Source organism: Vicia villosa, linkage group LG4 (assembly GCF_029867415.1).
Source record: "Vicia villosa cultivar HV-30 ecotype Madison, WI linkage group LG4, Vvil1.0, whole genome shotgun sequence".
Taxonomy (NCBI): Eukaryota; Viridiplantae; Streptophyta; class Magnoliopsida; order Fabales; family Fabaceae; genus Vicia; species Vicia villosa.
In genome coordinates, this window is record NC_081183.1 from 34683734 (window position 1) to 34755822 (window position 72089).

The following is a 72089-nucleotide window of genomic DNA, read 5'->3' on the forward strand; positions in this document are numbered from 1 at the left end:
TGTCACTGCAAGTGTCCGACACGAACATGTCTTTTTTCGAAGGTGTCGGTGTTACTGTTGGATAAAAAACCTAACCCAGTGACATTCATGTAAGCCTGGACTTGAGAGTCTAAAAATGTTAAACCATGAGAATAGAAGATTCACATTACAAGGGTTACTAGATAAACCATAAAACATGAGACTAATATGCTTTGAGGTTGAACTAGGAGCTGAAGAAGTAGAATTAGAAGTAGTAATTGGACATAGAGTAACAAAATATAATCAAAATAGAACACTTAGCACTTATCAAAATAAAGTAACAAAATTTAATCAAAATAGAACTGAACTAAAAGTAGGTAAAATTTCAAAACAATTACTTATGAGCAACAATAAAACAAAATGAAGAACTCAATAACACTCTTAAAAGGGCCTAACTCTGAGTTGAAGTTTATCCCAAAAGTGTCATGCTATATTTACAATAGACTTATCGCTCTACCCCCATTACGCTATAGCGCATTATTGACATTGTAGCACTTTACTATCAACAGAAACAGAATCTGTTTTGCAGCCTCATTGAATTCGCATTCCATTTTGATTATTAATAACTAAAACTCGTCCTATGGTACCATTTTGGAAACAACTATAAAGTAATATAAGCAAAACCGAGAAGAACCTGTGTTTACAATGGCAGTGATATAAGAGTCTCAAGGTAAAGATGTGGACTCCTTCTAATCGAGGTGGAAATCAAAGGAATGTCTATCTTACCATTATTTAAGTTATACAGCAAAAATTTGTAGTTTGTTCTCAGTAGAACAATATTATTTCCAAAAATGAACAAGGGTTCAATGACAAATATTATTGGCCATTCTACATGTTTCCTTAAATGCTCTGCAGGGATCATCATCAGTTTAGTCCATGACTCAACAACTCCATATTCTTTCATCAACCATAAAACCAAATGAGTATTAATGTCAAAACACAGACAAAGACAGTTATCCAAAACACCAAGCTTAGGTTCGGAATCCCTCCGACCATCGTGTTTTTGATTTTGAGGCAGTAATATTTCGCTGTAAGTCTCCTTCACAATATCAAAAGAAAGTATTGTAGTTTGTTCATAATCACCAACCCGGCTAACTACCCAATTTAGAGTGCCACTCACAAATTTACCTATGATTGTGAATCCAGTGGGAGGACAAGGAAAATTCTGGATAGTTGTCCAAGAATTTTCTCCAAAAGTATAAAGTCTCACATTGTGATTATTACGATTACCGTGAGGACGTACATCTAGTAGCACCTTGTACTTGTCATTAACATGGTCATACCCAAAACCATAATTTGCGACCCTCCATTTACCAATGGATGGAGATTTTTTGGATTTGAATCTGGTTGAAGGGTTCCACAATGTAACATAACCTTGAGTGATATCCAGCAGACACACTAACCCATTGCATTCTCCAAGAATACTGAACCTGTACTGTTCCATGCCGATTTCAACTGCTTTAATAGGTTCTGATGGCTTTTCCAACAATGGCTTCAAAGGGAGAGATACAATTCTTCCGAATCCGAATTCACTGGCAAAGATAATTTGAAGGTTGGTTATGCTTGGATCCATGGTTAACCTATGAAGGTGTCGCTTTGCAAATTGGGAATCGGAGATTAGGGTTTTCCATGATTTGCATACGTGCTTAAATTGCAGGAGAGATCTCACCGGATGCCTTAAGAGAATCTCAATGATGAGATCGTCCGGCAATGATTGGCGGTGAAGTAAGCCGTCGCCGTTTAATTTACGGCTAGTGTGAGTGTTTTCTTCTTCCATCTAAACCGTTGATATTGATAACTTGTGGTTATTGACCTAGGGCTTAGTGTGAGTGGTTTTGTTCTTCCATCTCTCGTTATATATTGTGTTCCTTGGGGTGTTTAAATACGGAGAATATTCTACTTATAAAAAAATCCTTGTATTTTTAAAGAAAATATTTGAACGATATTTAATTTTCATTAAATGGTTTAATATAAATATAGTAAGTGTTTTATAAAAATATTAAAGAGGAGGTGAATTCTTATTTACCCACCTCAAAAAGGTGGGTAAGGTTACCTTTAGTGTAAAATGCATTGAAAACATCCAATAATTGTTCTATATGATAAATAATTAAATGTATAAAAATTAAATGATGTCATCTAATTGGTGGAATGTACACTATCCATCTTTTTGTGATGGGTAGAGAAGTTATCCCCTAAAGAGGATTAGGACTAAATTTATTTGAGAAATGCTAATCAGTGTCCTCGGGGTAATGGTTAAAAACTTTAAAATAATTAGAGTGAAGACCCATTTTGGTCCCTCATAAATATTAGACGAGTCAAATTAGTCCCTCACAAAAAAATTGACCCAATTTAATCCCTTTCAAAATTTAACCGGATCATATTAGTCCTTCTGCTAATATTTTTCTCAAATCGTTTTTTCCTACTTCTAAACCGGTTCTTTTCATACTTTTAAACCGTGACTGGACTGACACATTGGATTTTTTTTAAATACTAAATTAATTTTTATTTTTAATTTCATTTTTTAAACAGTTCTCAATGAATAATATCAAAAAAAGACAAAATTATTTCTTATAAAATAATTTTTAAATAAGTAATTTTCATGATTTCTACTAATATTAACAAATTTTATACATAAATTTTTATCTACGAGGTCTCAAATCCAAGTCCCTTCAAGTTAAATGATTTTCACTTTACAACTAGACAAATCAATTTCTATCGTTAATAAAGTGGCTATCATTTACAACTAGAAAAATCAATTTCTATTGTTAGTAAAGTGACTATTATTTACAACGAGACAAATCAATTTCTATTGTTACTAAGTGACTATCATTTACAACTAGATAAATCAATTTCTATTGTTAATAAAGTGATTATCATTTACAACTAGACAAATCAATTTCTACGGTTAGTAAAGTGACTGTCAATAACAACTAGACAAATCAATTTCTATTGTTAGTAAAGTGACTATCATTTACAAATAGACAAATCAATTTCTATTTTATTAAATTGACTGTCATTTAATCGGAAGAGACTTAGGTTCGAGACCATATTAATACAAATTTTGTATTTTTTATTTTAAGTTTAGAATTGTTTAAGATTAACCACATGGGCCTGAGTTCAACTCCTTATAAGAAACAATTTTGGCTTTGTTATATTATTAATTTATAATTGTTTAAAAATGAAATTAAAAATAAAATTTTAAAAAATAAAAATAAAACAAAATCCAACATGGCAATCCAGTCACGATTTAAAACTAGAAAAAAACCGGTTTGAAAAAAATATTAACAGAAGGACTTATATGATCCGGTTAAATTTTATAAGGGATTAAATTGGGTCTATTTTATTGTGAAGGACTAATTTGACTCGTGTAATATTTGTGAGGGACCAAAATGGATCTTCACTCAAATAATTACTTTATGTCGGTAATCTGTGTATTCAATATTTGAAAATTGAAATATTAAAATTTTATAAATTTTTCTTTTCTAAGAATGTTTAACCATTGTTCCGATGGCACTAGTTAGCATTAGCAAGACCTGATATATTTTCGATCCAAAAAAGAAATGATAAGTGTGAGGCACAAATAAATTGTACGTGTGAGATAGATGGTGATGAAAAACTTAATATCTAAATAGTGCAAAGTGTATAAATAATATGTAGGTATTTTTGCCATATAATTTGATAATTCTTAAGGAGAGAAATGCTATAATGATACTCAAAATGACATATACACCGTATAAATATATCATCAAGTTTAGATTTTCCGATTTTTTATTATCTTTTACATGTCTTAAAATATGTGCTAGAGTTAAAATGAACTTTAAAATTACGGTGTAAGACATACGGTGTATAAAAGCGTCTTAGGAATATGGAAAGGAATATCATAATACAAAAATGCTATTCTTACACCAATTCGTACACCTACACCGTATGTACGGACGATACTGTTCATGTACGAACGACACTGTTCATGTACGGACGAATACTATTCATGTACGGACATTTATTTTTAATACCTGGACGTGCATTAACCAACTTCTTTATTGCATTAATCAAGTTTGATGACTGCTAAAAATTATTTTTAATACCTGAATATTGCATTAACCAACTTTATTACCGCATTAACCAAAATTTTCAACTGCATTAACTAAGTTTGGTGACTGTTAAAAATTATTTTTAATACCTGGATATTGCATTAACCAACTTCAGTACTGCATTAACCAAATGTTTACACTAGATTAATCAAATACGGTGAACAGTGTTTAGTGTAAATATTTGGTGTAATAAATGGTGTAAGAATAACATGCTCATCATAATATAAAGAGGTCAAGAAAGAAAGAAATTGGTGTTGGCCAGTCTACTTGCAATATAAAAATAAAATAATAATAATAATAGTGTGACAAAAATCAATAGTGTGACGTAGATAGTAATGCAAAACTTAAAATCAAGAAGGTTCTTTAAAAAATATAAGAATATCCAGAATGTGCAAATTAGTGTATAAAAGTAGTTATTTTTGCCATATAATTTGAACATTCGTGTGAATAGTGAGAGAAATGCCCAATAATATAATGAGGTAAGCAATAAAAGGAATATGAAGCTTATAGATAAAATGATGATGATGTGTGTGATAGATATTAATCGTAACTAGGATTGTTATGTATCGTTCGCGACAAAAATTGAACTAAATTATAATAAAAATTCACTAAATTAAATTAAATTTAGTTTTAATTTACTAAGAATCAAATTGAACTAAATTATATTGGTTTGATATATTGTTTCAAAATTTTGAATCGTACCGTACCATTAGAAGACAATTTTTCCCAAACCAAATCGTTAAATTATTTTTCTGTTTTGGTTCGGTTCGGGTTCAGTTTCAGTTCGGTTCAGTTTTTGTTACAGTTCGATTTTAGAATTATTTGTGCATAATGATTTGGTTCACTAACCAAACATAACGATTCAATTATTTTAACTTCAGCAGTTTGACAGTTCAGTTCAGTTCTTGAAATTTTTTGAATAGAGCTAATTATAAGCAACAAATAGTGGAGCAATGCAACCCCAAATATCTACTGGGTGCAAAGTGTAGTAGGTTCAGATTAAACAAGTTTTTGAGCTCCAAAGTTTAAAAACTATCGTGGTTGGATTAAGGTTTTTATGACTTGGATCCTTACAAATGTTGTGATATTGATTGCGGTTGTCACGCTGTGAATTATTCACAATTTATTCTTTAATATAAAAATAGTGAATAACAACATCAATATTGATATTACTTTGTTGCGACTATTTTTACAATTGTAGACAATTTTTTAAAATCGTGAGTAAAGTTTCGTTAAGTTCTCTAATTAAACGGTAGAGGGAACAATAACCATTTTTATTAGTCATGTCTACAACAATTTTAAGGGTGTTCATAGGAGTAAAACAAATTAAATGGCTTCCTAGGATACTTGAAGACATTGAAAAAAAACAAGATGAGCAAATGTGACAACAAATTAACAAATGCAAAGGTGAAGAAGCCAGTGCATCACAACATAACAAAACACATAGCAATTAAGTATCACTTTATTAGAGAAGTTGAAGCAACTAAAGAGATCAAACTCGACTACTGTAGGACATAAGAGATAAAGAGTTAATCCCTATTCAACCCCTTTTTGCCTAGAAGTTGCAGTACTACAAATAACATGTTTCACCTCGGACGCGGAATGCATTTAACCTCGGCTATAGTAGTGAGGTAATGAAGGGCGTTATGAAAATTTTACACTTTACCCATCGGTTAATATAAATCCGAGGGCTTAAGTTATATGTACATGGGTTTGAACCACAACATATGCGTTTCAATTATTTTCAAAACTAGCACATAAAACCTCTCGGGTTTTCAATAAAATCGAGTGATAACATATTATTTTTTTTAAATCGATACATTGTTTACACAGAATATTAATAAATTAATTTGCTTACAAACTACTTTGTTTACCTAAAATATTAATTGTTTACACATAAAAAATTAATTTTCCTGAAGATTTATAATTTCGATCTTCAAATCATAAAATTTTTTTGAAGAGAAAATATTGGGTGCCAATACTTTTAATTGCTTTTGTTTACATTTGTTTCTGAAATAAAACAAGAAAAACATTTAGATAAATAAATGATTTTCTACTAAATAAATATATAAAAACACAAACTTTAAACCCAAATCGTTTTCAGCTTTTGCAATCTATCGTAGATCTTTTTATGGCAAACCTTAAAGTGGCAGAATATTTTTTAAAATCATGAGTAAAGTGTCGTTAAGTTCTCTGACGAAACGGTAGAGGGAACAATAACCATTTTTATTAGTCATGTCTACAAAAAATTTTAAGGGTGTCCAAAGGAGAAAAATAACTTAAATGGCTTCCCAGGATACTTGAAGACATTGGAAAAAAACAAGATGAGCAAATGTGATAACAAATTAACAAATGCGGTGAAGAAGCCATTGGATCATAATAGAACAAAACACATAGCAATCAAGTATCATATTATCAGAGAAGCTAAAGCAAATGAAGAGATCAAACTCGACTACTGTAGGACATAAGAGATAAGGAGTTAATCCCTAGTCAACCCCTTTGTTCCTAGAAGTTGCTCTACTATAAATAACATGGTTCACCTTGGACGCGGAATGCATTTAACCTCGGCTACAATAGAGAGGTAATGAAGGGCGTTATGATAAGCTTACAGTTTACCCATCGGTTAATATAAAACCGAGGGCGTAAGTTATATGTACATGGGTTTGAACCACAACATATGCGTTTCAATTATTTTTAAAACTAGCGCATAATACCTCTCAATTTTTCAATAAAACCGAGGGGTGACAGAGAATTTTTTTAAATCGTTACATTGTTTACGCAAAATATTAATAAATTAATTTGTTTACAAGCTACTCTGTTTACCTAGAATATTACATTATCTACACAGAAAATGTTTCTGTTGCAGCAGGCATGGCAAACATGCATGACACAAAAAATGCAACAAATTAGTGACGTGAATGCCATGTCACAAAGTTGTGACGTTACACCCATGTCATTAAATAACAGATTTTCTTTTTTAATTTCGGTTTCATATTAGGAAGTTGCGACGTGGGCTACATGTCACTAATTTGTGATATGTATTTCACGTCACTAACGTTAATTTTAAAAAAACTGATATAATATTAATAAAAAAGGTTTTTATTAATATTTCTGATTCAAAATTAATAATATTAATAAAAAATATTTATTTAAAAATAAAATAAAAATTATAATATAATAATTAATAAAATATAATTAATAAAAAACTATGAATTAAAATTTAATTTAATATCTTACATTAATTAAAATTTTATGTCTTAGACAATTTTAAATTACAAATAAAAATAAAAATAAAACTAATCTTTATGGGTTTTCTGGGTCAGGAAATTCATCATAGTTAATGTCATTATCATTCTCTTCATCCGTCGGTGCACCACCAACTCATACGTTTCCGCCAAACGTTTGATTACCGCTTCCGTGGAATTGCATAAATAATTGCATTTTGTAACGCCCCGTATTTTCTAATTTTAATTTAATCGGAAATTAAATTATTATTTAGAATTATTTAGTATTTTCGTTGAACTAATTGGAGGAATTATGGAATATTGGTCTTTGGACCAAGTGTGATATTTAGTAATGAGGGGGTGTTAAGTTGTTGAGCCCATTAGTAAATTATGTTATGTTTTCATAAAACAAGGAAATAAGAGGAAATTGAGAAATAGAGGAGGAAACCATAAGAGGGAGAGAAGAAGAACTCATGGACAAAATCCATTTTCGTATTCATGGTGCAGTCCTCACAAAATGAGTCATAACTTTCTGCTTGTAGCTCCAAATCAGGTAATTCTTGAAGATTCGGATTCTGCACGAAATTTCCTTCGATTTTATATATTAGTTCGTGTCATGGAAGTTCTTGATGAGGGAGATAAGCGAGTTTAAAGATTGGAGATTCTTGCCAAATTTGATGAAAGAGGGCTTACGGGTTTGATGGAGAAGAAGGGGAAAAGTCCATATTCTTGGCTAAGGCAGGGCCGATCCTTTAAATTTGGGTGCCTTGGGCGAATCAAAAGAGTGGTGCCCCTATAAACTTTTTTTTAACAATAAATACATAAGGATAAAAGAAATAATTTCATAAAAAACACATTTTCATTTGACATTGTGCAAAAAGAATACAAGTATGGATCTTTAAATAAATGTTTATATTACATCAAAACATAAACCACTATAAAGACACTTCTTTTTCTTCTTCTTCTTCTCAGCATATGCAACACGGATAGGAATAGTTAATATTATTCTATAAGCTATGCATGCATTAGGAAAACAATTAAAAGTCTTTAAAGAACTCAATATCATATAGCTTGATTTGATTCAATTGTTAAAACTTTTCTAATAACTTTCAATTCTTCAAACAAAATTTCACCATCAAGATCAAGAGAATCGTCATGTTTTAAACAAGTTTCAAGATATTTACAACATGCTTTCAAGTCCCTATCAGATAATGATCTAAGTCTTTCAATACTAAACAAGAATCCAAAAATATTTTCATATATGCTATATTGCTCAAATCTTCTATCAAGTGAGTCAATTGTTTGATCTACAATACATAAGAAATAATGATTTTGAAAAGACTCTTCAGCAGACTTAAGATTCAATTGTGGGGGTTGAGATGGATTTTCATCATAGTGTTGTTTTCTATGAATTTAACGTTTTTGAATAAACACGCATTCAATCTTCATTTCATTCCCAATCTTTTCAGCACTAGCCTTAGCATTTACAAATCCAAATTCTCTATATTCTTTTATTAATTATTACTTTGTAGTGCCCTGTATATTTGTTAGCCAGTTTTTTTCAAAAAAATAAATTTTAGCAAATATTTTTATAATAGAGAAAAAAATTTGGTGCCCCTAAAATTATGGGGCCCTGGGCTCCCGCCCCGCGAGCCCGTGCTCAGGGCCACCCCTGGGCTAAGGTAAGGGGGATTCTTCCAGTTAGCATCTCTTATCGTATTGTAGATGATGATGTTGATTAGAGGTATTATTTAGGTCAATTTGATTATATGTTAGGTTGAGGTTTATGATGATTTTGAATAGGATCATATAATTGATTTGCCTATGTTGAATTATGTGCATAATTGTGTGTGAATTGATGTTATGGTATGAATATGGTGCTTTGTTAATGTTCTACTGTGTTCTTCCATGAAACTGGATCTATGAATATGAATCCCTAACTAAATGAGTGGAAGTTAGGTTCTTAATTTGTAAAATTGATATAGGATGATATGTTGTCGAAGTTAGATGAATCCTATATGTTAAAGTGTGCAAAAATTATGTTTTAGATCCAAAATCTCAGGCTGTAATGGTGAAAAACGAGTGGAAGACCAACTGGTATGATTGCAGGTTTTGGAAGGTCTCTGGCATTTTGCGCATGATACGCATATGAGGGACATTCCCAAGGGCCATACGCGTATGGTACGCGCCCTGTCCCGTCCAAAATTTCACTCTTCTTCCTGTACGCGTATGATACGCGTATGAAGAGGTGGGATTCTCGTATGATGAGGTGATACGCGTATGGTGTGTTTTTCAGTGGAAATCAGCCTCTGCTGATACGCGTACGGCTAGGAGTTGTGCAGAATTTTCGCGTTTTGTGATTTTTTGAAAGTTTGATGATGCGTAACTTTTGAACCGTTGGCCTGTTTTAAGTGCCATTTCGAGCAGGATGAAGCTTATGAAATATTATTTTTGTTATAATGAGGAAATAAGCAGTAGCTTGAATTTATTTTTAAACCATGATTTGCTTATTTTGATGAATGATGTGTCGTTTCGTAATGATAACTTATCTTTCATCAATGAGGTTAATGTCATTTTGTAATTCCTTCTAGTTGATGTTGATTTCCTAAAGGAATTCGCGCTTGCTTTACCAGTTCAAAAACTAGATTCACCCTTGTCGATGTTGATGGGCATGTCTCCTTCTTCAGGGAAATTGACAGCGTTGCCTCAATGCTTCCGTTAAACCAGTTTGAAACTCAGCCTACAACTTTAGTCAGAAGCCCCATAACGAGCCACCGATTTGCTGACATTAACCTGGATATGTTGTTGTATTGTATCTCCTAATCATCGTCCTCCATCTTCTTATCCGCGAATTTTTTCCATCTCGACACAGCCAACAGAAACTTCAAAGTTCATTCATGACCGCTGGGATCTCCATATGGCTTATCTGATTGCATGACTTTTAGGATCTGATGAGGCGTAACACATATTTGTATTGTCACGATGTTGGGGGAAGGTGAGAGCGAGTATGTTGTGAACAATAGTTAACGGAGAGAGTTCCAAAATAAAACTGGATCTTACATGATAAAGTGGTTATCTAGATACGACTTGTATGGCCCGAGAAAGTTTTACAGGAGCCTCACGGTAGACGCCAAATGTTCTGGCAGAACACATTTGGATAACCTTCCGAAGTTAAACCGATAAGGCTGCAACTCTATGGTGTTTGTTAGGAGGAAGATGAAGGATGACTGGTGTCATAGGTTTCCACTCCTTTTTAAGTTATTCATCGGTTCAGGTCACTATACATAGATATTGGACAGATTGAAATATTCGAGTGGCACGATCGTGACATGCGTGTACTCAAGAAGAAGGTCTTGCCTATCTCTCGGGTGGGAGCTCATATTTATAGTGAAATGCTTGATCTAATGATCATTAAGTAGCTTCTTAATGCTTGTAACCGTCCATAATTATTATAACGTCTTCATTAATATTTCACTAATCATTTGTAAAATATTAAGTAGCTTCTTAACGCTTGTAACCGTCCATAGTTATTATAACATCTTCATTAATATTTCATTAATCATTTGTAACCGTCCATATTTTTAATTTACAAGTGCAAAATATAAAATATAAAGAAAAAAAATAACTATATTTATGGTTAATAAAACATTAACAAGTTGAATATATGACTATCAAAATATTCAACTTTATTTAACTTTTCAAAGTAAAAAAATAGGGTTAAATACGTTTTAAGTCCCTATAAATATGTGACCCTGTATTTTTAGTCCTTATAAAATTTTCTTTCAATGAATAGTCCTTCTAAAAATTTTATGCATGTAATTTCACTCCCTTCTCTAAAACCAATGTGTATTTTAGAATGATTATTTTGCAGACATGTTCATAATGTTTTACAAAGTTTCGATGTGAAGAGACTGTCACTTTACAAATACTGATGGTATATGGCTTAAATAGTAACTAAGCTTGGATAAAAAACGAAAATGAAATGAAGTTCTTATTTATAGAAGTTCCTAAAGTTGCATAAAGACGAGTATGCCCCTCAACTCCTTTTGAGTGGAAAACATTTTGTGAAGGCCGCGCCCGCGGAGGGAAAGGGGGGGTCTGCGGCCGCATAGTAGCCCAACTTGGAGATCATGGGAACGTGGCAGTTACTCCTCTGGTGGAAAATGGTCATGTCACCGCGCTTCCTTCAGCGGGCGCTTAGCTGGACCCTGTGTACAAAATGACTGAAAATCTCAATTTTTTTTTTGTTTTTTCGCTTGTTTCTTCAAACAGAGCTCCAAATGCACACAAAACCTAAAAATAAAGAAAACACAAGCATAATACAAGAAAACAACAACAAAAACTACAGAAAACATGTGATATTCGAGTAAAAAACATAGTGCGATTCAGTGTTATCAATACCCTAGTCAAAGACCTAAATGCTCAGACAAACAGTTGCGTTAAGTATAAACAAATGGCTTATGACCCAATGACTTAGATAAAAGTGACTTAAAGTATTGCAATGTATCAGATAAGATTAACTTGCTTTAAAGAAATGCAAAGACTAAAATAAGATAAATGGCTCAATGACGTAGGATGATTAGATAGAAATGGTGGATAAAATTTAGGATATGACACACATTAAAGTGATTAAGCTCTAGTTTTTTTTTCGACCTCATGGGAAAGTCATGCTTGAATGCTCTCCTGGCTTTCTTTGCTCTACAACATTCCTCACACGCCTGACTTGGTTCCTTCACCTAAGAAAAGCCATACACCATCTTAGGTGTCCATGCCAGTGATCAACCGTGTTGATATCTATATTAAATGTCTTGTTGTCTCCCAATGGTGCTTTCAAAGTCATTGTGTTGGTGTAAGCCCTAGAGACCAATACTTTTGGTTATTTTATCAAACTATTTATTATTAATAAAAATAATTTCTTTATTGGGTTTATTTTTACAAAATAATAAAGTCTCTAGAATAGTTAGTCTATTTAATGAAATGTTAAGTGTGATTTAACCAAGTGAACATAAGGATATTATTCTTAAAATATTCGTAGTCGAGCTTTATACGAAGTGGAGTAAGATTAAAGCATTAAGACTATTATATAGATAGGTTGAGATTGCATTTCATGAATCAAGGATAAGGAGTTATCAAGTCTTAACATAGGTATGAATATTAGGAGTAACATTTATACTGGATTGACCAACTATGCGAGTACTACATAAAATGCTATGAAAAGTGTCATAAGTTATTATAATGGTGATAAGTGTGTATACCATCCTTCGACCTAAAACCACTATTATCCGTAACTAGATGACCATATAGACAGTTGAGGGAAGGTAGACATACAAACTAACAATTAAAAGGATAACATACTTACCTTTCAACGTCAGTGTCGACACTTTGATTTGTGTGATATCAGGTCGGAGGCTTTGTTGACAATTCCAAATTGAATGCTCTTTCCCTCCAATCATGCTTTTGGGGTCCTAGAGAGGCTGCTTTTCGTTGGCTATTGTTCGGATTCTATACTTGGCTAATTCAGCTGGTGCTTGCCCGAGGTACCTTAATGGGTGTAGCCTCTGTCATCATCAACGTACAATGATAACAATCTTGCGCACTTGTTCTAACGTACGCTGCAATTACTGAATTCTTGTTGTAATAATTATTTGATTCGCTGTAAATAGAGGTATCATGAATCGATTGGCCTGTTCAGTTTTATCCCATGACACCGTCACATAGTCTTTTGATAATTAGAGTCGTTTTTGCCTCAGTACCTCCATAACATTAAGAGAGAACGTCGTATTAAACAGTTGTAAAGTTACTAGTAATTCCCTTCCAAAGAAAATAAGAGTGGTACAACACTCTATTGTGTTAGATAACATATGAATATTTAGCATCTATTATACGTTTAAATCACTCTCGAACTCCAGGTATTCGATAATTACTCATCAATTATATATATATATATATATATATATATATATATATATTAATCTTAAGATGTAAAGCGTAATGATAACTTATCTTTCATCAACGAGGTTAGTGTCGTTTTGTAATTCCTTCTAGCTGATGTTGATTTCCTAGAGGAATTCGCGCTTGCCTTACCGGTTCAAAAACTAGATTCACCCTTGTCGATGTTGATGGGCATGTCTCCTTCTTCAGGGAAATTGACAGCGCTTCCTCAATGCTTCCGTTAAACCAGTTTAAAACTCAGCCTACAACTTCAGTCAGAAGCCCCCTAACGAGCAACCAATTTGCTGACATTAACCTGGATATGTTGTTGTATTGTATCTCCTAATCTTCGTCCTCCATCTTCTTATCCTCAAATTTTTCCATCTCGGCACAGCCAACAACAACTTCAAAGTTCATTCATGGCCGCTGGGATCTGCATCTGGCTTATTTGATGGCATGATTTTTAGGATCTGATGAGGCGTAACACATAGTTGTGTTGTCACGATGTCGGGGGAAGGAGCGAGTATGTTGTGAACAATAGTTAACGGAGAAGGTTCCAAAATCAAACTGGATCTTACATGATAAAGTGATTGTCTAGTTACAACTTGTGTGGCCCGAGAAAGTTTTACAGGAGCCTCATGGTAGACGCCAAATGTTCTTGCAGAACACATTTGGATAACCATCCGAAGTTAATCCGACGAGGCTGGAACTGTATGGTGTTTGTTAGGAGGAAGATGGAGGGTGACTGGTGTCCTAGGTTTCCACTCCTTTTTAAGTTATTCATCGGTTCAAGTCACTATACATCGATATTGGACAGATTGAAAGATTCGAGTGGCACGATCGTGATATGCGTGCACTCAAGAAGAAGGTGTTGCTTATCTCTCGGATGGGAGCCCATATTTAAAGTGAAATGCTTGATCTAATGACCATTAAGCAGCTTGTTAACGCTTGTAACCGTCCATAATTATTTTAACGTATTCATTAATCATTCATTTATCATGTGTATGTAACCGACTCTATCAATGGCTTGTAACAGTTTATGACCATTGACCTTTCTGTAACTGAGCTGATCATGATAGCTCTAAGTTATTATCCCAACTTCCGATCCTTAGCTGCTGTAGCAGCAGCTCGGCTGCTAGTATTTCTCGGCACAGAGAATTATGGCATGTATACTAACAAATAAGAGAAAAAAACCCATATTTTTAAGGGTTAATGAACTTTTTCGTCCCTTTAAATATTTCAAATTTCGTTTTTAGTCCCTCCAAAATTTTCCTTCAAGAAATCGTCCCTTCAAAATTTTTCTTCTAAACTATTGGTCACTAACGTCAAATTTCATAGCTAATTCGTGGCTAAAGTCGTAGCTAATCTCTAGCAAAAATGATTTTAGGGACCAATAATTTTGATGAAAAATTTTGAAGGGAAGATTTCTTAAAGAAAATTTTTGGAGGGACTAAAAACGAAATCTGCAATATTTAGAGGGACCAAAAAATTCATTAACCCTATTTTTAATTAACAAGTGCAAAATATAAAATATGAAGAAAAAAATAACTATATTTATAGTTAATAAAACATTAACAAGTTGAATATATGACTATCAAAATATTCAACTTTTTTTAACTTTTATAAGAAAAAAAAAGGTTAAATACGTTTTTAGTCCTTATAAAATGCGACTTTGTATTTTTAGTCCTTATAAAATTTTCTTTCAATGAACAGTCCTTCTAAAATTTTTATGCATGTAATTTCCCTCCCTTCTATCAAACCAATGTGTATTTTAGAATGATTATCTTGTAGACATGTCCATAATATTTTAATAAATTTCTGGAAAAAAAACTCAAAATTTAATATCTAAGTTTAGATTTTCATTACTTTTATCATTATTTTTTGAAATTTGAAAAAATTCATATTTAACTCTTCTCGTTTTAAAAAATTCTAAAACTTAGTAAATAAATATTTTACAGTATTCTAAACATATATAAAAAAAATTAGAGAAAATGGGTGATGCATTGACAGTGTAAAATGTTTTTACACTTTCAACCAATCACCACCATGTATTCAATTAAACCACTCTTTTATTTAAAAAATAATTTATTGACATGACTAATTGATAGCTTTCTATTGGATGTGAACTACCTTTTAACTCCAAAAATTATTCAAAAATTTAAAAATTAAAATTTATCAATTTTCAAAATTTTAAAAAATACCATAGACTGAAATTGCATACATAAACATCCATTTAAAGAAAATTTTATAGGACTAAAAATATACGGTGACATATTTATTGGAACTAAAACGTATTTAACCAACAAAATATTAATATAATCTTTATGGTTACGATCCTTCTAATTTATCGTATAGTATTGCCACATTTTGTGCACTTACTTTACTTTATCTCTATGGCCGATTGTTCAATATAAGTTGTGAGAATCAGGAACCCCACGAAAAGATTGAAGAAGAAAATATGATCGGCAAGGGCTTACTTCAGTGCCAATCATTTTCGGATGATCTCATCATAGAGATCTTTTTAAGGCTTCCGGTAAGATCTCTCCTGCAATTGAAGTGCGTGTGCAAATCATGGAAAACCCTAATCTCCGATTCCCGATTCGCAAAGCGACACCTTCATATGTTAACCATGGATCCAAGCATAACCAACCCACAGTTTTTCTTTGGTCGAGGAGACGGCAAAATTGTATCTCTCCCTGTAAAGTCATTGTTGGAAAGCCCATCAGAACCTACTGAAGCGGTTGAGTTCACCATGGAACATAATTTTCGTGTTCTTGGTTCATGCAATGGGTTGGTGTGTCTGTTGGACGTCGATGAAGGTTATTTTATACTGTGGAACCCTTCAACCAGATTCAAATCCAATAAATCTCCATCCCTGAATTTATTATTTGAAAAATGGGGTATAGCATATTATGGTTTTGGCTATGACCATGTTAATGACAAGTACAAGGTGCTACTAGATGTACGTCCTCACGGTAATAGTAATAATCACAATGTGAGACTTTATACTTTTGGAGAAAATTCTTGGACAACTATCCCGAATTTTCCTTGTCCTCCCACTAGATTCACAGAAAAATTTGTGAGTGGCACTCTAAATTGGGTAATACTTAGATGGGTGGGTGATTATATACAAACTAGGATTCTTTCCTTTGATCTTGCGGAGGAGACTTATACCGAAATATTACTGCCTCAAAATCATAAACATGATGGTTGCAGGGACGCCAAACCTAAGCTCGGCGTTTTGGATAACTGTCTTTGTCTGTCTTTTGACACTGGAACTCATTTGGTTCTGTGGTTAATGAAGGAATATGGAGTTGCTGAATCATGGACTAGACGGACGATGATCCCTGCAGAGCATTTACAGAAACCTGGAGAACAAGGGCTATATTATGTCATTGAACCGTTGTTCATTTTTGAAAATAGCATTGTTCTGCTGAGAACAATCAGTGCATTTCTCTTGTATGACTTAATTAATGGTACCATGAATATTCCTTTTATTTCCACCTCGATTAATAGGAATCAATTTCTTTACCTGGAGAGTCTCGTCTCGCCGCAATTGTAAACACTCATTTTGTTGCAGCTCTCTTTACACATAATGGTTTTGTCACAACTGGTTTAGTACTTTCGTTTTATAGATCAATGAGCCTACCGACTACATATTGGTTTAGTACTTTAGTTTTATAGATCAATGAGCCTACTGACTACATATTACTACAAATCATTTACGTTGTTTAAATTTTGTATTTAAGATTATTTAATTACTAAATATGATATTTTCTTTAGTTTTTTGAATCTTTTTATTTTTGAGTATTTGTATTTGCTTTCTACACTAATTGATAGTCTTTACAGTAGTTACTATCTTGCTGCTATCCACTACCACTATATCATTTTAGTATTTTAGAGGATTCTTGCTACACGATGGTGCCCCGCTTCTGGACTGTCTTTACAAGAATAGTGTGCTTGTAGCCAAAAACTATATCACCGTTCATAAATGATATAACCAAAACAACAATATTACACTGCTTTTATTCATGTTAAGAAGCACTGTTCTACCAACCAATTACTACACATTAAGAATAATTTGATGTCTCCAACCTTAAATGAAACATTAAACTTGATTTCGGCCTAATCTTATTATTTATATTGAGAAATACTTATTATTTGTATTGAGAAATGTTCATTCTATACTCTCATGCCACCGTTAAAAGTTCATTTTGTCTTTGGTGTTTGGAGATGCATCTCCGAACGTATCTATTTTCATCATTTCACAGTTCAAATTGAAGAGGCGACCTTATTATGTAAGAAATTACTCGGGAGATGCATCTCCGTATGTGAAAAAAGTGAGTCCGAAGATGCATCTTCGTACACATCATTTATTTCAAAAATGTGTTGGTGATCCAAAGATGCGTCTCCGGACGCTTTCTTTCATTAACCCGCGTCAGGTTTTCGAGCACCTCAAAGTGCAATGCAATGATGCCCGGTTTTTAATGTTGTCATTCCAATGCTTGTTTGGATTGTTTTTCTTTGCATTTTATTCTTGATTTAATTTGTGAAGCGGATACTTGATTCCGTTTATGCTTTCTTGTTATTACTAATGTGTTTGTTGTCTTGTGCAAGGCATTTCAAGAGAGTTTTCGATCGTTTATTTCGATTGAAAAGCATTTGCATTTCTCTTCATGTGTGGATTTGATTTTGCTTCCAAAGCGATTGATTTTGTCTCATTCCATGAGATGTATATATTGCTTGTGTTTTTGTCTGGACTTGTGTTTTTATGCAAGTTTATTGTTTACATTCGGATGTATCCGATATGTTTCGATTGTGATTTATTTTCACATCGACGATACTTTAATGCTTATGTCAGATTATTGGATTTCTAATTTCTTGTGTTATTTATGTCATCTTACGCGGAGATTTTCGTGTTTCTCTGCTTTGCTTACTTATTATGGATTGTTATCTGTTTGGTACTTTCTTGTCCCTTTTTATGATTCCGCATTTTTTCTGCTTTCCTTGCCATGAGAAGTATGAATAAACATGCATGACTTGGAGTTTAAACTTTAGGTGGGCAATGTTGTTTTAAAAGACCTTTAGAAGGCAATTCCTACTTGTGCTTGCGTGTTTAAAGTCCTCAAGAAAGGCAATTATGTGTGTTTATATTTGTTCCCAAAGACCTCAAAGAAGGCACCCCCTCCCCAATTCCCTTTTGATAAGTCCTCAAAGAAGGCAAGTGAAAAGGGCCCACAATGGGCCCCCACCTTTCAAGTAGATCGTTCTTAGCTTGCACCACGCGTCGATGCTTCGAACAGTGCGCTCTTATTATCGTGTCGGTCAAGTGGAAAGGGCCAGCAATCGGTACTGTAACACCCCAATTCTACCCAATAAGTTATTCATAAATCCGAGTATAAAAATTCCAAACATACACAAGGGATATCGCATTTAGTCATTTAAATCATTTACGGCATACACGCCTTCAACATCGATACATAGCACATTTATTCAAACGGAAAAATCTATAACAATTAATTTAGTCTTTAAAAGTCACTTCATCAAATAAAATTTTACCACGCAGCGGATTCAAAAAACTTCCCAAAAATTAAGTTAACATCATAGCATCTTCGCAAAATAACTTTAAGTTACACACCAATAGCAAAACATCACTAAAAATTCAGCAAAGCAAACATAAACTAAAACATGTGTTTGCCCCCCGAGTGCTACGTATCAGAGCGACAAACGACTCGACTCACGGCGGCTAATCTTCACTCACTGCTATCACCTGCACGTTACCAGTATAAAGGCAACGGTGAAACAAATAAAAGGTGAGATATCAAACAATATATGCAGAGCTATGATAAACAATATATTTAGGTTCAAGTTATAATATTCATCACTTTGAGGTATAATCGTTACCGACTAATTCACCTCACTATTTCAACCGAAATGACACACGTCACAATATTACAAACGAATTCAGATTCAAGTCACGACAATTCACACAATATCATACGTCAAACCACACAAATTAATAATCATACAAAATGAAATGCGACTCTAACTAATGCAAATGCATGTGGTACCCAGGGCTTCAACCCCCAACGCCAATTGCCAATTATTAGAGGCATTCAACAGGCATGAGCCTTCGTCAGTGTTTGTCAATCCAGGCCGTCAAAAAAATGCAATTCATGCGAATCGATGAATGCAACATCACAAATATATTCCCCATAAAAATTGTCACGAGGCATACGCCTATATCACAACTATTACCAATAATTAGAGGTAACTCATCGTCACTTTATTTCCCACGCTTCACAATAATTTACGAAATAGTAATTTCACATTGTTACTGGACATAGGCCTACAACCTTGTATCAATGCATCACAACAACAAATTAACAGCAACAACTCAACATCAACAACTCAACAGCAACAAGTCAACAACAAAATATCACGACAACATGTCAACACCGGTAATTCACAGCAATTCACAAAGTAGTAGCATCACAATATCACGATACATCACAACAACAAACTAATACAGTTAATCCAACAACAATAATCAATATGCGTTCCTTAATTATTCGAACAACTCTCGCTCTATACCGGCTATTTCGTTTATCGGTTAAATTCATTAAGTAAACTACTCCTTCTATCATTAAGTCACACTACTGCTATTTGATGTTATTTCCTTTTCCTACTGTTATATCACATATACTGAGATTTATATTTTTGATGTTTGCATTATTTAGATTTAATTCTCTGTTACTTAAAATCCTACGATTATCTATCTGTTATGAATCAGCCTGTTAAATTGTTCCAGATACTAAAATTATCTTTCTGCTATTATGTATCAATTGTCAGTATATTGTTACTACTAAATTTATCAGAATGAAAATTAAAGGAAATTATACTAAGTATCTTCAAGTCTCCTCATTAAAACAATGCTATGAAGGATAAAATGTGGCCCCCGCCTTTTACATAGGGGACGTCCGTCCCTGCCCCTTACTTCCACAATTGGGGCGCCCACCCCATACTTAAGGGGCCCCAGTCCCAACGTTGGGACTATGAATAATTTTTTTTCCAACTAACTTGGGACGCCACCCCTAATTGGTGGCCCCCTTCCCAAATTTTTCCTTCTTTTATTAATCTATCGTAGTCCCTTCATTTTCAACACAATATATATTCCCAGAACTGGTTTATATCCCTAGATTAGTACATGTTTTCCAAAAAATTAACAACACATAAATTCCATCATTACAGGTTTGTCGGTCAAATTTATTAGAATAATTACATTCACCAAATCATAAACCAATACAATTAATCAATATTCAGCACACAACAACAATTTCATATGTAAAACACAGCAAACACCACAATCATACCAAACACAAAGATAAAAATTATAACTCCGAAACCCCACATACGGTTTATCATATCCCCATTTATAGAGCAAGAACCCCACCCTTTCCGGTCGAATGTTCAAACTTAGCCTTGCCTCCTCTATGCCTCTTCTCTCAGCAACCTTCACGTCATCTCTTCTCCCAAAATCCGTGTGTTATGTTATTGACACCAAAAACCTAATCCTCTTATTTTATTTAACTTCACCCAATTATAATGTTATAATTCCACTTAATTAAATAATATTATTTATCTTACTGGTCCTACTATTTTCACCTCCACCAATACTAACACCATCACATAAATTGAGCTCATATAATTTCTCTTATAACTCAAATATTATTTCTATTAATATTCTACAACTCAACTCATCAATTGAATAATTCCAACATAGTAATTATACCGATAATTTCCAACATTAATGAAAAAATTCCGAACTAATTTAATTAAATAATTAATTAAATTATTGGGGCGTTACAGGTACCCCACAATTTGTCTTTAGCTCGCGTTGGTCAACGCTGATGCTACGATACAATCTCATCTTCTACTCTTCTTGCCGTGATGACATGATATCATGGTTAAAATCTTTATCTCCCACTTTGCTTACCTCGGTGACTCGATATCTTGGTTAAGCTCCCCTTTTGTCCTACCCTGATGGCGGATATCATGGATATGTGTGTGCTACTTGAGCGAGTGGATACTCCTCAAGCTTTTTGGTTTGGTTTTCTTGACTTGGTCAAGTTCTTGATTGATTGACATTTTTACCTTGCTTGTTGGCAGTTTCATGCATGTATTCCTGTTACGTGCATGTTTACCTAATTCATGTTTAGGTTTATTTTGGTATCACATGTTTGTCCTAATAACATGTTAGCATTGCTTGTTTGCTTGATACCTTTCACATGTATTCATGTTACATGCTTACCTTGATTGTTGGCACTTTCATGCTTGTATTCCTGTTACGTGTATGTTTACCTAATTCCTTTTTAGTTTATTTTTTATTCTAGTTCACATGCATTTATGATTCATGTTCATATGTTTTATTTGTCATTCCTGTTCACATGACATATTTGTGATGCATGTTCACGTGCTTATCTCTGACTTCATATTACTCTCATATTAATTTCCCAATTTTTATCTCATGTCTTCATCCCATTTGAACATATTACATGTTTCATCACTCCACCAAAATGGATATCTCCAAAAAGGGCTTCTTTTATTATGTCCTTTGTTGCATTGGTACGAAACCATACGGCTATCACAACCACATAAATTTCCAAATCTAGATGTTATAATGGAAGAAGACATAGTAAAACCTTTGGATGAGTTTGTCTTCAAATGTGACATTTGAAACGAAACTGAACAACAACAATGAGTATGGGTGTTCTTGTCTTCTTCCCGACGATGTCGACAGCGTTGGTGTTAGGGCTTGCTTGTTTTTTCAACGGAAAAATGGATACTTAGTGTTTAACATATATAAAGAAACACCAGTGTGTAACAATGAAAGCTGGGTTATATGTATAGCGGTGAAAAATTGAGACCAAAGCCATTTGATTGACTTAGCTCAGACATTTTAGTAGAATCGCCACCGCGCTTTATTGTTTCCAAATGAAATGGGAAAACGAGCGAAATAAAACCCATAGAATTTTTTAAAATAAAAATTGATAAAATAAACAGAGATCTTAGGTTCGGGGGTTTGGTTATGCAAGGGGAAGGTATTAGCACCCCTCACATCTACGATACTCCATAGGAACCACTTTGAAGTATATGTTATTATTTGTTGTTATTATAAAATGTTTATGTGTTTTGTTTAAATAGAGTGGGATGGTGAGAAAAGAAGATTTTAAAAGTGTGCTCGACACAACATTGCATCGTGTGCCTACATACCCTTTAAGTGCATTAGGGAAGTCAGAGCATTTGTAGTTCCCTTTAAAAGGAAAATAAAGAGCCAAGTGAAAAAATATTTTTGGGTGTTGAGCTTTAGCAATACTCAATGGGTTTTTAAAATGTTAAGCTTGAACAATACTTAACAAGTTTTTAAAAGGTGCCAAGCTTTAACAATACAAGGCAAAGGTGATTAAAAGAGTGGTGGTTGAACTTTAACAATACAAAACCAAGGTTGATTTAAAAGAGGTTAAACTCTAACAATACAAAACCATTTTTAAAACAAGGAGAAAGTGCTAAGCTTTAACAATACAATACACAAAGTAAAAGAGTTGGAAAAGAGAGTGAGTACCTTGGCGATTTTAGTAAATATCATTCTCATTCCATTGGATTTTTAGCATCGATGAGGAATCATACATCTCAAGCAAGCATTAAGGGTGAATATCTCAAGTGGTGTACGAGACATGTTGTGTATATCATGGATACAATCAAGGCGAGTATAAACAAAGATATCAATGTATAAACTCAAGTATAAAAGTTTATGAATAAAAGGGATGACATACCTTAAGATCATATCATGTATGTATGAGTATGATGTGTGATGGATTGATAAATATCTCATGAATGTGGGGTTAGTTCAACAATGTATATATACAAAGATAATAACATAACCAAAACATAAATGTACAAAGATGTAAATTAAAAGCATATATACATATATACACGTGGATAAACAAAGAAAGATCATGGCAACAGAGTTAATATAAACATGGTATTGCATTAAACTTTAAAAGATCAAAGGATCACAAGATTAGGGTTTTAGCATATGTTCACTATCCTAATCATTTTCTAAAGTTGAATAAACCCTAAATGAACAACTAAGGGATCATGGTATAAACTTCAAAGAAAGCTAGGGTTAGTCCTAAAATAATCACAAAAGTTCACTCAAAACAATTGGTGAAGAAATCATTTAAAAAAGGTTTGATTAAAAGGCATTTAAAAGGCATAAAAACATCATTTTTGATTTAATTTAAAAAGGTTTAAATAAATAATATTTTTGGGGTTTTAAAATATACTTACAAAATATACAAGGTAAATAAGAAGTGTGCAAATAATCAAATGAAAATGATTTAATTTGCTTCTTTAAATGATTAATCAAAGTTGTGAAGAAATCAAATAAAACAAGTGTCAAAAAATAGGAAAGGGCTTATCAAGGGTTGATCCGACGCCCTTTACCTTAAAAGCACAAAATTCTTACTATTGGGACATGCGGCCATGGTGTTAAAAGAACAAGCTCAACTAATAAAATATCAAAACAAGTCATAAATGTTTAAAATCAAAAGAAAATCATAAAATGGCAAAAGGTGGGGTTCGAACCCGCAACCTTGGCAAGGAGAGAGTCTTAAGAGCATGCGCATTACCACTGGGGTGGCGATACATCTACTAACTAAAACACAAACAACTTAATATATTTTAAAACAAGTTTCAGAAACCAATTTTCCACTTCATCTTCAACCTCAAGATATCCATGGACTCTCAATTCATGATTCACCAATTCTCAACCATTTCAAAAGATATGAACATGAAAGTTACTCAATTTTAACCCAAATTCAACCATGTAACAGTTATTCATTAATTCAAACCGGTGCCCTAGTTTTCCAAAAAATTACATGATCCCTAAATTTTTAAAATCAAATTAAATGACATTTGTTAACAATAAATAACAACTAATATAGGGTTAATGATCCTTACATGATTCTGAACACAATGGTATCGAGCTTTGATCAAAATGGTACAAGAATAAAGGAGTTCAAGTTTGAGGAAGCTTACCTCTGAAGTAGAAATCGAAAATTGGATTCAAGCACTCCCAGAAATGGTTTGATGATCAAAAAAAGATTTCTGGGACCTTCTTGAGTGTCTCCAAATGCCTATCACCCTTTGAAAGTCATTACATTGTTTCAACCAACTCAGTATGTAGAGTTATGAACTTAAGCTGGGCTATGGAATTTGGGTGATTACAGTTGAGCAATGAGGGTTTGGACAAGTTCCATTTGATGTATAAAAAGTGTCTAAAGTGAAAATTTGGAAAATGTACGAGTGGATTTGAAGTTGGGTATTTGAGGCTTCAAAAGTGCATCAATGGTGGTTTTGAGAGTGATCATGAGTTAGGGATGTTTTTGTGATGGATATGGTTGATGAACAAATTCTAAATTATGTTTAGAAACTGTTTGGATGATTGGCTTACAAAGAAATTGCAAGGGTTTCGAAATTCGAAGAAATGGACTTTGAACTTCAAAATGGAAAGTGAAAATGAAATTCTGAGTTACAGAGTGTTTCAGATGTTTTTTTAGGGAGCTTAAGGTGTGTTTTGCAATGTGAAATTGATCTCTATTTATAGGAGAGGATTAGCGTTTAGAACTGATGATGTTTGAAGCTTGTGGCTTGGTTGCTTAGTTGTGAAGCAATGTGAAAATCATAGTTCCAATGCATAGTACAAAAGTGTTTAAAGTAGTTGAACACTTTAAACATGTTGCTTCTGAGCTTATATGTTGAGTGTGTGCAGAGGGAACAAGCTAAAGGCTCAAGGAGTGGAGTTTGTGCAAAAAGCTTGCTTTTCCAAAACGACAATGGTGTCTTTCTCCCCTAAATGGCAAGTTAACTTGGATACTGTTTCAATCACTTGGATAATAGCCTAAAAGTTTGTGTAATCTCTTGATTATGGAGAGAAATGCAAGCTGATAGGTCTGCAAAATTACATTCTTGACAAGATTTTGAGATTTTGCCATAAGGTTTTCAAAGAACATGACCTATAATTCAAGAATGAGACACCATCTTCATCTCTTTGAAACTCTTAGCTCATAAATGCTATAGAGGAGTTTTAGTATTTTTTGGAAATCTCTAAACATTATGTACAACTTTCATGTTTGGTGTTTTCTCAATTTCTCAAAGGAACTTGATGGAAATTGGCCTCAAAGATGCATACTTTTTAAAAACAAATCTGCCTATTCATGAAATATTATAAGTGTTGAAAAAGTTAACAACTTTGAAGCTTCATAACTTAAAAACCATTGATTTGTTGAAAATTTAGGGTACAACAATATCACCATGGTTAGATAATTAACCATAATTATAACCTTAAAATTTTTTATATAAAAAACAATTGTTAGCGCATTAGTTTAGAAGTGTCACCACGGTTTTAGGGAAAACCGTGGTGACTTTGGTGTTGTTGTTTTCGCATTTTATAGTAGTGGCATAAACGTAAAAGCGAGAGAGATAGATAGATAGATAGATAGATAGATAGATAGAGAGAGAGAGAGAGAGAAGTATTTGTTTATGAAGTTCCTTAATTAACCTCGCTATGTGTATGTCTACCCTTAATTCTAAAGAAAATAATATAGTGAAAATTAACCTTTGCAAATGTAGATTTACAAGAGAAAAGAAATTCAACCCTCCAAACCCCATGGTTGATGTTGATCCTAACTTATTCTCTTTCCTTGATCTTAAGCTCGATCAAGTAACCCGATACTTCCAATATAATCCCCTGGTTAGTGTTACTCCTTTTACAGAACCCTCTCTTCGAAGCTTTCACTCGGCGGAATCAAAATTGCAAATGTATCGTGACCCAAGATTACCAAATATATCCTCCGGTTACCATTACTCCTTTGATAGGAACCTCGTTCTTCAAATATTTCACTAGGTTGAATCGAAATTGCACAATCTTATGAAAAACTCCCAAGTCAATCCTTGACCTTGGAATAAAACCCCAATGGATTTATCTTGAAACCCCTACAGATTTTCAAACCCATTTGATTACCCCAAATCCTAATTGGACCTTATCAAAATATCTCAAGATCACACAAAAAAATGATTATGTGTAGTTGTATATGCGCATTAAGGGAATGAAGATGATAAACAATTATGTGTATATTTGTGGTTTCAATGATGAGAAATGATGCATGGATGAGTATACATATGTGTGAGTGTGGTGTCGTTTTCTTTACCTCCCTGTTTCACTTGGGAGGACGGCACGCTAGACCCTTCACGCGAAATTTGGAAGGAGGAAGCGCCCGTGGCGGGATGAATTTTGTTTCAGTTCTTCCTACGATATCACACGAACTTTTTAATTATCCTAACGAGTAGGAGAGGGGAAAAAGATCTCAAATAAACCCTAGGAGTTTGCTAAGTGTGGGGATTCACCTAGACTAGAAATTCTGGAGTCCGGGGGGTCGGTTATACATAGGGAAGAGTTTAAGCACCCTACATATCCGTAGTACTCTACGGGAACCTTCTCTGTGTCATTGTGATTGTGTTTGTTGCTAATTGATTGGGAAAGTTTCTCCTTTGTGTTAGGAGAGAGAATTGAATTGATTAAGAAAGACAGACAGACAGACTATTTTTGGTATTTTATTAGCTCGCTGAGATTCCTTGTGAACCTCATGCCTACATATCCCTAATGGAAGTCAAAGCTTAATGTAGTTCGGGGAACTAATTAGGGAATTTAAAATATTTTTGGGTGCCTTTCTTGAAGCTCAAGGTTGAAGCTTAAATTAAATCTCTGTTTACAGTAAAGAGACATGAAGTCATCTTTATAGAGAGGTATTTCTACTATTCCACCACTAACATTTTAAAGTCACAGAAAAGCTGAATTCATTTCATTAAGATAGGGACCTTACTTGTATGTTTGCAAGTATGCCAGTCGCGTTCTCTTAAATGAAAGAAGGATTCTCATCCAAATTAGGGAAAGTGTACAAGTCTGGGTTTGTTTGCCTAAGTGCAAGCCTTTCAGAGTCCTAAATGGGAGAATGTTTGAAATTGAAATTGAAATGTTTGTTTGAATGTGGTGAGATAGGAGAAAGATCTCTTTATAGAGATAAGCTATGTCTATCTATTGTTTGAAAGATTTGATTTTTAGTTGGCTTATATGAGGCCCAAGCTCGAGGCTTTTGATTGATTTATTGACTCTGGGAGATAACTCCACTGGGGATTAACTACAGGGAATTTGTGTTCTGTACAAAGCCCAGAATTGAGGCTGACTCTAGTTGGAGAGTGTTTATTTGATGGATTTTATTTGGTGTTCTGTACAAAGCCCAGAATTGTGGCTAACTCTACTTAGGGAGACTCTATTTTGTGCCTTGTATGAAGCCCAAGGTTGTGGCTACTTTGGCTAGGGAAAACATTATTTTCTGCCTTGTACAAAGCCCAACATTGTGGCGGACTCTTAAAGAAACTGAGTATGGATGACTCTATGGGGAAAAGATCCTAGAGGTTAGGAATATTTGACACAAGAAATGTGGTTTATCGGCCTTGTACAAAGCCCAAGGTTGTGGCTACTTGATGATGAAGGACTCACTGGGGAGACTCTATTATCTGCCTTGTACAAAGCCCAAGGTTGTGGCTGACTCTTAACTGGGGAAATTATTATTTGATGCCTTGTATGAGGCCCAAGGTTGAGGCTGACTTTTTGGGGAGTTTTACTCTACTGGAGGATTTATCTATTAAAAGATTGTTTTTTTTGTTTTTTGGAGGCTAACCCTTTCCAGGGAAATTGACTTTAAAGGAGTGTTTTTGGAGGCTAACCCTTTCCAGGGATTTTGGATTTAAAGGAGTGATTTTGGAGGCTAACCCTTTCCAGGGGTTTTGGATTTAAAGGAGTGATTTTGGAGGCTAACCCTTTCCAGGGATTTTTGTTAAAATGAAGGAATGATTGGAGGCTGACCCTTTCCAGGGGTTTTGTTGAAATGAAGGAATGATTGGAAGCTAACCCTTTCCAGGGATTTTACTCAGCTGGGGAAATTATCTTTTGAAAGAATGAATTTTTGGAGGCTGACCCTTTCCAGGGGTTTTGGATGATGGCAGAAAGATTATCTAATTGAGACTTCTTGTTTAAAGCCCAAGATTAAGGCTGACACTGACTGAGGATAGATAACTACGGATCCTAGACTCTGCTAAGGAAATTAATGAAGATAAGGGTGACAAAGACTGTCCATGTCTCAAATTCAAAAAGGTGTACTCAATATGAGATTGAGACAATCTTAGCTTGTTTAAAGTCTGGTTTAAAGAATGGAAGAAACTCACCAGGATAGGCTAAAAGGTAACTAAAGACCTGTTCCTATGTTTATAAGAAACCTGATGGGTCCTTGTATACAAGCTCAAGAGGAAGCTGGAAATGCTTTTAAGAAGCCTGTGGGTCCTTGTACAAAGCCCAAGAGGAGGCTAATCGAGGGTCATCGAGGGTCCTTGTTATAGCACAAGCGAAAGCTATGTGGTTTTGAACTTATTTTGGCTTTAAGCAAATGGGTAAGAGGTTTCACCGGGAATAATTCCTCTTTGGGTGGATGTGTCCTAGTTTGGGTTCTAAGGATTTTTCAAGATGTTTCACCGGGAATAATTCATCTTGAGGGTTCGAACTAAAGATCTCTAATTAGGAAAGAGCCTTCACCGGGAAGACATTCTCAATCCTAGGCCATATTCCTATAATATATATATAGTTTAACTGTCCTAAAGTTTACACTCAGACGTAGTTCTAAACAATATATAAACAGTTCTATATTTGACAGTAATTTAAATAAAGACTGTAAATTTGAAAGCTATAAAGCCTAACCTGGATGGAGTGGAGGCCTTTGAAGAAGTATGTACAAAGCCTTACCAGCAATTTTTGTTATTTTATTGATAACAGTTGAATATTTATGATAAACAGTTAAAAGGTTTTTGAAAACAGAAGAAGTGAAGATGGACAAAGGTCACATAGGTATCTGAAGAGTTTCACCGGGAATAATGCCCTTCAAATACCAGAAGAATATTTTGAAAACAGAAAGAAGATTTTGTGAATACAGTTTTTGAAAATTGACAAAAGTCAACTTAATTATGATAAAGGCAAAGCCTTCACTTAATTAAGACCTAAGTGTTTAGGATTTTATCATAAAAATAGGTGCAAGAGATTAAGTTTTAAAAATAAAAATAAAAACTATATATTTTTTAAAGTATTGAAACATACTTAAAACATATGATTTTAAACCTAATTAAAATATATTGAAATAATATATTTTTTGTGATTTTTTTGGATATCCTTAAAATAGATGTATTAAATAAGAAATGTGTGAAAAAATCAAGTGAAAATGATCTAATTTGATAGGAAAATTAATTAGTTGAAGTTGTGAAGAAATTGAATGAGAAAAGGGCTAAAAAAATAGGTTTTGTCTCCTAAAGGGCTTCAACCCACGCCCTCTAGGTTGCTAGCTAAAACACTTACCATCTGGACCAGGCGCGCAACTTGTTATGTGAATACCTCCAAGTCATTATATTTCAAAACAAGTTCATAAATGAGTAAAAAAAATAAATGAAACAAAAGGTCTGGGGGGGGGGGGATCGAACCCCAGACCTAAGGCATGGCAAGAGTTTGGACGCGCGCTGTAACCATTGGGACACTACGATGAATTCGTAAGCGACACACCTATCATTCAAAATAAAATAAACTCGTTTCTGGGAAATTCAAAAAATGGTGCCACCATCTTCATCTTCAACCTCAAGCTTCAAATTTTTGAATTTGCTATCTCCTTCGTTTCTCAACCAAAATTAAAGATGTAAACATGGATTTTGCTCGTTTTTGAACGAAGATCATGATGGTATCCTTTGATTTTATTTATTTTTAGTGTAATTCAAAATTCACACGCATGAACACGAAGAACCCTAAAACTGAAATTAAACATGAAATACTCTATATGCATGATTTGATGCAATTGATTGAGGGTTAATGATCCTTAAAGGTGCAGACACCAATTGGTAACTTCATTTTTAATTTATCATGCGTGAATTATATAGTTTGAAGCTCTTAAAACTTACCTCAAAAATGGAGATCTGGCTCTGATCAAAGTGTGTTACAGAGTTGTTGCAATGATCCAGATAGCTTCAGTGATCCTCCTGGAAGGTGTTGAGATGCTTAGCTTGGATTGAAACTGCCCATAACCCCTTGCTCGACCCCAACTGCAACAGCTCCAAATGAGGGGTAAAGATGATGATTCTCCACGTACAGAAGTGTTCCAGAGGTTTGGATCACCTCTAAATGCCTCCCCTGATGTGTTTGAATACTTACTTTCAAAGGAAGAGCTTTGGTTTGAAGAATCTGAGCCTTCTTGCCAAAGAACCTTTGAAAAACTTAAGTATGAAGAAAGAAGAGAGAAAGCAAGAATTCAGTTGCTTTGGTGTGTTTAATCCTAAGGAATGCACTTGTATTTATAGGCAAATGATGCAGAGCAATCGGAGATAGTAAGCTTGCTTAGTGAAGTGAGTTTGGTTTTCTTGGCTATGAAGGAATTCAAGGAATCTTCAAGATGCAATGATGGCAATTTTGATTCCACTTGATCAATCCCCTAGCCATCGATTTTGTGTGATCTTAGGGGACAATTCTGTTGCAGAAGTGAACTCTAATTGGCTTAGGAGAAGATTCTTTGGTGATTCATCAAGATTCCAAATTTGTAATGATTACTTAATCACATGGCATTGAATTCTTGCAACTTGGCCAAAAATGATGCAATAATGTATTTGATTACTCTAAATCCCTTCTGATATATCACGTACAAGAATGCATCAATTGGTATAGGCATTGGTACAAAGTTTGCAAAGTTCAAATTTGGTCATGACCCATAATTTCACTTCAACCATATCTCTTAGATCATAATGAATTTGAATATGGTTGAATACAATTTGAAAAGCCCTTGATATGTACTTTAATTCATTAGTTTGGTGTTTGCCCAAAATCCTTAGGGAAATTAGTGAAAAAGTCCCATAAAGTTTTAAGAAAACTAGGGTTTTCTTGCTAGTTTTGTGAAGGCAGTCACTTGGAAGCTCCATATCCCTTTAATGGTTGATTTTTAGCCAAAAAATTATATGTGACAAAGTTGTTCATTGGATCAAAATCTACAACTTTCATGTTGGAAGTTGTTTTCAATTTGTACGTGAAATTTTGAGATATTCCCTTCCAAAGTTTGGTAAAAACCACTTGAAAACACTTAAATTTTCTAAGTATGAAAAGTCAAACTTTGACTTTTTGATTCTTGATTGATTTTCTTAATTTTCCTTGATCAAATGACTTCAAATATCATATATTGATGATTTAATACTTCAAAAGTCATGGTTGACCAAAACTTCCAAAAAGTCAATGGTGATCTTGTACAGTTGACTTTTTCAGGTGAATCGCGTTACTGGAGATTTCAAGTGAATTAAGCTATCCTTATCAAATGAATGATATGAATGGATCATATTGAGTTATTGGAGGATATTGAGCCATGCTTTGAGTTTTAGATCCATCCCCTAATTAAAAGTCAACTGTCAAGGTGAATTGTGGTAAAAACCCTAATTGTCGACCAGGTGAAATTGGTGACTGTAGACCTTGAATTGAAGTGTAATGCCTTATGGATATTTTCATATGAGCTATTTGAAGATGATTGATTCCTTTGAGTGTTGCCCTGGAGTTTTCTAGGGTTTCCCAAATGTGATCCCTGATTTTAGTCCTTGATGGGGCTCAAAACCCTAGACTGGTGAAGTCAGCAAACTTGGGTTCAAGTGATGGGTGTCTAATCAATCATGGGTGAATAGAATGAAGTTTTTTTTGAATCCTATGTTTGTGTTAGAGACCACCCCTTTTATTGACTAATTCTTTGCTTGAGCTCTTTTGTTTCTGAACACCCTCGATTAAGCATCAAATGAACAAGTGACTGTTCTGAGCATCTGTTTTGATTCTAATGGAAATCCTGAGAGTATGACATCTCAAGGGGGGGTCAAAATTAGGGTATGACCGTGAGTCTGGGAAAGAACAAAACAGAAAAAATAGGGTTGCAAAATTTTCAAAAGTGGACATTTTAAATAGTAGGAGTCGACTCATTCGAAGTGGAAGTCAACTCCAACAGGAAAAGGAGTCGACCCATATAGCCTGGGAGTCTACTTTTAAACAGAAAAGAATTTTAAAAATTTTCTTTAGTGGGAATCGATACATAACTCGTGGGAGTCGACTCCTTCATGCTTTATATACACTCCAAGACATTGGGAGTCAGTTATTTGGACCAGAGAGTTTCCTTTTCAAATTTCTTTCAGTAGGAGTCGACTCCTAATACGAATGAGTTGACTACCAACCTAACTTTTTTGTAAAAATGCATATTTTTTTATGATCTTAACATGTACATTATGCTTTTGACTTGATTCCTAAGTGTCCTGAGATGAAAATGCAGCCTAGGAACAAAGAGATAAATTCCAATGTACAAATACTACATATTATCTAGTTTTGACATCATTCAAAACACTTAAGAGAGAATATTGCACTAACAGACTCCCTCTTTTGATGATGGAAAAGCCTATGTATTTGAAGTCTTTGATCATATCTCCCACTAAATATCTGCATCTTCCCTGTATTTTACAAAGTTAGACGATGTTCTTTGTTCTTACAAAGCTTATCCCCCCTTAACAACATCAAAAAGAGAAAAAGACCATAAAATGTAAGAACCGTCAAGTAAAACACACAATCATGTATAAACCACTCAGAGGTGTTACAAAGACAATTTTAATCAACAACTCTAACACTCGCATAAAATGATGATGAGATGAAGCAGCATAAGCATAATTAACCAACAATGAATTTAAAATAAAAGCAAATGTAGTCCATTACGATCATAGAAGGGTAACCAGGTGAGATGCAAGGAATATTTTGCATATTTATGCGAAAGTCCTTGAATCCTACTAATCATAGAAGGGAAACTCAAGGATGATCCTCTATAACACTTGTAACACCCTTCTAAACCCCCGATGAATTAAATAATATTTTCAGAGTAAACATGTAATTAAGAGCGTTACAATCATCTCATATAAAATAAAACACCTGTCATGCTATTCTGAGGAACATAAACAATTGCAAACATGTTTAAAACACAGCAGAATACTTTATTAGTTGAATATTCAAAACCATCATCTACCACGTTCAAGGGATGAACAACATTATTCAACAACAAAATCAATACTAGAGTTATCATCCAACTCTAAACGCAACGTCCCCCAGTGTTACAAGACCAGAGCATGACACCGACACAACTGAACTAAACGAAGTAACTCTACGAGTTATCCTCGCCCATCACAAGCCGCTAATCCTTAATCTGAAAAATAATCAACAGTAAGGGTGAGTCTCATTCACAATTAAACAATGTTATCAGTTCATAAACGATAAAACATCAACAGTATAATATTCACCCAACATCGACATATATTCCGGCTATACACACATACATCAAACACACAACATTATAACATTGGGCAACTTCCATTCATGTTATAATGAATCAAACACCTAATTCAATGCAACTACATGCATGTGGTACCAAACATGGGATAACCCATCTCACCGATCCACCACCATAAAGATTCGGCTACTTCTCTCACTAATTCCGCACAATGGGAATCAGCTACCGCTGTCCCACCACCATAAGGGATATAACCCACAACATATGATTCAAACAAATGCATGCCTCATCTATCACATGCAAATCACCAATTTAATCATATGCACAACATTGTCATAAGTCAACTCATCACACAACATAATGACAATCACAAAATCCATGATCGAGTACCAAGCACAACGAACAAACACAACAACAACCAGGAGTTACATCATCACCATATCACTTAACCACACATGGAATAATCAATTCACAACCAAATGATATTCATCACAACATCATATATCCTCAACACCTCAACATATTATCAGCACAATAATACCGATTAAGATGAACAACATCATCAAAACTAACTCACCAACATACACCGAATAGTGAATTCTTATTTTAATATCATTCAACAATCATGTAATGCTTACATCACACCAAACACAACATCAACATAGGAAATACATTGCCGCAACGCCACCGCATAAATGCAATTATCACTTATGCATACAAGTATAATTCAGCACTAAAATACCGGGTTTTTAAAATAAAATCGAGCTACTGCTCTCTAATATATTTTATTAGATAGGAAATGAAATTATTGACCCAACGCTGAAAACGACACCCAAAACAGATTTACGGTTCAAAAGATACGAATTTTTGAAAATAAATATTTTTCGTAAAAGCTGCAGCGTAACGGGTTACGAAAAGGCGTAACGGGTTACGAAAATAATTTTTCAAAAAAAGCTTCATCCGTAACGGGTTACGAAAAAGCGTAACGGGTTACGAAAATAATTTTCAAAAACAGTTTCAGCCATAACCGGTTACGAACAACACCGTAACCGGTTACGAACTCGTAACCAGCCCAAAAACCCCATTTTTCACAGCCGTAATCGGTTACAAGCCCGACCGTAACCAGTTACATCACCTGTAACAGCAAAAAAAGCACTTTTGACAGCAACTTATTTCCATCCAACACAACCCAAATCGAATCATTTCGACCATACACGAAAAACAGAATCAATTCACAATCATTCCATGTTATTTCATGACTCAACAACACATCCAAACATAATCAAACATCACAACAAGCATTTACACATAATTTATCAATTTGAACCCGAATGTCAAAACCCTAACCTAGAACATAACTCTCTATTGAGTCAATACCATACAAATCTTAATCCTATCATCTACAACCCGATAATAGAGGTTAATCGGAAGAGTCCCCCCTTACCTTAGCCAAAAATCTGGACTTTTTCTCTAAATTCAACAAGAATCTCCAATCTTCAAACTCGCTTATCTCCCTCATCAAGAACTTCCCTGACACGAATTAATATATCAAATCGAAGGAAATTTCGTGTAGAATCCGAATCTTCAAGAATTACCTGATTTGGAGCTACGAGCAGAGAGTTGTGACTCATTTTGTGAAGGTTGTACTATGAGTACGAAAATAGCTTTCTCCATGAGTTCTCCTTCTCTCCCTCTTAGGTTTTCCTCCTCCATTTCCCAATTTCCTCTTATTTCCTTATTTTATGAAAACATAACATAATTTAGTAATGGGCTCAACACTTAACACCCCCTTTATTACTAAATACCACACTTGGCCCAAAGATCAATATTCCATAATTCCTTCAATTAATTCAACAAAATATTAAATAATTCCAAATAATAATTTAATTTCCGATTAAATTAAAATTAGAAAATATGGGGTGTTACAACACTCATGAGTGGAAAACATCCTAGAGACATCACTACAACGTACAAGGGCTTCTAAAGCGCTTTTTTTGGGCTTTTAGAGCGCTTAAAAGCGCTGCCAAAGCCAGCGCTGCCGTAGGTAATGACAGCGCTTTTGAAACTCCAAAAGCGCTTTCGTAGCCTCCCTTACAGCAGCGCTTTTATCTAAAAAGCGCTCTCGTAGCCCCCCTATAGCAGCGCTTTTTTCAGAAGCGCTTTCGTAGGTTGTGCTTTTTTTATTTTTTATGCTTTTTTTTATCGGTGATGGTCTTCGACTAACTACACCATTACAAAAAAATCTTAACCAACTTTTTAGTAAGCACACTAATATTGAAAATGCATGGAGTTGAGAATAAAATCACGATACCAATCCTCAAATGAAAATAAAATCAAAGAACTCATTTTGTTACACAAGTTAAGAATCGAAATATAGAAAATTGATTTCAACACATGATTTATTCGATTAAACAAAAACTGGGCAAAAACTATACATAAACAATTAGGTTCATTACATACACAATCCAATCAAAATTATCAAAATGACAGGTTTTAATTTATGCATTGTGAGATCATCTTTGAAGTCGATTATGTTGAATTTGAACTTGACTTACCAAAGAAATAAGAGGGGTTATTGGTGCCGACAACGGATGATGCTGCTTTGATGTTCTTCGAATCGGTGATGGCCTTCGACTAACTACACCAATATAAAAAAGTCCCACACTATCACCTTAGATCTTAAGGAGGTGATTGACACTTAATTAACTTTTAAGCCCTCCTCCCCCTCCTAAAATAAAACCAAATAAGAAACAAAATGTTAGTGAATCCACTCTTTTTGATCAACTATAATTTCAACAGGGAACAAAACTAAAAGTCTATTTCAATAAAACATACACCCTTGAGAAACTAGTTACATTTACTATATGATAATAGAATTTTATTTAAAACCTTTAGAAATTGTAACACATATAATTTTAAGTAACTTGGATTTATCCACATACCAATATTATTTTGCATTTATTAAATAGTTACAATTGTAAACATAGTTAGCCCTTCATTCAGTATGATTACACTTAGTGACTTAAGCATTAAAAAAACACAACCTTATGAACCCACTGAAATTAAAGTATAGTTAATGCTAAAGTGTGGTCCATTCAAAGATACAACAAGGAACAATCATATGTAACTGAGCAGTGAGTAAACCTCCTATTTAGTGACATGTATCTTGACAGAAAATTCCTTTTTAACCCAATCCAGATAACCTCCACCCATGTTGGAGACATCCTTAAACCCCTGCCAATTCATATATGTTGAATTCAATAAAAGTCAAATTTCTAGTCATACAATGATTAGATGAAGAGTGTATTGAAGTTGACATGAATTGACTTACTTCAGCCAGAAGATCAACAGTTGCATATACAGATCTCACTCCACTTTGGCAACCCTGAAATTCAGATTTCATAAAATTAAAAATGCATATGTGAATGTGCAAGGTTGAAATTAAACTAGAATTTGATTAGTCATACCACTATGAGATGATCTTCTTTCTTGCAAAGAGACAAAACCTCCTTCAGAAAATCTGGGTTCTTCACCCTCCCTGTGTTCCCAAAATCATGTGAATTTTTAATTATAAAAGTACTATAACTTTACTAAATAAAAAGGTTACCCTCGGGTGTATTAAACATGTATGCAATGTTAATGATCTTGTCTGAATCCACATGCCCTTTCTGAAACTCTTCCACCGTTCTATAAATAAATTAGCATAAGAAAAATATAATTCAATATTGACAAAATTCCCAATGGAAAAAATAATATCAGGATCCAGGACAGAGATATGATATGTTAATTCTACACCATTCATTTTGTTAGTGTCAGAGTATTTGATTAATTCTAAACCACTCATAAAGTGTATTGCACTGCTATTATAAAAAAGACATAATATACAGAAGAGGATAGGCATATATGAAATATATATCAAAGCTTGTGACTGCATCAACCTTACCAATAACAACGTCCACTTTATCAAGCCATTTGTATCTTTTTTTCACTATTCTTTCGAAATGGCGATAGCAGTGAAAACGAGCAAGAAGCTGCATAACAACCATATCCATATTTAGATAAGTAATACTACTATACTAGTAGATTATAATATACAGAAGATGATAGCCATATATGAAAAGTTGAGCATGCATTGGGTCAGGTGCTTACACTTTTGTTGAGTCGTGCTGGCAGTGGGAGTTTCATCTTGAGAGATCAAATTCTTTAAAGTATGAACTGAGGATGACATGGAAAATTTGATTGTCAGTTTGAGTACACAAAGATATAATAGAAAAAGTAGGACTTATTTTCAATAAAATTTTTAATCTGCTGATGACTTTAATGAAAGCATTACCTTCATTAGAGGAACTGTTAGTTCCAATCTCATCTACCTCAGAACCATCAACACTGACATTATCTGTTTCCGTGTTGCGTGTAGTCGGGCTGTGACTCTTTTTCCCAAACTTCAGAAGCATTTTTTGAACTATGCAGAGACTTGACTACCACTCTGGTGTTTGGCAAACACAATCAACATCAGTCTGAGACACATAGAGGCTAACGCTGGTGCTTTCCATCTTGAACAATAAGAGCAATTACAATGATAACACAAAAATTAAATTAACCGTTAAAATGCAAGGACTAAAACTTAATGACTAGGAAATTAAAATATTAAATCAAAACCTCAAAGCAGGAATCGTGAGGGAACATATAACACAATAACACAAAAACCAGGCACATATTACATCCCTTGAAACATGGCTTTTTTCTTCAGTAACTCTAAAAAACCAACCACTGTAACAAAATTCATACCAACAGTTTCTCAAACAAAAAAACGAGCGAGTGAATTTGCAAATCACCTGTGATTTGAAACATCGGCCACCGCATCGACCACCGCGTCATTGGGTAGATTGTTGGTGTCACTAGAAGAAACCAGTGCATACTGCAAATTATCGTGTGGCTACGTCTCCATGAGAAGCCCTACAACCGCATTCAATGTTCATTTCACAAACACATTCAATTCAAAAGCTTTCCCCCTTTCACTGTTACATTCATCATAGAAATAGCTCAGATAACCAGAAATTCACACAATCACAGATCCAAATTAAATGAATTTGCATAACCACCAGGTTCAAACAAACACTTGACCAATTTCAACACAAAGAAACGGAAGTTAGAAATTCTAAATTACATATCCAGCACAATTGAAAAAACAAGCAGAGAATCACATGAGAACCTATACACAACCAACCAACCACTGGAAAAACAAAAAAATGCAAAAAATTGGAACCAATAGAAAGACGAAGAACACTAAACAATAGAAAATGAAAATCAAAGTGAAGATGTGTTCGAGAATTACCAACGACGCTGGATCCCTCGGAACCCATTGTGAGGGTGAATCGGAAGAGCTAGGGTTTCTGGAGTTCTAGAGAGAGAAACACAGCGACTTTAGGTTTCTTCGTCGGAGAGAGTGTTTCAGCGTTGGAGAAGAAGAAAAACGTATTGAGGAAATATGGAAGACGAAGAACAATGACTTTAGGGTTTTAGTGTCGGAGAAGAAGAGGAACTGAGGAAAAGCGTTGCGAGAGAGGAAGAAGTAAAGGAGTTGAGGGACGGCGGAGAGAGGGGACCGGAGCTGGAGAAAAAGATTTGTATTTAGGGAAGACTGAAAATCGTGAAAATGAATTAAGAATTTTGGTTGTTTTGTTTTATTTTTTAAAACTTAATGGCATATTGGGATCTTTACCAGCGCTTTTCAAAAAGCGCTTTGAAATGAGGGTCTTTACCAACGCTTTTTGAAAAGCGCTTTCGTAAGCGGACCCTTTACCAGCGCTTTTTTTAAACCCTTTTTTAGCGAAACCTATAGCAGTGCTTTTGCATAAAAGCGCTTTCGTAGATGTGCTGCATAAAAGCGCTTTGGTGAGATCTCTGCTGCAACTGAAGTGTGTGTGCAAATCATGGAAAACCCTAATCTCTGATTCCCAATTTGCAAAACGTCACCTTCAGATGTTAACCATCTCCTACTAAAGCGGTTGAGTTCAGCATGGAACCTAGGTTTCGTGTTCTCGGTTCTTGCAATGGATTGGTGTGTCTGTTGGATATCGATGAAGGTTGTGTTATATTGTGGAACCCTTCAACCAGATTCAAATCCAATAAATCTCCATCCCTTAATTTATTATTTGATAAATGGGACATCTTAAGTTATGGCTTTGGCTATGACCATGTTAATGACAAGTACAAGGTGCTACTAGATGTACATCCTCACGGTAATAATTGTTATAATGAAAATGTGAGACTTTATACTTTTGGAGAAAATTCTTGGAAAAATATCCAAAAGTTTCCTTGTTGTCCAACTAGATTTGGAGGAAAATTTGTGAGTGGCACTCTAAATTGGGTAATAGTTAGACTGGATGGTGGATATAGCTGAATTGCTGTTCTTTCATTTGATCTTGTGAACGAGAGTTATACTGAAATATTACTGCCTCAAAATCAAAAACATGTTGGTTGGAAGGACGCCAGACCTAAGCTTGGTGTTTTGGATAACTGTCTTTGTCTGTCTTTTGACACTCGGACTCATTTGGTTTTGTGGTTGTTGAAAGAATATGGAGTTGTTGAATCATGGACTAGACTGGAGATGATCTTTGCAGAGCCTTTACCAGGGCCATATAGTGTCATTGAACCCTTGTTCATTTTTGAAAATAGCATTGTTCTGCTAAGAACAATGAATGCATTTTTCTTGTATGACTTAAATAATGGTAGGTTAGATATTCCTTTGATTTCCACCTCAGTTAATATGAATCAATTTCTTTACCTTGAGAGTCTTGTCTCGCCGCAATTGTAAACACTCATTTGTGTAGTGGAATGGAGTCTTTCTGGTTTCTAGCCGCAACTGTAAACACTCCTTTTATATGAATTTTGTTGCAACTCTCTTTACAAAGAATGATTTTATCACATAACTTGTTTGGTATTTTGCTAATGTTATTACAGTTTTTAATTCCTCTATATTTCAGATTTTTATTTTTAATTCAGTTCTATTTTGATATAGTTTTATTCCTATATATTTCAGAGTTTTTTAACTATAAAATACGACAGTACTTTTTGATCGTACCTGATCAGAAGAATCGTCGCTGGCTGCTTGGAACTGGGTCTTCGAGGAGTGAGGAGGGGGTGTACCTGCAAGGTACTCCGATGCCAATGTGAGAAGACGAGCAAAGGAGTGCAAGTACAAGCTAAAGGTTAGAAAGAAGTGAATACCTGACCCTCTAGTAAAAGAGGGTATTTATAGCCCCCAACGCTGGGCCATGATCTCGCTATTAGGTTGGACTTCCAAGCCCAACTAGGAGACTGCCAGGTTTCCTGAGCAGAAATATCGAAGGTGCGTGAGTGCCCTCTGTCCTGGTTAACCGCTCCGAAGTTTAAGGGAGACGCGGTCTTTTAGGGACCACGTGGGCTCCGTATTATTCGGAGGGTTGGATGTGAAAAGAGCCCCACGAGGAGTGGGGTCCTCGGTGGAGAACCTGCTCGTGTAGAGCAGGGTCCTCGGCAGGGAGGAGCTTCGCGGGGAGCATCTCTGCCGGGCGTCAAATGGCTTACGAGGAGGGTTATGCCGAGCATAATAGAGACGGGCATCCTAGACCCAAATGTGGGTCGCAGGGGGATTTGGGCCTCTGAGGTTCAGTGGGCCGAAATCATGTTGGGCCTAGTCTTGGCCCAATCCAGAACACTTTTAATTTTGTGTATTTTTCTGTTTTTGAGTATTTATGTTTATTTGATGTATTTGTTTTAGTGTTTGCAATAATGGCAACTTCGTTAGTATTTTAGGAGGTTGTTGATATAAACAATACAATGTTATGTTTTACTTGTGAGCTGTGGTATGCAATATCAGTTGTTGGAAGCTCAAAGTTGCAGCAAAACTGCAAACCCAATCAGCTATTTATTGCAAACCCAAATAGCTGACATACACTCTACATTCTCTAATTTTATGAAACTTTTTTTTACTTTTTGAGTATTTGTATTTACTTTGTATACTAATTGATAGTTTTCACAGTAGTGACTATCTTGCTATCCACTATACTATTATAGTATTTTAGAGGATTCGTGCTACACGATTTTATCAGAAATTATTCATATAAGGGGTACGTGTGCAAAAATTTTACCAAGCAACATAAAGCTTTCTTAATGTATAAATAGGTATGCTGTCAAAATTTGTACCAAGTAAGATCACATCATTCTTCTATAAATAGCACATGCATGTTAGACTATCACTCACACAAATATTTAACAAAGCTTAAGTGATAGCAAAGTGAAGTACTTAATGAGGTAAAGAAATTACTCAACTTCCTTTCATTCTTGTATGTAGAGCTGTCGTAAGGCTCGGGCCTTAAAATTACAGCTCATATTTTTCAGGGTCTTTTTAGCCCAGACCTGAAAAGTCTGCTACCCATTAGAGATAAGCCATATGGGCCGTGGATAATCCATTAAGCCCGCATAATTAAAAATTTTAAAAAATATTGATATTTATATTATCTTACTCTAAAATAGCACATTGAGTTTTCTCACCTCACTAAATTGTATCTCTATTCAATTTAATCTTTCTCTTTTAAATATTATATATTAATATAATTAACATTCTTTCATCGTATTATATATTATTTTTTTCTCTTATAATAAATATTCAAGTATTATTTTATACAATTTATGCATATATTATATTTAGAAATACATTATAGTATTTAAAAGAGATAATATAATACTTAAAAATATATTATGTTATAACATAATTTTTAATTTTATTTATAATAAATATTATGACGTTTTTATTTTAATTATTTTTAATAAAAAAAGTCCATTTAGGGTCGGGTAGCCCGAATCCCATCTAAGGCCGGGCTCGGGTAATAAATTTCGAACCCATATTTTACAGGGCATTTTTGATCCAGTCCTAAAAAACCTAAGGCCCATCAGGACCGACTCGTTTAGGGTCGGGTAGTCCATTTTGAGAGATCTTATATGTATAGAAAAATATGAGTAGAACACTATAGTGATATATACACTTATGAGTATGTAGACTATGAGACTATTTATCTTTTGAGGAATATATTTTTTTCGGAAAAAAAAATGTTAGAACTAAAAGATTAATAAAATTTATATAAATTTTGTATAGTTAGAGTATCATTACAAAAGTTTTTCAATATTAATTAGTTATTGAATGGTATATAATGTGCTATTTTTTCTAATATCATTTAATTAGTTATCTTAGTTTTCAAGAATATTTCTTTCTAGTCACTCTAATTTATACTTTTTAGAATAAAATAGGTTGTTGAATATATGTACTTAGTTATATTAAATATAAACAATATACTTATAATACTTTTATAGATATGATATTTACCTTAGAATATTAAAATTTATATTTAATTATTTATTCAAAAATATGAATAGTGTGCAACTAGTATGTATATAAAAATGATTTTAAATAATTAACTCATTTACTTTAAAAAAAATTAATAAAATTTATTTTTACACTTTAATTTAATACATGTTAGAATTTTAATTATAATGATGATTAGCTGAAATGTAGCTATGTTGTTGAGTAATTAGGTGTCGTAGAAATTGGGGAAGTGATTATTCAAGTAGATTGAAAAGCTCAAAGGTAAGGGGATTTACTAATAATAAGTTTCGATGAGCACAAGAACTGTGGTAATTGTATATATATTATTAGTTATAACTAGAAATTCATGACATTGACAATTTGAGATTTTATATCAATATGTGTTTTGAAGTGGTTTATTAAAGGTGTTGGTGATGTGGTTACTAGTTATGGTGAAAAAAGTGAAGCAATATATAAAGAATTTACTAACCACTTATTTAAGAGCAAAACAGGTCGTTTCTTATAATACGATGAAGTATATAAGACTGAGGATAGGTTCGGTTGGGTCGACTACAGACCTTTTGGGGGTCACATGTGTTTTAAACTCCTACCATTGGTCAATAATAGCCACTCTGATCGGAGGAAATCATAAAACCCGACACAGTGATACCTGAATGTACAGGACTATCTAAAATAAGGTGTAGCGCTCAAGCCAGAATGGTTGGGGTAGAAGGTGAATATCTACTCATTACAAAATAATCATGATATGACAGTTGAAACGGCCTTACGCTCATGTTGAAATAGATGTCTCCATGGAGTAGGATTTAATAAGAAAATTAACAACTAACACATTGATCGTCATAAAAATATGAATTTTATTTTATCATGACTAACAATTGTCTTGTGATTATTGACAGGATATTCCATATTCTTGATTGTTAAATGCTTTTGTGATTAAATGATTCTACGTGACTATTTTATTTTTTCTTGTTTTTTTTATGTAAAATTGAATCATTTAAAATACGACGTTCTGTTTAGCAAAATATTGCATATAATTGTATAATATCATGTGTAACCTTGTGACATCATCACGATGTAAACTTGTGTACGAGTATTTCATCCCTTACATTACAGATGATGATGGGAGAACCACTGGATCATTCGGGAATGTAACGGCCCTATTTTATTCGCTATTATTTTAGTAATTATATCATTTGATGTTGTTAATAATTATTTATTTAATTAGTTATTATGTGATATAATAATTATTTAAGTATTTAATTATGTGTGTGTTTGTGTTATTTGGCTTAATTAAGTAATTAGAGAGATTTTAATGATTTGGGTCTAAGTGGTAGAATATAACATAATAGATGGATTATGGGTTAAGCCCATTAAGATAAGAGATAGTAAGAGTAGAGATTAGGGTTGGAGAATCATAACTCATTTTGGGGGAGAAAGAAGAAATGGATAAGAGAAAAACTCAAAGGGAAAAGCACTTGAGGGAGGAAGAAAAATTATAGAGGAATCCTCAATTTTGGCAGCAAGTCTCAGCAGAAAACCACCTTGGCAAATCCGGCGTATCTCTCAATCCAACCGTTGGATCGTTCCGATATTTGGACACGGCATTCCTGACTCGTAAAGGTAAGTTCTGACCGGAGCGATTTTCATTTTGATCGTTTTAAGTTCGTCTGATAAGCCGATTTCTGAACTGGTTTTTAGGTGTGTCTCCAAATGATGTTAGGAAGGATTTCTTTTGGAAAAAAGCTTAGAGCTATGGTGAAAGAGTCCAAATTTATCAAGGTAAGGTTGAGGTTCTTTCATGATAAAGGGTTGTATGATAGTATGTTATGGTGGGTAGATTCAATACTTGATATCCATGTTCTTCTATGTGCAATTTTGGTTATTTGATAGTTTGTTGGAATTTGATGATATAAATGTGATAAGTTGTGTGAAATTGATAATCTATGTGCATTAGATTGTTGTGCTTGTTGTGGGTAAACCATTGATGGTAAAATAATGGGTTTAGTTGTGGAATTGAAAATGTTAGGGTTTATGTTAGATTCTCATGAAATTGACTCTATTCATGTTTTGAATGAATTGTCGATAACATGTAATTATGTTTGTGCGAGCTATGTGATGAATTTTTGATAACTGTGTGTGTTATGTATTGATGAATTGTGGATAACATGTAATTATGTTTGTTGTTAGTATGTTGAATTTGTTGTTGTTGTTGTTGTTGTAGACCCTATGGTCAAAGTTGATAGGTTGTATTGTGTGGATAAGCATGAAGTGAATATTGTTGTATAGTTGGAAATGATTATTGTAGTGGTGAAATTCGGGACTAAAGCCATGGGAAAGACTTAGCTCATTTGTTTTAAACAGAGTCGACACCGCGCTTTATTGTTTCCAAAAGGAATGGGAGAAAGAGCGAATAAAACCCACAGAAGTTTTTAAAATCAAAACTAATAAACTTATCAGAGATTTAGGTAAGGGGGTTTGTTATACAAGGGGAAGGTTTTAAGCACCCCTCATATTCATGGTAATTCATGGGAACCTATTTGAAAATGTTATTGTTTTTGTGTACATGTATTTTGAAAAGCATATGTGAACTTGTTTAAAAAGGGGGTGGGGATGGGAAAAGAAGTTTTTGAAAGTGAGCTCGAAAAGACATCGTATCTTAGGCCTACATACCCCTTTAACAATAGGGAATTCAGAGATTTTGCAGTACCTCTTAAAAGAAAAATAAAAGAGGGCCAAAGTGGCCAAAATCTTTTTGGGTGTTAAGCTTTAACAATACTCAACAAGTTTTTAAAAGGTTAAGCTTTAACAATACTTAACAAGTTTTTAATAAAAAGGGAGCAAGATTTAACAATACAGATTCAATGGACTAAGAGTAATTTCACCGGGAATAATTCTTCTCTTAGTACCAAGGTTTTAAAACAAAAAGGGTGGTTGAGTTTTAACAATACAAAACCAAATAAAAGAGACCAAGCTTTAGAAGTACAAGGTCAATGGACTAAGAGTAGTTTCACCGGGAATAGATCTCCTCTTAGTACCAAGGTTTAAAAAACACAAGGATTTGGTTAAGCGTTAACAATACAAAACCATAAATCAAGTGAAAAGCTTTAACAATACTTTTAACACTAAAATAAAAGAGATTTGGAAAAGAGTTTGAGTACCTTGACAATTTTAGTCAATACCATTCTTATTCCTTTGGATTTTCAACAAACAACTTAAGCAATCAATCAATGGATACCTCAAGTGTGTATGTGTGATGATATGTGTCACAAAAGGACAAACAAGTAAGTATAACAATCATCAATGATAATGAGCAAGGATGTTTATACCTTTGGATGGATTCATATATGAATGAATGATGAATATGAAACTCATGCATATGGGTTAGATAAACAAATTACAAATGATAATACAATGGATAATAAGTACAAAACACAATGATAAAAATCAACAAGTGTGTACAAAAGATAATAGTTAAGATAAATAAATAAGTACAACACACAAGGATTGACATTAAAAAGTATATGTACAAAGTAAAAAGTTCATGGATAAGCAAAGATCAACATGTTTCTTTTTGGATTAGGGTTTTAAACCTAGGGTTTTGAAATTAGGGTTTAAAATTAGGGTTTTGAGATTAACACCTAAACCTAATTAATTATTCAATGGTTAAATACCAAATTCAAAAAGAGAATTGGCCTAAGGGTATATGGTATATTCAAAGACATGATATCTTAACCCTAAACATATATTCACAAAAATACACAAAGCTACTTTGAAGAAATATTCAAAAAGGATTGATTTTTTGGTTGATTTTAATACATAAAAGAGATGTTTTTCATTAATTTTTAAATGATGTAAAATAAATATTTTTTTGGATTTTTAATTTATGATAAGAAAATATATAACATAAATAAGCTACACCAAAAAAATGAAGTAAAAAAGATTGATTTTACTATTTAAAAAAAAAATTAAAGTTTGAATAAAAATGAAATAAAACAAGTTGTCAAAAAAGGTTTTGGTGCTACTAGGGCTTGAACCCACGCCCTTCACCTCCCTTCTCAAAACAATAACCATTGGGCCAACGCATGCCAAGTGATAATAGTATGAGCCCAATTCAAGATAACCTAAAACAAGTGAGTGAAAGTGAAAAAAAATAAAAAGGGAAAAGGTCTGGGGCGAGGGGGATTCGAACCCCAGACTAGATGGGCACGCCTACAAACACACACACAACCAACTCTGCTAGAACGATGTAGTCGTTAGTAAACGACTACCATTCAAAATAAAATAAACAAATTTCATAAATTTCAAAATTGCAATTCATCTTCTTCACTGAACCACGAAGAACAACAACAATGGCATAAACTCAAACTTCCTCAAAACTGAATCAATTTTGACAAAACAAAACATCATTCTAATCAGCATCAAGACACGAATTCAAAAATATAATTCATTGAAATTTATTCATCCTAAAACATGTTAATTTATGGAAAAATGCATGAACCCTAAAAATTAATTTTTCAAATTAAATCCTTATAACAAACAATTAAGCATCAGAACCTTAGGGCTACCATTCAGCATGTAAAAACAAACATTTTGGTATCAAGAAATGCATAAATGGAACTTCATTCAAGGAATTCAATGTTGAACTAAATACCTCTAAAAATGGGGTCGGGTATGGACTTAGAGCAAACCTGGGAATGTGTCAATGATCTAGTTAGCTCAACTGAACCACCAGGAAGCTATTGCAATGCTCACTTTGGCCTGTAAACATCTAGATTTTATGCTGGAGACCTCAACCTACAATGATGAACAAGTTAGAAATGGAGGTTCAGATTGGTGTGTTTCAGTTAGGTTCTAATGCATACAAAAGTGTCTATATGCTATTTGGAGAGTGTTTTCAAAGATCAACAATGGAGTTTTTGAGCCAATTCTGGTTTGAGGGAGTTTCTCAGAAATTTTAGGGTGAATTCTTCTGTGTTTTGAATTGTAGTAATGGTCTATATTTATAGAGAAACATTAGGTTTTGAATCTGATCACATGGAGACTTAAGGCTTGGTGACTTGTTTTTGAAGCAAAGTTATGAACATAGTTCCAAGGCATAGTACAAGCATTCTTAGAGTTGGTAATCACTTTAAACATGTTTCTTATGATCTTGTATATGGAGTGTGGTGAAGAAGAAACAAGGGAGTGGCTCTATGCATTGAAAAAGTGAAAAGCATTGCTTTTCTAAAATGGAAGTGGTGCCTTTGTGCCATTAATGGAATTCTAACTTTGACAATGCTTAAATCACTTGGTTCATAGCTCAAAATATTTTGTAATCTTCTGAGTTTTGCCTCTTGAACAAGTTAGAGGGGTTGTACTTGGAAGATTCCTACAGATTTGAACAAAGTTGCAAGTTGGTTCTTCATGTTCTTCATCATTCTTCAAGTGTTCATGGAGGCTTCTTTACAAAATCATATCTCATAGCTCAAGCCATGGATTTTCATGTTATTGATCTCTTTGGAAAGATCTTGCTACATACTTCAAGTCCGTTGTTAAAATTTTCCTCAAACTCTTTTGGGATCATGGAGAAAAATGACCATAAAGTTAAGAAAAATCTAAGTGAAAACACTTAATTTTTTTTTAAGTTTTTTGAACATAATCTTCAAAATTCCAAATATCTCAAAATAATCATTTTTGATGAAACCATGAGAGAGACAAAGTTGTTTATTTGATTAAGATCTACAACTTTCATGTTGGGAGATTTTTGAGTGTGTAGGCAAAATTTGAAGTTCCCAAAATTAAGTTAAAATCACTTAAAACCCTAATTTTGACTTTTGTTGACTTTTTTATTCTTGATGAATTTTCTTGATTTATCTTGGTCAAATTTCTTCAATATTCATATGATGATGATTTGAATCCTCAAAAGTTCATGGTTGACCATTTTCCTCAAAAGTCAAAGGTTGACCCACACAGTTGAGTTTTCCAAATGAACTGCAGTTTTGTGGATTTTATATGAATCAAGCTCTCCTCTTCAAATGAATTATGTGGATGGATTAAAATGTTGATTCGGATTCCCTTGAATCATGATTTGATTCTTGGAGCCATGTCCTGATTAAAAGTCAACCCTCTAGTGGAATTAGGTCAAAACCCTAATTTGGGGCCTCAGGTGATCTTGAGAGTTGTTGATCTTGAATTGGGCTATCCTTGGACTTATATTGATGGGAGAACCATTTGAATATAGGATAATGTAGAACTTCCTTGTGGGCCTCAAAACCCTAACTTGCTCAGCCTCCTCTTGACCAGTCTCCTGTCTTAGGACACAAGCAATAAACAACAAATTTTGTGTTTTTTTTGGTTAACAAATGATATATGCATGATGATAATGATGATAATTATGATCCTAATATTTGGAATATGGTGGGATCTCAGTGGTCAAAAATTGGGGTACAACAGCTGCCCCTATTTAAGTTTATGATACCTGATGAGGGGAAGATGGAATCTTCGTCTCAGCACGGTAGGAGGGACTTAAATACAAAATGATAGCACAATTTTGGACCCTGAGAGGCCTCATGCATGATATGAATGCAAATACATATATATTTTTTTATTTTATATGGAATAGACAACAAATAGCATCCCTTCTTTTAGACTAGGAGAATGGAGACAAATCTACTAGGGATAAACAGCCCCTGACACTTGGGGAAGTGATCAATGCAACAAACTTTGGTAAATTCAGGATTCTTACAGAATGAACCAGGTGCAAATATTAGTCTTCTTGACACAAAGAAAAGGTTATGGATACACACACAACACAACACTAAGCTATGGATTCTCACACAATAAGGTTTAAAAGGGGTTTTGGATTCTCTCAGAACAAAAGGGGTCAATTACGGATTCTCTCGCAAGGACAAGGACATGTTATGGGTTTGCACACAAAACAATACCCAGCTATGGATACTCACACAACAAGGTTTGAAAAGGGGCTATGGATTTTCACAAAACAGGGTTTAACCTTCTCCATAGCTGCTTTCACATGCTAGGGAAGGAATTCAATGGGCTTTCTTAATAACTGTCTCATATGCTGAGGAGACTCACCATTCACAAAGGAAAGAACCATCTTTAATATGAACTGTCTCGAGGCTGGAGAGACTAACCATTCATAATAACTTTAACATGAACTATCTCGACGATGGAGAGACCAACCATTCATATAACTTCAACATGAACTGTCTCGATCCTGAAGAGACCAACCATTCATAAGTTCCTTTAATTGCTCCGTAGAGAATGTCATCTTCTTTTAAGAAGGAAGTCGGGGACATACAAGGTGCTCAAAGAAAGAGACCATTGCTCGTCGTTATGTAGATAGCAAGTCTTCAGTTAAGCAAAATAAATGCACTCTTAGAATCCAGGATTTGTTGATCCAAATGATCATATCTGTTGGAGACGAAATTCAATCCAAGGCGGAGTTGGAAAGAAACACCAAACAAGACACCCCCAAATGAGAAATAAGCTCAAAGTGGGGATTCATCCTATCTACAGATAGATGAATAAGCTAAAACAAGATCTTCCCATGAGGAACAAACTCATTGGGGAAACACAATGATATGGGTCTTTCCGCCTAAAGCTGACGCTTAAATTGAAGGAGTAAAGACACTGCTTAGGGAATAATAATTTTATCACATTAAAAAGATGTATGTATATGAATGTATGAATGTATTAATGAGTGTTATGTGTATGCTAACGAAACAGACATATAATATAGCGACCATGTTGGAGTATTGATTCTGACTTTGACTCCTTCTAATTACTTTTGACTTCTGAAGCAGCAGCTTGTTGAGAAGTGCACAGTAACTTCTTCTTATGATCATTCAGCAGCAAATAGTATTTCTGAGTTGCCTTGCTTGTAGACATTAATCCAGAATCTATTTGAACATAATATCTGCACACTTAAGAAAACTATTAGCAACTAAATTGTTACATACAAAATATATGTGTTGTTATCGTCAAAACATAGAGACTTATTGCATGAAAAAAATGTGTTCTTACAATTTTCCCCTTTTTGATGATGACCAAAACATGTATTTTGATAGAACAATTTTACAGGGTAATATCGTGAAAAATAAAGTTTCTGTTAAGAACGATACTCCCCCTGAGTATAAGATTCATGACTGTTTTTCATTATCAAAATCATTATCTCTTCTCCCCTTTTTTGGCATAATAAAAAAGGTTATGAGAATTTATCTTTCAAGAGATATTTGACGATTTCCTTCAAATTCAGATAACCTAATAACACACAAAGTTCATAGTTTTCAGCAACAGCTAACCTTGAACGTGTAATCTCCAAAATTTATTTTATGCTTGTTCAGAGTCGTTCTCTGATCCCAAGACTCACAAAATTAAAAGTTCATAGTTTTATGCTTATTAAGAGTGATATTTTGAGATATTCCTCAGATTATAAGCCTTTAGCATCTGGACTTGTTCATCAAAACTTAAGTCTTCAGATCTTTAGAGTTCGTTGTCTTCAGACATCAGAGTCACATTACTTCAGAGTCTCTTGGTGTTGATCTGCTATTGTTCATCAGAACTTGTGTAGAATAAAAGCAAGAGTTAGGTTCTTCTAAGCTTGTCCACGCCATTTATGAGATTCAGAACCTGCTTCTCAGATAACACACTCCCTCTGAATTTCAGACTTAATAAAGATCAGATATCCAGATTATGAACCATCTTGGGTAACTCCCCCTGGTTCAAATAGATCAGATACTATCTTTAGGTCTTAATTCATGAGAAATCTCATTTTTATAGCCCGATTGATAGATTCATTTCAGAGCCTGATTTCCATTCTAGAAAGTCTAGTGCCTAAATGAAATCTTTTAGAGCCTGATATGTTAGAAATTTCAGAGCTTCTAAAGTATCAAGTTTTATCTTAACAAAGCTTCTGATCCTGAGTCTTCTTTCGATATTCACAGATAGTCTTCAAATTTTGATAAGCTCATTTATTCTGAAAAGAGTCTTTAGATGTTGATTTTGTCTTGACTGCTTTAAGGAGATGTAGTATTCTGAATATGTCATTCTGATGTCTTCTGATCCTTATCTGATTCTTCAGATTCTTCAGCTCCAGTGAATTTCTTCCATCTTGATCTGTCTAAGAATGCCTAGTGAACTTGTTTAGAGTTCCTCAGTTATCATCAAACATTCAAACATCAGTGGTAAATGCTCAGAACTCGTGTTGCTAAGATTTAGGAAAAATAGGATAATAAGCACCCTCTTTGAAGGTTCATATTTTCCAAGATAATGTCAGAGTTAGAATTCTGATTAACAGTACTTTCAGAATTTCTCTCAACACATTATTGTGATGATAATTCATCTTTCAGAGTCTTAGGTTATCTTCTTCAGAAGACTTTATCGCTTAAAAATATTTCTAATATTTAGATATGTTACAGATAGAAACATTTTGTATTATATCTAAATATAACCGAAAATATTTAAATTATTTCTGACCAAGAATATTAAATTTTAACTTTTAACTCATTCATTGAAGCGAACAAATTACATAGATTGGACAGACACGCGACAACATAAAGCCAGAAATTCCAGTACAATAAGACAGAGCAGATATAATGTACAAGGAAATAAATAAGAACCATGTCATCAAACTCTTGAGTGTTCCTGTTGAACTTCCTAGGTCTGAAGTTATTCAGCACAAGTTGAAACCATATAGCAGCAATGGGAAAAGAGTTTCACGATTGGTTGGCGTATATCCACGAGAGACATCATGGATGGAACAAAGTTTTTCAACCTGGGAGTATTTAAAACGAATGTCTTCAACAGTAATGCCAGAAGGACGACAGCCAGTGACAACAACAATAGATGAGGGACTGATAGTGATCGTATTTCCAAAAGCAGTGGAGGAAATAGAGACACCATGTGAATTAACACTAGCATACTTTCAAAACTATTTGACCAAAATAGGATAGATTGGTCCATGCAGCATCTCCACATATCTTGACCAGCCTTGAACCCTTATACTTTGTTTGAAGAGAAGATCATCAAGAGCTAGTCTAACAACATTAGGCCTAAGCTCACACAGAACTTCAAGTAGTTCTTCATCTCCAAGAAAGGTTTTCGAAGACATGATAAAAAAAGTAGATGGACAAGAAAAGATTTAGATAAAAGTATGTGAGTGATAAAGATCAAAAGGACCTTTTAAATGGAGGAATTAATACGTGACGTTTTTGCCAAAAGATTTTGAAACTGACACCTTAATAAATGAAAACTTAAGAGACTCAATAAATGACTATTTCCAAGACCGATGATGAAGAGACAAAGCTCAAAGAGGATAAAGCGTGTTGAAATATTTTCATTTCCAAGAAAATAACTTACTAAAACGAATGTATATTATAAATGTAATCAATGAGTTTTACTAAGATTTTTGGTCAAGATGTAATGATGATTGTAAACTGATTTATATGTCAGGGAGACGTAAGGATTTCCTACTATAGGACATTAATTCATTTCAGATATATAATGAATGCATAAATAGAGATAGAGTTTAGAAATTCTGACCAGTCAAAGCTTCCCATTAAACAACCTGATTCCTTTTTACCTTTGATTTTGAGAGCTTGAACTCCTAGTTTCCAGATTCATAATCATACTTGCGTCTTCATCTTCTTTTGAGTCTGATCCAGTCTTTCTTCTACTTGTTGACTCTTCATCGCAGATACTCCTTCATAGACTTCAAATCTTGATCTAACAATTTCTTTGCGTGCCTCTGATGACAACATCACTTGGGTGATTCTGAACTCCATATCTTCTGATAGTTGAGTTGGAGTCTGAAGTCTTTATTGAATCTATCTTCCCAAGATAGCATCTAACAACTGGGTTCTAAAATAAATGTTATCTTCAATAGTGTTATACCAACTAGAGTTTTTCTCTTCCCGAATCTCTCTACACGGTTAAGTGTTTGATTAAAAAATTAGTACAAAGCCGGAGCTCTGATACCAATTGAAGGTGGAGAAAAACACAAGAAGGGGGTTTGAATTGGGTTTTCAATAATTTTCCTTTCTCTAAAACTCTCGCGCGGAAGCTTAAGAGGTTGCTACTTATCAGAAGTTATAAGCTCTCACTTATCAGAAGCTTACCGTTTCTTAGAATCAGTTTGCCTTCTTAGAAAGTAAAGACTTCTTTAAGCTTCTAATAACTGGAAAAAATTAAACATTGATAACACGAAAATGTATCACATATTTGGCTTGATTTACATATATTATTTCCCTATTTTATCTTAATTATGTTGCTTTATGTCGGTATTATGCTGGTATTTTCATTGTTTTAGGTTTTATGTTCGTTTTGAGGACTATTTGTGAAAAGGAAAGAAATGGAGCTAAAATCACTACTATTTGTGCCTAAAAGATGGAAAAGGGTGCTGAAGCAAGAAAGGGGTGCAAAGAAGGCCCAATTGTGCAAACTAAAAGCCCAATCCACGAAAACAGAGGGAGATGCCCATCTCCAAATGGAGACCCCCATCTCCAAACTGAGACCCCCGTCTCCAAATGGAGACCCCCGTCTCCAAACTGAGACCCCCGTCTCCAAAGTTGGAGACCCCCGTCTCCGAAGGCCCAAAGCCCAACATAAGTGGCCACGTCACAAATGGAGACACCCGTCTCCACCTATCCATTAGTTTCTCCGCTTCTTTCTCACCAAAAGAGACGCTCGTCTCCGAAGGATGAGGGACCCACCACTTAACCATTTTCTCCACTCTTTTCGTGGACAATTCCAAGTCCATTCAACCCATGATTTTCTCAACTTCCCACTATCTCCACTACTTCTCACGTGATGCTGAAAAGGAACTCCCATTTCATTTCACTATAAATAGAGGCTAAGCATTCATTTGAAGGTATCCAAGTTTTAGGCGCGGAAGCGCTGTTCATAGTTTTAGGCATAAATTATCACTTTGTAAAAGTGGTAGTTTCTCACATTGAGGAACTACCACACCATTAGTTTTAGGCCTACAATTTATGTACTCTTGGATCACAATCTTGCCGACATTATTTCAAAGCTTCATTCAAGTTTCAAGATTTGTTTTGTTCGCAATTTAATTCAAGTTCGTTTTGTCTGCTTTACTTCCAGGTTTATTTATTTGCAATTATTTTAGTTTTATGTTCTTATAATATTGTTTTATCATTATCATTATCATTATAATATGGTTAGTAATTATAATTTCATGTTTAATAATTATAATTCCATGTTTAATAATTATAATTTCATGTTTGTTTCTTTAAGTATGTCTGGCTAATTTATTTAGATGTCGGTATGTAGAGTAATTTAACCGTAGGGATCCGAAATAAATTGGCTTAATTATGTTTTATTAATTATCACTTGTTTTTGGTTTGTATGTCTAGTTTAATTAGTATGTCTTAAAACCAATAGAGCGAAAGTTTGAGGGGTTAAGACGGTCAAAGGTTAAAATCAATAGAGCGAAAGTTTGAGATCTTTAACTGGATAGTAGACATAGGACATTAGTTTTAAGGATGGCGAAAGCGTATTAAAACTAATTAGAACTTATTTATTTCCAAAAAGTGTTTTTACACCCGAGCGGGATGGCGAAAGCATACGTTAGGGATATTAGCATGTTCCGAGTCAACAGAGCGAGAGTTTGAGATTAGGAGATTTAAGTAGATAACGACTTCATAAAATAAGCATTTTATTAATTACGTTGTTTCCAAAAAGCATTTCTAAATCTGGTGGGATGGCGAAAGCGTACATTAAGAGTTAGGATCGTAGTCTGAATCAATAGAGCGAAAGTTTGAGAGGAGGACTTTTAAATAACATAGTTAGTAAAGATCTTTGATTTAATTAGAATCTGGCCAATGGACCTTCGGATCACCTAAGTTAGATGAAATACATACTGATATCTGTTTATTATTATATTTTATTTAGATTTAGGACTTTAGTTTCCCCATTTATAAAAAAACCCAAATATCATTAGCCTTAGCTTTACATAGTAACTTTAGATAACGGTAGGTCGATTTATAGTCCCTGTGGATTCGATATCTTTTAAAACTACACGACACGACTGTGCACTTGCAGTTATCCCGACTAATAGACACCCAAAGTCGCGATCAAGTTTTTGGCGCCGTTGCCGGGGACTATTCAAGTCGATATCGTAACTCTTTTAGTTACGCAGTAGAGACTAAGGAATTTTTTTTTATTTTTATTTTATTAGTTACAATGTATCACCCAAACTTTTTCTACAACTCCCAACAACAGTATTTCGAGGAATCACCTGGATCCTATAAATCCAACCTCGAAATACTGTTGGAAAATTTCAATGCGTCACAAACTCATTCTCACCCAAACTACCTCTCCAACTATCAATCCCAACATTTTGAGGAGACACAAGAATTTTATAATCCCAACCAAACCTATCCTCAACCGAATTTCCTCTACGATCACCACAATCAATATTTCGAGGAGTCGCTAAAATCCCATAAATCCGACCTCGAAACAATAATGGAAAATTTTAATGAAACATCTATGATGACAAGGCGCTTTATGGAAACACAAAATGCGACGCTAACCTACTTCGAGGAACCACAAGAATCCTACAACTCTAACCTTGAAGCAGAGGATTTCAATGCAACGCAAACTTATCATCAACCAAATTTCCTCTACGATCACCACGCCCAACATTTTGAGGAGTCTAAAGATTATCCTAAATCCAACCTCGAAATCATAATGGAGGAATTCATTGAAGCACAAACTCTCTCTAGGCTAGAATCTATGATGACGAAGCACTTTGAGGAAACGCAAAACACAACGCTAACTTCCTTTGAAGAACCTCAAGAATCCCATAATTTTAACTTCGAAACATCAATGGAGGATCCCGACGAGACGCTAACTCATTCTAGATTAGAAGCCATGATGGAGCACTTTGTAGAAACCCAAACCGTCCAAAACCGAGAGTTTATCAAACAAAGTATTCAAAACAATGAAACCCTTAGGCAACTGACAACTATGGTTGAATCCCTCGCGACTCACAACATGGCGTTAGATACTCAAATCGCCCAACTTGAACAAAAGCCACTAGGAGACTTACTTGAGGAGTATATTGGCACAACCATTAGTGAAGAACAAATTGAAATGCCTGAGGAGAGTAATAATGAGATTGAGGAGAGTGATTATGAGATTGAAGAGAGTGATAATGTGGTTGAAGAGATTTCTAGTGAGAAAAGAGTGGAGATTGAGAAAAATCCACCAACACTATCTGAAAGGGAGGTTGTAGAAGAGGTAGAGAGGGAAACACCTATTGTTATTCCTCTTCCTTATACCCCACCGATTTCTTTCCCGCAAAGTTTTATGGAAGCTAAGGTAGACTCCAAATCCATTATGTATGTGAAGGTATTGGAAAATATCAACACTAATGCATCCTTATTCGAAGTCTTGCATAAAAAGAGAAATTTAGACGACCATGAAACTAAGAATATCGCTAGTGATAAGAGGATAAGGTTAATCTTTGAGGTGGTGGATAATATCACTAAGCCCGAACTTGAAAAGCTGATACTTAGGATCGATCCAGAACCGCCACCACGATTTCAAAAGAATGAACCACCCCACAGAAGAAAGAAAAGAAAAGGTGAGGGATATGTGAGATGGCTTGATAAGTGGCCATGGAAAACGAGATTTGCTAAAAGTTCAACCGAGGAGTCATTCTTGAGAGAACCACCTTGAGTGCTTGCACTCTTAAGCCGTCGAGCTATCGACGTTAAACAAAGCGCTGCGTGGGAGGCAACCCATGAGTTTTCAGTTTAATGTTTTCCTTTTATCGTTTAAACTTGCAGATAATAAAGATATGGATCACTTGTTACGTCTCGGCCATATCTAGGTGAAAAATCTATAGACGATCATCTCAAAGATGAATGGGTCTCCACGCACATTCATACGAGTGTTGCTGCTGGTGGTGACATCGTTGATGAGCATGATAAGAGAAGATATTTCCTCCGGACGCGGAGCAGATTCGGTTGTGATAGCCCTCCGGTAGCATCCATATAGGTTCTGTCTTTTCTTCTCCACCTTGGATCGAAACATTGAGGACAATGTTTGGTTTAAGTGTGGGGGAGAAGCTTTACCGCTTTCATTTATTGCTTTATTTATTGTCTTCTAGTTGTGTTGTCGAGTCTTTATACGTGATTTTTAGTTGCTATTGAATTTCCCCGAAATTTTAAAATTTTTAACCTCTAACAAAAATTTGAATTTTGACGCGTGGCATACATACTCTGAAAGTATAGATGTTGTCACACTTTAGGCATTGTTAGAAAGACTTGGAGATGTTTCAACAACATCGATACCGTCCTGACACCCTAAATCCCCTCTTTATGTGATATCAATTTGGATGCCCATTATGTCGAGACCTTAGGCTCAAGTTTTCAAAGTAGCTCTTAAGTAGTTTATATTAGCAGTCGGCACCATCTTAAGCACAAACTACGTAGGGAGTCGATGAATATAAGTGAATGATCCTGTTTTTAAATGATTTAATTGAAGAATAGCCTTCTAAGTTAGATGACCCTCACCCGGTCATTTAGCCCAACGGTTGTTAAGCCAATAAGGATTTAATAATTAGAACCCACTGTTGGTTGGCCTAGAGGTCACTGGTACTGGGCTTGGTAGGGTGGACTACGGTCCGATCCCCCGCAACCACAGTTGGGAAAGATGGGGCTTCGCCATTTAAAAAACCAGAACCCCGTGCTAAAGAAAATAAAAGGATCATAGTCGCTAACCGATTTCCCTACTATGTGCGTGTACGGATAACAGGCTTAATGTGATTGCGCTTGAATGAAAAGAGTGAAAGAAAAAACGAGAGATATAGGTTGAGTTATAATGGCATAATTCGAATTGGTTTGCATAAGGAGGGAGTTTTTGACATTGTGTCGTTACGGCATCCTTGGTGTTGGCATTTAGTACATATCGATCTAACCTTAGCCTAGCAACCACGTATGACTAGGAGTTGTGTCGTGCCTGTGTTTCAAAAACCTTGCTTAATCATTTTCTTTTACCGTGTGGTTGATTGCTTGAGGACAAGCAATGGTTTAAGTGTGGGGGTATTTGATAACACGAAAATGTATCACATATTTGGCTTGATTTACATATATTATTTCCCTATTTTATCTTAATTATGTTGCTTTATGTCGGTATTATGCTGGTATTTTCATTGTTTTAGGTTTTATGTTCGTTTTGAGGACTATTTGTGAAAAGGAAAGAAATGGAGCTAAAATCACTACTATTTGTGCCTAAAAGATGGAAAAGGGTGCTGAAGCAAGAAAGGGGTGCAAAGAAGGCCCAATTGTGCAAACTAAAAGCCCAATCCACGAAAACAGAGGGAGATGCCCATCTCTAAATGGAGACCCCCATCTCCAAACTGAGACCCCCGTCTCCAAATGGAGACCCCCGTCTCCAAACTGAGACCCCCGTCTCCAAAGTTGGAGACCCCCGTCTCCGAAGGCCCAAAGCCCAACATAAGTGGCCACGTCACAAATGGAGACACCCGTCTCCACCTATCCATTAGTTTCTCCGCTTCTTTCTCACCAAAAGAGACGCTCGTCTCCGAAGGATGAGGGACCCACCACTTAACCATTTTCTCCACTCTTTTCGTGGACAATTCCAAGTCCATTCAACCCATGATTTTCTCAACTTCCCACTATCTCCACTACTTCTCACGTGATGCTGAAAAGGAACTCCCATTTCATTTCACTATAAATAGAGGCTAAGCATTCATTTGAAGGTATCCAAGTTTTAGGCGCGGAAGCGCTGTTCATAGTTTTAGGCATAAATTATCACTTTGTAAAAGTGGTAGTTTCTCACATTGAGGAACTACCACACCATTAGTTTTAGGCCTACAATTTATGTACTCTTGGATCACAATCTTGCCGACATTATTTCAAAGCTTCATTCAAGTTTCAAGATTTGTTTTGTTCGCAATTTAATTCAAGTTCGTTTTGTCTGCTTTACTTCCAGGTTTATTTATTTGCAATTATTTTAGTTTTATGTTCTTATAATATTGTTTTATCATTATCATTATCATTATAATATGGTTAGTAATTATAATTTCATGTTTAATAATTATAATTCCATGTTTAATAATTATAATTTCATGTTTGTTTCTTTAAGTATGTCTGGCTAATTTATTTAGATGTCGGTATGTAGAGTAATTTAACCGTAGGGATCCGAAATAAATTGGCTTAATTATGTTTTATTAATTATCACTTTTTTTTGGTTTGTATGTCTAGTTTAATTAGTATGTCTTAAAACCAATAGAGCGAAAGTTTGAGGGGTTAAGACGGTCAAAGGTTAAAATCAATAGAGCGAAAGTTTGAGATCTTTAACTGGATAGTAGACATAGGACATTAGTTTTAAGGATGGCGAAAGCGTATTAAAACTAATTAGAACTTATTTATTTCCAAAAAGTGTTTTTACACCCGAGCGGGATGGCGAAAGCATACGTTAGGGATATTAGCATGTTCCGAGTCAACAGAGCGAGAGTTTGAGATTAGGAGATTTAAGTAGATAACGACTTCATAAAATAAGCATTTTATTAATTACGTTGTTTCCAAAAAGCGTTTCTAAATCTGGTGGGATGGCGAAAGCGTACATTAAGAGTTAGGATCGTAGTCTGAATCAATAGAGCGAAAGTTTGAGAGGAGGACTTTTAAATAACATAGTTAGTAAAGATCTTTGATTTAATTAGAATCTGGCCAATGGACCTTCGGATCACCTAAGTTAGATGAAATACATACTGATATCTGTTTATTATTATATTTTATTTAGATTTAGGACTTTAGTTTCCCCATTTATAAAAAAACCCAAATATCATTAGCCTTAGCTTTACATAGTAACTTTAGATAACGGTAGGTCGATTTATAGTCCCTGTGGATTCGATATCTTTTAAAACTACACGACACGACTGTGCACTTGCAGTTATCCCGACTAATAGACACCCAAAGTCGCGATCAAGTTTTTGGCGCCGTTGCCGGGGACTATTCAAGTCGATATCGTAACTCTTTTAGTTACGCAGTAGAGACTAAGGAATTTTTTTTTATTTTTATTTTATTAGTTACAATGTATCACCCAAACTTTTTCTACAACTCCCAACAACAGTATTTCGAGGAATCACCTGGATCCTATAAATCCAACCTCGAAATACTGTTGGAAAATTTCAATGCGTCACAAACTCATTCTCACCCAAACTACCTCTCCAACTATCAATCCCAACATTTTGAGGAGACACAAGAATTTTATAATCCCAACCAAACCTATCCTCAACCGAATTTCCTCTACGATCACCACAATCAATATTTCGAGGAGTCGCTAAAATCCCATAAATCCGACCTCGAAACAATAATGGAAAATTTTAATGAAACATCTATGATGACAAGGCGCTTTATGGAAACACAAAATGCGACGCTAACCTACTTCGAGGAACCACAAGAATCCTACAACTCTAACCTTGAAGCAGAGGATTTCAATGCAACGCAAACTTATCATCAACCAAATTTCCTCTACGATCACCACGCCCAACATTTTGAGGAGTCTAAAGATTATCCTAAATCCAACCTCGAAATCATAATGGAGGAATTCATTGAAGCACAAACTCTCTCTAGGCTAGAATCTATGATGACGAAGCACTTTGAGGAAACGCAAAACACAACGCTAACTTCCTTTGAAGAACCTCAAGAATCCCATAATTTTAACTTCGAAACATCAATGGAGGATCCCGACGAGACGCTAACTCATTCTAGATTAGAAGCCATGATGGAGCACTTTGTAGAAACCCAAACCGTCCAAAACCGAGAGTTTATCAAACAAAGTATTCAAAACAATGAAACCCTTAGGCAACTGACAACTATGGTTGAATCCCTCGCGACTCACAACATGGCGTTAGATACTCAAATCGCCCAACTTGAACAAAAGCCACTAGGAGACTTACTTGAGGAGTATATTGGCACAACCATTAGTGAAGAACAAATTGAAATGCCTGAGGAGAGTAATAATGAGATTGAGGAGAGTGATTATGAGATTGAAGAGAGTGATAATGTGGTTGAAGAGATTTCTAGTGAGAAAAGAGTGGAGATTGAGAAAAATCCACCAACACTATCTGAAAGGGAGGTTGTAGAAGAGGTAGAGAGGGAAACACCTATTGTTATTCCTCTTCCTTATACCCCACCGATTTCTTTCCCGCAAAGTTTTATGGAAGCTAAGGTAGACTCCAAATCCATTATGTATGTGAAGGTATTGGAAAATATCAACACTAATGCATCCTTATTCGAAGTCTTGCATAAAAAGAGAAATTTAGACGACCATGAAACTAAGAATATCGCTAGTGATAAGAGGATAAGGTTAATCTTTGAGGTGGTGGATAATATCACTAAGCCCGAACTTGAAAAGCTGATACTTAGGATCGATCCAGAACCGCCACCACGATTTCAAAAGAATGAACCACCCCACAGAAGAAAGAAAAGAAAAGGTGAGGGATATGTGAGATGGCTTGATAAGTGGCCATGGAAAACGAGATTTGCTAAAAGTTCAACCGAGGAGTCATTCTTGAGAGAACCACCTTGAGTGCTTGCACTCTTAAGCCGTCGAGCTATCGACGTTAAACAAAGCGCTGCGTGGGAGGCAACCCATGAGTTTTCAGTTTAATGTTTTCCTTTTATCGTTTAAACTTGCAGATAATAAAGATATGGATCACTTGTTACGTCTCGGCCATATCTAGGTGAAAAATCTATAGACGATCATCTCAAAGATGAATGGGTCTCCACGCACATTCATACGAGTGTTGCTGCTGGTGGTGACATCGTTGATGAGCATGATAAGAGAAGATATTTCCTCCGGACGCGGAGCAGATTCGGTTGTGATAGCCCTCCGGTAGCATCCATATAGGTTCTGTCTTTTCTTCTCCACCTTGGATCGAAACATTGAGGACAATGTTTGGTTTAAGTGTGGGGGAGAAGCTTTACCGCTTTCATTTATTGCTTTATTTATTGTCTTCTAGTTGTGTTGTCGAGTCTTTATACGTGATTTTTAGTTGCTATTGAATTTCCCCGAAATTTTAAAATTTTTAACCTCTAACAAAAATTTGAATTTTGACGCGTGGCATACATACTCTGAAAGTATAGATGTTGTCACACTTTAGGCATTGTTAGAAAGACTTGGAGATGTTTCAACAACATCGATACCGTCCTGACACCCTAAATCCCCTCTTTATGTGATATCAATTTGGATGCCCATTATGTCGAGACCTTAGGCTCAAGTTTTCAAAGTAGCTCTTAAGTAGTTTATATTAGCAGTCGGCACCATCTTAAGCACAAACTACGTAGGGAGTCGATGAATATAAGTGAATGATCCTGTTTTTAAATGATTTAATTGAAGAATAGCCTTCTAAGTTAGATGACCCTCACCCGGTCATTTAGCCCAACGGTTGTTAAGCCAATAAGGATTTAATAATTAGAACCCACTGTTGGTTGGCCTAGAGGTCACTGGTACTGGGCTTGGTAGGGTGGACTACGGTCCGATCCCCCGCAACCACAGTTGGGAAAGATGGGGCTTCGCCATTTAAAAAACCAGAACCCCGTGCTAAAGAAAATAAAAGGATCATAGTCGCTAACCGATTTCCCTACTATGTGCGTGTACGGATAACAGGCTTAATGTGATTGCGCTTGAATGAAAAGAGTGAAAGAAAAAACGAGAGATATAGGTTGAGTTATAATGGCATAATTCGAATTGGTTTGCATAAGGAGGGAGTTTTTGACATTGTGTCGTTACGGCATCCTTGGTGTTGGCATTTAGTACATATCGATCTAACCTTAGCCTAGCAACCACGTATGACTAGGAGTTGTGTCGTGCCTGTGTTTCAAAAACCTTGCTTAATCATTTTCTTTTACCGTGTGGTTGATTGCTTGAGGACAAGCAATGGTTTAAGTGTGGGGGTATTTGATAACACGAAAATGTATCACATATTTGGCTTGATTTACATATATTATTTCCCTATTTTATCTTAATTATGTTGCTTTATGTCGGTATTATGCTGGTATTTTCATTGTTTTAGGTTTTATGTTCGTTTTGAGGACTATTTGTGAAAAGGAAAGAAATGGAGCTAAAATCACTACTATTTGTGCCTAAAAGATGGAAAAGGGTGCTGAAGCAAGAAAGGGGTGCAAAGAAGGCCCAATTGTGCAAACTAAAAGCCCAATCCACGAAAACAGAGGGAGATGCCCATCTCTAAATGGAGACCCCCATCTCCAAACTGAGACCCCCGTCTCCAAATGGAGACCCCCGTCTCCAAACTGAGACCCCCGTCTCCAAAGTTGGAGACCCCCGTCTCCGAAGGCCCAAAGCCCAACATAAGTGGCCACGTCACAAATGGAGACACCCGTCTCCACCTATCCATTAGTTTCTCCGCTTCTTTCTCACCAAAAGAGACGCTCGTCTCCGAAGGATGAGGGACCCACCACTTAACCATTTTCTCCACTCTTTTCGTGGACAATTCCAAGTCCATTCAACCCATGATTTTCTCAACTTCCCACTATCTCCACTACTTCTCACGTGATGCTGAAAAGGAACTCCCATTTCATTTCACTATAAATAGAGGCTAAGCATTCATTTGAAGGTATCCAAGTTTTAGGCGCGGAAGCGCTGTTCATAGTTTTAGGCATAAATTATCACTTTGTAAAAGTGGTAGTTTCTCACATTGAGGAACTACCACACCATTAGTTTTAGGCCTACAATTTATGTACTCTTGGATCACAATCTTGCCGACATTATTTCAAAGCTTCATTCAAGTTTCAAGATTTGTTTTGTTCGCAATTTAATTCAAGTTCGTTTTGTCTGCTTTACTTCCAGGTTTATTTATTTGCAATTATTTTAGTTTTATGTTCTTATAATATTGTTTTATCATTATCATTATCATTATAATATGGTTAGTAATTATAATTTCATGTTTAATAATTATAATTCCATGTTTAATAATTATAATTTCATGTTTGTTTCTTTAAGTATGTCTGGCTAATTTATTTAGATGTCGGTATGTAGAGTAATTTAACCGTAGGGATCCGAAATAAATTGGCTTAATTATGTTTTATTAATTATCACTTTTTTTTGGTTTGTATGTCTAGTTTAATTAGTATGTCTTAAAACCAATAGAGCGAAAGTTTGAGGGGTTAAGACGGTCAAAGGTTAAAATCAATAGAGCGAAAGTTTGAGATCTTTAACTGGATAGTAGACATAGGACATTAGTTTTAAGGATGGCGAAAGCGTATTAAAACTAATTAGAACTTATTTATTTCCAAAAAGTGTTTTTACACCCGAGCGGGATGGCGAAAGCATACGTTAGGGATATTAGCATGTTCCGAGTCAACAGAGCGAGAGTTTGAGATTAGGAGATTTAAGTAGATAACGACTTCATAAAATAAGCATTTTATTAATTACGTTGTTTCCAAAAAGCGTTTCTAAATCTGGTGGGATGGCGAAAGCGTACATTAAGAGTTAGGATCGTAGTCTGAATCAATAGAGCGAAAGTTTGAGAGGAGGACTTTTAAATAACATAGTTAGTAAAGATCTTTGATTTAATTAGAATCTGGCCAATGGACCTTCGGATCACCTAAGTTAGATGAAATACATACTGATATCTGTTTATTATTATATTTTATTTAGATTTAGGACTTTAGTTTCCCCATTTATAAAAAAACCCAAATATCATTAGCCTTAGCTTTACATAGTAACTTTAGATAACGGTAGGTCGATTTATAGTCCCTGTGGATTCGATATCTTTTAAAACTACACGACACGACTGTGCACTTGCAGTTATCCCGACTAATAGACACCCAAAGTCGCGATCAAGTTTTTGGCGCCGTTGCCGGGGACTATTCAAGTCGATATCGTAACTCTTTTAGTTACGCAGTACAGACTAAGGAATTTTTTTATTTTATTTTATTAGTTACAATGTATCACCCAAACTTTTTCTACAACTCCCAACAACAGTATTTCGAGGAATCACCTGGATCCTATAAATCCAACCTCGAAATACTGTTGGAAAATTTCAATGCGTCACAAACTCATTCTCACCCAAACTACCTCTCCAACTATCAATCCCAACATTTTGAGGAGACACAAGAATTTTATAATCCCAACCAAACCTATCCTCAACCGAATTTCCTCTACGATCACCACAATCAATATTTCGAGGAGTCGCTAAAATCCCATAAATCCGACCTCGAAACAATAATGGAAAATTTTAATGAAACATCTATGATGACAAGGCGCTTTATGGAAACACAAAATGCGACGCTAACCTACTTCGAGGAACCACAAGAATCCTACAACTCTAACCTTGAAGCAGAGGATTTCAATGCAACGCAAACTTATCATCAACCAAATTTCCTCTACGATCACCACGCCCAACATTTTGAGGAGTCTAAAGATTATCCTAAATCCAACCTCGAAATCATAATGGAGGAATTCATTGAAGCACAAACTCTCTCTAGGCTAGAATCTATAATGACGAAGCACTTTGAGGAAACGCAAAACACAACGCTAACTTCCTTTGAAGAACCTCAAGAATCCCATAATTTTAACTTCGAAACATCAATGGAGGATCCCGACGAGACGCTAACTCATTCTAGATTAGAAGCCATGATGGAGCACTTTGTAGAAACCCAAACCGTCCAAAACCGAGAGTTTATCAAACAAAGTATTCAAAACAATGAAACCCTTAGGCAACTGACAACTATGGTTGAATCCCTCGCGACTCACAACATGGCGTTAGATACTCAAATCGCCCAACTTGAACAAAAGCCACTAGGAGACTTACTTGAGGAGTATATTGGCACAACCATTAGTGAAGAACAAATTGAAATGCCTGAGGAGAGTAATAATGAGATTGAGGAGAGTGATTATGAGATTGAAGAGAGTGATAATGTGGTTGAAGAGATTTCTAGTGAGAAAAGAGTGGAGATTGAGAAAAATCCACCAACACTATCTGAAAGGGAGGTTGTAGAAGAGGTAGAGAGGGAAACACCTATTGTTATTCCTCTTCCTTATACCCCACCGATTTCTTTCCCGCAAAGTTTTATGGAAGCTAAGGTAGACTCCAAATCCATTATGTATGTGAAGGTATTGGAAAATATCAACACTAATGCATCCTTATTCGAAGTCTTGCATAAAAAGAGAAATTTAGACGACCATGAAACTAAGAATATCGCTAGTGATAAGAGGATAAGGTTAATCTTTGAGGTGGTGGATAATATCACTAAGCCCGAACTTGAAAAGCTGATACTTAGGATCGATCCAGAACCGCCACCACGATTTCAAAAGAATGAACCACCCCACAGAAGAAAGAAAAGAAAAGGTGAGGGATATGTGAGATGGCTTGATAAGTGGCCATGGAAAACGAGATTTGCTAAAAGTTCAACCGAGGAGTCATTCTTGAGAGAACCACCTTGAGTGCTTGCACTCTTAAGCCGTCGAGCTATCGACGTTAAACAAAGCGCTGCGTGGGAGGCAACCCATGAGTTTTCAGTTTAATGTTTTCCTTTTATCGTTTAAACTTGCAGATAATAAAGATATGGATCACTTGTTACGTCTCGGCCATATCTAGGTGAAAAATCTATAGACGATCATCTCAAAGATGAATGGGTCTCCACGCACATTCATACGAGTGTTGCTGCTGGTGGTGACACCGTTGATGAGCATGATAAGAGAAGATATTTCCTCCGGACGCGGAGCAGATTCGGTTGTGATAGCCCTCCGGTAGCATCCATATAGGTTCTGTCTTTTCTTCTCCACCTTGGATCGAAACATTGAGGACAATGTTTGGTTTAAGTGTGGGGGAGAAGCTTTACCGCTTTCATTTATTGCTTTATTTATTGTCTTCTAGTTGTGTTGTCGAGTCTTTATACGTGATTTTTAGTTGCTATTGAATTTCCCCGAAATTTTAAAATTTTTAACCTCTAACAAAAATTTGAATTTTGACGCGTGGCATACACACTCTGAAAGTATAGATGTTGTCACACTTTAGGCATTGTTAGAAAGACTTGGAGATGTTTCAACAACATCGATACCGTCCTGACACCCTAAATCCCCTCTTTATGTGATATCAATTTGGATGCCCATTATGTCGAGACCTTAGGCTCAAGTTTTCAAAGTAGCTCTTAAGTAGTTTATATTAGCAGTCGGCACCATCTTAAGCACAAACTACGTAGGGAGTCGATGAATATAAGTGAATGATCCTGTTTTTAAATGATTTAATTGAAGAATAGCCTTCTAAGTTAGATGACCCTCACCCGGTCATTTAGCCCAACGGTTGTTAAGCCAATAAGGATTTAATAATTAGAACCCACTGTTGGTTGGCCTAGAGGTCACTGGTACTGGGCTTGGTAGGGTGGACTACGGTCCGATCCCCCGCAACCACAGTTGGGAAAGATGGGGCTTCGCCATTTAAAAAACCAGAACCCCGTGCTAAAGAAAATAAAAGGATCATAGTCGCTAACCGATTTCCCTACTATGTGCGTGTACGGATAACAGGCTTAATGTGATTGCGCTTGAATGAAAAGAGTGAAAGAAAAAACGAGAGATATAGGTTGAGTTATAATGGCATAATTCGAATTGGTTTGCATAAGGAGGGAGTTTTTGACATTGTGTCGTTACGGCATCCTTGGTGTTGGCATTTAGTACATATCGATCTAACCTTAGCCTAGCAACCACGTATGACTAGGAGTTGTGTCGTGCCTGTGTTTCAAAAACCTTGCTTAATCATTTTCTTTTACCGTGTGGTTGATTGCTTGAGGACAAGCAATGGTTTAAGTGTGGGGGTATTTGATAACACGAAAATGTATCACATATTTGGCTTGATTTACATATATTATTTCCCTATTTTATCTTAATTATGTTGCTTTATGTCGGTATTATGCTGGTATTTTCATTGTTTTAGGTTTTATGTTCGTTTTGAGGACTATTTGTGAAAAGGAAAGAAATGGAGCTAAAATCACTACTATTTGTGCCTAAAAGATGGAAAAGGGTGCTGAAGCAAGAAAGGGGTGCAAAGAAGGCCCAATTGTGCAAACTAAAAGCCCAATCCACGAAAACAGAGGGAGATGCCCATCTCTAAATGGAGACCCCCATCTCCAAACTGAGACCCCCGTCTCCAAATGGAGACCCCCGTCTCCAAACTGAGACCCCCGTCTCCAAAGTTGGAGACCCCCGTCTCCGAAGGCCCAAAGCCCAACATAAGTGGCCACGTCACAAATGGAGACACCCGTCTCCACCTATCCATTAGTTTCTCCGCTTCTTTCTCACCAAAAGAGACGTTCGTCTCCGAAGGATGAGGGACCCACCACTTAACCATTTTCTCCACTCTTTTCGTGGACAATTCCAAGTCCATTCAACCCATGATTTTCTCAACTTCCCACTATCTCCACTACTTCTCACGTGATGCTGAAAAGGAACTCCCATTTCATTTCACTATAAATAGAGGCTAAGCATTCATTTGAAGGTATCCAAGTTTTAGGCGCGGAAGCGCTGTTCATAGTTTTAGGCATAAATTATCACTTTGTAAAAGTGGTAGTTTCTCACATTGAGGAACTACCACACCATTAGTTTTAGGCCTACAATTTATGTACTCTTGGATCACAATCTTGCCGACATTATTTCAAAGCTTCATTCAAGTTTCAAGATTTGTTTTGTTCGCAATTTAATTCAAGTTCGTTTTGTCTGCTTTACTTCCAGGTTTATTTATTTGCAATTATTTTAGTTTTATGTTCTTATAATATTGTTTTATCATTATCATTATCATTATAATATGGTTAGTAATTATAATTTCATGTTTAATAATTATAATTCCATGTTTAATAATTATAACTTCATGTTTGTTTCTTTAAGTATGTCTGGCTAATTTATTTAGATGTCGGTATGTAGAGTAATTTAACCGTAGGGATCCGAAATAAATTGGCTTAATTATGTTTTATTAATTATCACTTGTTTTTGGTTTGTATGTCTAGTTTAATTAGTATGTCTTAAAACCAATAGAGCGAAAGTTTGAGGGGTTAAGACGGTCAAAGGTTAAAATCAATAGAGCGAAAGTTTGAGATCTTTAACTGGATAGTAGACATAGGACATTAGTTTTAAGGATGGCGAAAGCGTATTAAAACTAATTAGAACTTATTTATTTCCAAAAAGTGTTTTTACACCCGAGCGGGATGGCGAAAGCATACGTTAGGGATATTAGCATGTTCCGAGTCAACAGAGCGAGAGTTTGAGATTAGGAGATTTAAGTAGATAACGACTTCATAAAATAAGCATTTTATTAATTACGTTGTTTCCAAAAAGCGTTTCTAAATCTGGTGGGATGGCGAAAGCGTACATTAAGAGTTAGGATCGTAGTCTGAATCAATAGAGCGAAAGTTTGAGAGGAGGACTTTTAAATAACATAGTTAGTAAAGATCTTTGATTTAATTAGAATCTGGCCAATGGACCTTCGGATCACCTAAGTTAGATGAAATACATACTGATATCTGTTTATTATTATATTTTATTTAGATTTAGGACTTTAGTTTCCCCATTTATAAAAAAACCCAAATATCATTAGCCTTAGCTTTACATAGTAACTTTAGATAACGGTAGGTCGATTTATAGTCCCTGTGGATTCGATATCTTTTAAAACTACACGACACGACTGTGCACTTGCAGTTATCCCGACTAATAGACACGCAAAGTCGCGATCAAACGTTAATAAATAAATGAACACCAGATATATCCTGGTTCACTTGAGAACCCCTCAAGCTAATCTAGTCCACCCTTCCGAGGTGATTTCTCCTTGAGCACAAGGACTTAATCCGCTTTCAAAAACTGATTACAATTGCACGGGCAACAGTCGGTGACTAACATTGCACAGACAACCCTGAGAGTAACAACCTTGCATGGGAAACAACAGGTAACTATCACCCAATGACATGTTCAGTGATCTGATTTAACAGATATATAACATTCATCGTCCCTTGCACAAACCACCGTTTGTGACTAACACCCTTGCACAGGAAACCCCTATGACTGACTCCTGCACAAGCCTCCGCTTATGACTAACAACCTTGCACAAGAACCATTTCTGACTAACCAAGAATGAAATGTTCAGTGATCTGATCCACAAATATAACATTCATTGACCCCTTTAGATTCCTGACCTTCACTCGGTCTTCTAAGAGGTTTTCCCACAAGACCGCAGCCACTGTCTTATTGAGCTTCTGACCTTCACTCGGTCACTCAAGGAACAATCAATATTCAGTTGATAAACTTTTGTTTACATGAGTGCTTCTTCAAAGCAGATTACACAAAATGTTAAGAACATATTGTTTAACATAGTTTCGAGCAACAACTCCTATGTTAAAACAATTTACAAGAAGAATCCTAGACCTAAAACAAATTACGAGCAACAACTCTAGTGTTCATTACATTGTTCTAGAAAGATGTATATGATAGAAAGTTGGGTAGCATCTTGTAGTGCTATTCTTCTTCATCTTCTTTGTTGATCAAGTTCTGAGCAACAACTCCTTGCTTCTTCTGATTTCTTCCAAGATGCATATGATGATAGTTGAATGGAATCTTGAAGAATCTTCTTCTTCTGATCAGCTTCGACATAACAACTTAGGCATTAGCAAAAACTAAATTTCCTAGTAGCATTTTGATTGGAATGTGCTTCACCTTCTCATTTTGACATATGCTTCTTAATTTCATCTTGTTAGCATAATCATTTTCTTCATCAGTGTGTTCATGTTAATTTGTGTTGGTTGAGTTCCATTTCAAACCAAATCACAATTAAAAACTGCAACGACAACAACTGTTATAGCAGTATGAACATCAACTGTGACATCAATTTTTGTAGCGACACCAGCGACATCAGAAGCTACGCATAGATGTTATATGAACAATATAGGCGTTGCCAATGTCGTCACCTTTTACTGGA

At 35.0% G+C, this 72089-nt stretch overlaps 3 protein-coding genes across 3 annotated transcripts; 1 reads left to right on the forward strand and 2 right to left on the reverse strand.

The window, feature by feature from the left end:
* Positions 1-658: 658 nt before the first annotated feature.
* On the reverse strand, positions 659-1795 carry LOC131597027 (F-box/kelch-repeat protein At3g23880-like). Its single transcript, XM_058869749.1, has one exon. The coding sequence runs from the start codon at positions 1793-1795 to the stop codon at positions 659-661; it is 1137 nt and encodes a 378-aa protein (XP_058725732.1).
* A 14098-nt stretch (positions 1796-15893) lies between these two features.
* Positions 15894-16826, forward strand: LOC131597028 (F-box/kelch-repeat protein At3g23880-like). Its single transcript, XM_058869750.1, has one exon. It carries the CDS (start codon positions 15894-15896, stop codon positions 16824-16826), a length of 933 nt encoding a protein of 310 aa, XP_058725733.1.
* Positions 16827-33439: 16613 nt separating this feature from the next.
* LOC131597030 (thiosulfate sulfurtransferase 18-like) lies at positions 33440-38207 on the reverse strand. The gene is made up of 9 exons (XM_058869751.1): positions 38124-38207; positions 37639-37784; positions 37361-37440; positions 37221-37291; positions 37085-37138; positions 36898-36987; positions 36309-36481; positions 35198-35487; positions 33440-33669 (listed from the first exon to the last, which is right to left on the reverse strand). Exons 1-6 carry the CDS (start codon positions 38205-38207, stop codon positions 36901-36903), a joined length of 522 nt encoding a protein of 173 aa, XP_058725734.1. The 3' UTR covers positions 33440-33669; positions 35198-35487; positions 36309-36481; positions 36898-36900.
* Between the last annotated feature and the right edge of the window lie 33882 nt (positions 38208-72089).

What these genes read in the sequence shown, in the direction of transcription:
- LOC131597028 (XM_058869750.1), top strand. Translation starts at nt 15,894, where the DNA reads ATGGATCCAAGCATAACCAACCCACAGTTTTTCTTTGGTCGAGGAGAC.
- LOC131597030 (XM_058869751.1), bottom strand. Translation starts at nt 38,207, where the DNA reads ATGCTTCTGAAGTTTGGGAAAAAGAGTCACAGCCCGACTACACGCAAC. An exon ending in TCAGTGTTGATGGTTCTGAG is followed by an intron (nt 37,785 to 38,123) that starts GTAGATGAGATT and finishes GTTGTTATGCAG; the next exon opens with CTTCTTGCTCGTTTTCACTG. An exon ending in AAGAAGATCATCTCATAGTG is followed by an intron (nt 37,139 to 37,220) that starts GTATGACTAATC and finishes TCTGAATTTCAG; the next exon opens with GGTTGCCAAAGTGGAGTGAG.
- LOC131597027 (XM_058869749.1), bottom strand. Translation starts at nt 1,795, where the DNA reads ATGGAAGAAGAAAACACTCACACTAGCCGTAAATTAAACGGCGACGGC.